Source organism: Oncorhynchus gorbuscha, linkage group LG02 (assembly GCF_021184085.1).
Source record: "Oncorhynchus gorbuscha isolate QuinsamMale2020 ecotype Even-year linkage group LG02, OgorEven_v1.0, whole genome shotgun sequence".
Taxonomy (NCBI): Eukaryota; Metazoa; Chordata; class Actinopteri; order Salmoniformes; family Salmonidae; genus Oncorhynchus; species Oncorhynchus gorbuscha.
This window is the reverse complement of record NC_060174.1, coordinates 50,962,159-51,034,247: the sequence shown is the minus strand read 5'-3', so window position 1 is coordinate 51,034,247 and position 72,089 is coordinate 50,962,159. Positions and strand designations below refer to the sequence as shown.

At 42.7% G+C, this 72,089-nt stretch overlaps 2 protein-coding genes across 2 annotated transcripts; both read left to right on the top strand.

Annotated features, from left to right (window-relative positions):
- The first annotated feature begins 18,277 nt into the window (after positions 1-18,277).
- LOC123993108 (carboxypeptidase A1-like) lies at positions 18,278-22,760 on the top strand. Its single transcript, XM_046294902.1, has 11 exons — positions 18,278-18,430; positions 18,875-18,956; positions 19,142-19,276; positions 19,450-19,554; positions 19,764-19,865; positions 20,099-20,200; positions 20,360-20,470; positions 21,008-21,098; positions 21,315-21,514; positions 21,697-21,781; positions 22,339-22,760. Exons 1-11 carry the CDS (start codon positions 18,366-18,368, stop codon positions 22,524-22,526), a joined length of 1,266 nt encoding a protein of 421 aa, XP_046150858.1. The 5' UTR covers positions 18,278-18,365; the 3' UTR covers positions 22,527-22,760.
- An 11,833-nt stretch (positions 22,761-34,593) lies between these two features.
- On the top strand, positions 34,594-62,194 carry LOC124003979 (testin-like). Its single transcript, XM_046312690.1, has 7 exons — positions 34,594-34,834; positions 42,561-42,646; positions 47,616-48,078; positions 49,138-49,761; positions 54,551-54,766; positions 55,958-56,116; positions 61,008-62,194. The coding sequence occupies exons 1-7, from the start codon at positions 34,808-34,810 to the stop codon at positions 61,197-61,199; spliced, it is 1,767 nt and encodes a 588-aa protein (XP_046168646.1). The 5' UTR covers positions 34,594-34,807; the 3' UTR covers positions 61,200-62,194.
- Positions 62,195-72,089: the final 9,895 nt, after the last annotated feature.

Genomic DNA, 72,089 nt, shown 5'->3' with positions numbered 1-72,089 from the left:
TAATAAACTGGATGTGTTATGCAGGTGAATGAGGAGCCAAAAGCGACTTGGCGAAAACAGAGTATTTAATCCAGTAAAGTTACTTTACAAACAAAAGGCATAATACTACTCGTAATGACGAGAACAGACAGGAGACTTGATCAAGAACTGCAGGTTGCCTCGGGAAGGCACTTGAACGTAGCAGACTCAGACACCTGCTCACCACGCAGCATCTGAGGGAAACACGACACGACAGGGCAATACATAGACACAGCACGGTGAACAATAGATAAGGATCCGACAGGACAGGAACGGAAAACAAGGGAAGAAATAGGGACTCTAATCAGGGGAAAAGATAAGGAACAGGTGTGGGAAGACTAAATGATGATTAGGGGAATAGGAACAGCTGGGAGCAGGAACGGAACGATAGAGAGAGGAGAGAGAGGGAGGGGGAGAGAGAGGGATAGAAAAAGGGAACGAACCTAATAAGACCAGCAGGGGGAAACGAACAGAAGGGAAAGCATAATGACAAGACAATCTAAGACAAAACATGACAGGATGAGCTCCGATCAAGACTATCCTACCAACGGGACTGTAATATCTTATGTTTCACCAAGTCGTGGCTGAACAACAACATGAATAACATAGAGCTGGCTGGATTTTCCGTGCATCGGCAAGATAGAACAGCTGCCTCCGGTAAGACAATGAGTGGTGGCCTGTCAATAACAGCTGATGCACGAAATCTAATATTAATGAAGACTTGAGGTTTTGCTCACCTGAGGTAGAGTATCTCATGATAACGTGTAGACTACACTATTTACCAAGAGATTTTTCATCTATATTTTCTGAAGCTGTGTATTTACCACCACAAACCGATGCTGTTACCGACGTACTCAACAAAGGCCATCAGCAAAAAATAAAATGATAATCCAGAGGTGACGCTCCTAGTGGCCGGGGACTTTAATGCAGGGAAAATTACATGTGCAACCAGAGGGAAAAAACTCTAAACCACCTTAACTCCACACACAGAGATGCGTACAAAGCTCTCCCTCGCCCTCCATTGGACAAATAAGAACGCTATACTCCTGATTCCTGCTTACAAGCAACAACTAAAGCAGGAAGTACCAGTGACCCGCTCAATACGGAAGTGGTCAGATGACGCAGATGCTAAGCTACAGGACTGTTTTGCTGGCACAGATTGGGATATGTTCCAGGATTCTTCCGATGGCATTGAGGAGTACACCACATCAGTCACTGGCTTCATCATTATGTGCATCGATGATGTCATCACCACAGTGACCGTACGTTCATACCCCAACCAGAAGCCATGGATTACAGACAACAGCCGCACTAATCTAAAGGTTAGAGCTGCCGCTTTCAGGGAGCGGGACTATAAGAAATCCTGCTATGCCCTCCGACGAACCATCAAACAGGCAAAGCGTTAATACAGGACTAAGATTGAATCCTACTACATCGGCTACGACGCTTCTTGGATGTGGCAGGGCTTGCAAACTATTACAGACTACAAAGGGAAGCACAGCTGTGAGCTGCCCAGTGACACAAGACTACCAGATGAGCTAAATTACTTCTATGCATGCTTCAAGGTGAGCAACACTGAAGCATGCAGGAGAGCACCAGCTGTTCTGGACGACTGTGTCATCACGCTATCTGTAGCCGATGTGAGTAAGACCTTTAAACAGGTCAACATTCACAAGGCCAGACAGATTACCAAGATGTGTACTCTGAGCATACGCTGACCAACTGGCAAGTGTCTTCACTGATATTTTCAACCTGTCCCTGACCGAGTCTGGAATACCAACATGTTTCAAGCAGACCACCATAGTCCCTGTAACTAAGAACACCAAGATAACCTGCCTAAATGACTACCGACCCGTAGCACTCACGTCTGTAGTCATGAAGTGCTTTGAAAGGTTGGTTATGGCTCACATTATCACCATTATCCCAAAAACCCTAGGTCCACTAGATCCACAAATGACGTGATTTCTATTGAACTCCACTGCCCTTTCCCACCTAGACGAAAGAAGACTACAGCTCAGCATTCAACACCATAGTGCCCTCAAAGCTCAGCACTAAGCTAAGGACCCTGGGACTAAACACATCCCTCTAGAACTGGATCCTGGATTTCCTGACGGGCCACCCCCAGGTGGTAAGGGTAGGTACAACACATCTGAGACGCTGAACCTCAACATGGGGGCCCGTCAAGGGTGCGTACTCAGTCCCCTCCTGTACTCCCTGTTCACCCATGACTGCATGGCCAAGCACGACTCCAACACCATCATTAAGTTTACAGACGACACAAAAGTGGTAGGCCTGATCACCGATAATGATTAGACAGCCTATAGGGAGGAGGTCAACCGTGTAATGCCAGGATAACAAGCGCTCCCTCAACGTGATCAAGACAAGGGAGATGATCGTGGACTACAGTAAAAGAATGGTCGAGCACGCCCCCATTCTCATCGATGGGGCTGTAGTGGAGCAGGATGTGGAGCACCAACAAACTGTCATGGTCCAAGCACACCAAGGCAGTTGTGAAGAGGGCACGACAATGCCTATTCCCCGTCCAGAGACTGAAAAGATTTGGCATGGTTCCTCAGATCCTCAAAGTTCTACAGCTCCACCATTGAGAGCATACACTGGTCGCATCAACGCCTGGAATGGCAACTGCTCGGCCTCCGACCGCAAGGCACCACAGAGAGTAGTGCGTACAGCCCAATACATAACTAGGGCCAAGCTTCCTGCCAACCAGGACCGCAATACCAGGTGGTGTCAGAGGAAGGACATAAAAATGGCCAAAGACTCCAGCCACCCTAGTCATAGACAGTTCTCTCTGCTACAGCACGGCAAGCGGTATAGTAGCGCCAAGTCTAGGTCCAAAAGGCTTCTTAAGAGCTTCTACCCCAAAGCCATTAGACTCCTGAACAGCTACCCATATGGCTATCCGGAGAATTTGAATTTACCCCCCTTTACGCATTTTTACGTTGCGGCTACTCTCTGTTTATTATCTATGCATAGTCACTTTACCTCTACCGACATGAACATATTACAGTTTTTCTCATTTGCTTAAAACACCAAAACTGGTTCCTGTAGCACAAAAATCCATACCCTTACGCCATTCCCAAAAACACACACATCTTTCAATATTCAAAACTCTTTCTGCAAAAGCTTACACAAAAGTGGCCAAATAAATCATTAATTGCACGATATATGAATTCAGCAAACACATGCTCTTAATATAATTAATTTAAGTCATCACAACCTAACCTCAAAGAGCTCACCTTTCTCTAGGTGCAAACACACGCCTCAAAATTGTTAACACACCAATCAGAGTTGCAGGATCAATAAATAGGGCTTGGAGACATGTCCATGTGCTTTGGAACAATGGATTCTAACAATGCCGAAGTTGCAAGACAACAGAGAAGATGAGGATGAGGACAAGGATGACAACAACGACAAGTAAAGTAATCTCAGATGAAATCCGTGCCACCCTAGTTCATCGTGTGCTTATACATGGGAGGACTATGAGAGAAGCTGGACAGCTAGTGCAACCCAACCTAAGCCATTACATGGTTGCATCCATTGTCCGTACTTTCGGAAGGGTAAACAGGTAATTTGCCCTGTTACTGTGATACATGTAAGTTGTAGTGCTTATAGACTGAATCTTAACTTTGTTCTCAGTGTAATTTTACCACAGTATTGAATGGCCATAGGTCAGTAATGGTCAAATTTCATTTTTGCAGAACTGAGAGGCGGCCATCTATTGGAGGTAGGCGGAGACTTCTCACAGCTGAGCATGAGACAGCCCTGGTGAATATGGGGATTGCCAATAATGCTATCCGTTTGAGGGAAATTCAAACCCAAATAGTTGAAGACCAGGTAGTCTTCCAAGGAATTGATAGCATCAGCATTACCACCATTGACCAAATCGTTCCACATAAGGACAAAGCAGCTGTACCGTACCGTGTACAGAAAAAAATATTCCAGAACATGCAGCCTGTTTTAAATAACGCACTAAAGTAAAACTGCAAAAATTGTGCTAAAGAAATTAACTTTATGTCCTGAATACAAAGTATTAGGTTTGGGGAAAATCCAACATAACACATCACTGAGTACCACTCTTCATATTTTCAAGCTTGGTGGTGGCTGCAACATGTTATGGGTATGCTTGTCATTGGCATGGACTAGGGAGTGTTTTAGGATATAAAGAAACTAAATAGAGCTAAGCACAGGCAAAATCCTACAGGAAAATCTGGTTCAGTCTGCTTTTGAACTGACACAGGGAGACAAGTTCACCTTTCAGCAGGACAATAATCAAAAACACAGGCCCAAATATATACTGCAGTTGCTTACCAAGATGATAATGAATGTTCCTGGGCGGAATACTTACAGTTGTGACTTAAATCAGATTGAAAATCTATGGCCAAACTTGAAAATGGTTGTCTAGCACTGATCAACAATCAAGTTGACAGAGATTGAAGGATTTTAAAAAGAATAATGTGCATATATTGTATAATCCAGGTGTGCAAAGCTCTTAGAGACTTACTCAAAAAGCTGCCAAAGGCGATTCTAACATGTATTGACTCTGGGGTGTGAATATTTATGTAAATAATATATTTGTGTATTTATTTTTCAATAAATATGCAAAAATGTCTAAAAACATGTTTTCACTTCGTCATTATGTGCTATTGTGTATATATGGGTGAGAAAATAAATACATTTAATTTTGCACTGTAGCTCCCAATGAGTGGAATGAAAAGCAATTGATCCCTGCGCTGTGGACCGATACCATAGACAGAGGTTGAGGTGTGCAGAAATCATACCTAGGCTCTCTAATACAGGTGTTTCTAATACGGTAAACTCATTGTTGGCTAAAAACAAAAACAGATCTGGCAAGCAGGCTGTCATTCAGTAGAATTAAGCCTTCTAAAAGCTTGTTACCATGGTAATGCTGGAGCAGTTTGTTTGTCTGTACATTGAGCCTAAATCAAATACACCCAGAAAATGACCTAGAACTATTTAAACGAAGTTAAGGGAGGTTCTTTCTTACTCTTCATAGTCTGAAGCAGTTGATGCCATGTTTGCTGGAGGTGTCCCACAGTCACACTGTGCAGTCGTCTCAAGAGGCAATCAGATGGCCATCGGGTGAAAACCTGTATGACAAAACCGTTAGAGACCACAAGGTTACTGATTCATATCCCAGTGGGGCTACAACACAGGTTACAGATGACATAGAATTAATGTAAGGAAGTTAGAGGTAGTTTTGCAAACCAATGCTACTTAGCTTATTCAAAAAATGCCCAGTCTTTCCGCTAATGCTAGTGCAGGATTGAGACCACAAACATGCACACTCAGGCTGGTATTTTTTCTGAGCAACAGTCCTGGGGGAACATTGTCCATGAACCCCCTCTCTTGAAAGGTTGCTGGATCAAATCCCTGAGCTGACAAGGTTAAAAAAAATCTGCCGTTCTGCCTCTGAGCAAAGCACTGTTCCCCGGGCACCGATGATGTGGATGTCGATTAAGGCAGCCCCCCCGCACCTCTTTGATTCAGAGGGGTTGGGTTAAATGCAGAAGACATATTTCAGTTGAATGCATTCAGCTGTATATCTGACTAGGTATCTCCCTTTCCCATTCCCTTTCTTTCCATTTAACTGTAGAGAGAAGAGCGACAGGGAGAGAGACAGAGAGAGGGGTTGTCCAGACTGTTTTCACAATTATGAACTGAACATAATGACAATAGAAGGGAGGACAGTAGCAGGTGACCCAACTGTAGTTTGTGACTACTACTATCATTTCACATTTTATCCAATTCAAATGCTGTTACAGTATTCGTAAGAGAATGTTGCATTTTAATCACTGAATAAATCATAAAGAAAATTGTTATCAGTAAAAACACTATAACTAATTGGTAGGTCTTCCTTTACGTGTTACTTCTGTGACCTTTCATTATCCTCTCTCCTCACGAGGGAGAGAAATTGGAAAATATCTTAAAGATATGTCGTGTTTTTGCAACAGAATGACACAGGGCAGTATTTTTTTATCTTACAGAAGGCAAGTAATTCCTGCAAAATTAAATATCAATGTTGATATTAGTTGGCAAGGGTCTTAACGTCAACATTATTGTGTTATTGTCTTTTAATATATTTCTAATACCTTTAAAGAATTGTTTTGGTAGATGTTTTCTAAACCCCCTTTTCCATCTGTTTGACCAGAAATCAAAGCCTTTGCTTATTCCCAATTTGAGGATGGAAAATGCTAAACAAATGTAATTATGCCTACATTTCTTAGAGTCTTAGCTTTCATTTGACACCAAAATTGAATGTGCTCCTATTAACTTCACAGGGTGGTACTGAACCCAACAATTAAATAAGGCCAACAGAGCAGAAACAAACATTTGAATTTGTGGTGTGTTTTGGTTGTGGTTGGGATTGAAGTCTCCACTGGTGACAGCATTTTTGAGGCCTTTGAAGTATCGCTCAAGTATGGTGGTTCTCCTACAATGATAGTTCACCAAGGGGTCATGTCAAAGTTGCCAAGTATGCAAAAACACTGCATGCCATATCACTAAGTTGTGTTAGCTAACTAGTTTGTTAGTTTCAGTTTTGCATGCTTTTGGGAAACTACTTTTGAATGTGGTTTCACTTCTTGTCACTAAATTAGTTATGCACTACGCTACAGCGAATCAATAAGTGTTTTTTTGTTACTAACTGCTAAATTACTTAACAATTCCAAGCAACTTTCTTCAAATAAATAAATACATTTGAAAAGCTACACTGTCTGTTGATGACATGATAATATTGGCTGTTACAAGCTAGCTAGCTAGTTAGTTAAATCCTATTAGCTACCTTTCAGCTAATTTATCTAGCTAGCTAACGTTAGCAAGCATGCTTATGGGAGGGCAGTCAAGCTTTAGCTAAAGCTCGAATCACTGATATAATCCCAAAATAAAACTGAACATTTACTATAACAGATTAATTTAATGCATTGACTTCAATAATCCTTACACTTGCTGTGCATTAGCTTTTTGAAAGATTAGTGGGAGAGTTGGGGCACCCAACTCAAGACTTCCATCTGTCTTTCAAATATTTGCATGAACTCTTCATAGTTGTGTTTTGTGGGTGCAGTGTTGCCAACTCCTCAGTAAGGAAAGTAGCTATTAGCTGTCCAAAAAGTCACTAGAAGTTGCTAAATGATGTCATCACATAATTTGCATAATTGTCCATGTGCATGTAATTGTGATGGACGCTGTAGGAGAGAGGAATAACGTTGTGGGAGAGAAAAAAAGTGAGTAAAAAAACACCCTAAATATGTTTAGAACTGGGACGTTAAACGGGTGTCCTGACTCTGAGCTCATTAAAGATCCCATGGCACTTATCATAAGAGTAGGTAGGGGTGGTTAACCCTGGTGTCCTGGCTAAATTCCCAATCTGGTCCTCAAACCATCACAGTCACCTAATAATCCCCAGTTTACAATTGGCTCATTCATCCCCTCCTCTCCCCTGTAACTCTTCCCCAGGTTGTTGCTATAAATGAAAACATGTTCTCAGTCAACTTACCTGGTAAAATAATGGATAAATAAAACTGTCGATTCTTGTTTTTTTTACGTCACAATTCCAACCCTTCTTTATCCGGGCTTGGGACCGGCAAAAGTGACCCAAAAGAGACACTCTGGCAGAGTTACTTAGTTTGTATATTTTAGTTTAGTTTGGTTTTTAACCTTATGGTCCACTTAGGAGCCATAACATTTGTTTTTATACTGTAACGGCCGTAGCATGGTAAGTGTCCATATTGATAATTTATTATCACGAGAACACTAAACAAAATAACAAAGGAGAATGAACTAAATGAAACAGTCCTGTCTGGTGTAGACACAAAACAGAAAACAATCACCCACAACTCAAGGGTGAAAAACAGGCTACCTAAGTATGGTTCTCAATCAGGGACAACGATTGACAGCTGCATCTGATTGAGAACCGTACCAGGCCAAACACAGTAATACCAAATCATAGAAAAACTAACATAGACAACCCACCCAACTCACGCCCTGACCATACTAAAACAAATACATAACAAAAGAACTAAGGTCAGAACGTGACTTAAGAAGTTAAAAAACTTCTTCAGGATCGGTGTCCCTTCCACGGGACGGTTGAGCTAACATAGGCTAATGCGATTAGCATGAGGTTGTAAGTAACAAGATAATTTCCCAGGACATAGATGTATCTGAAATTGGCAGAAAGATTACATCCTAAAGCCACAAACAGCAAGCAATGCAGATGTAGAAGCACGGTGGCTAGGAAAAACTCCCTAGAAAGGCCAGAACCTAGGAAGAAACCTAGAGAGGAACCAGGCTATGAGGAGTGGCCAGTCCTCTTCTGGCTGTGCCGGGTGGAGATTATCCCAGAACATGGCCAAGATGTTCAAATGTTCATAGATGATCAGCAGGGTCAAATAATAATAATCAGACTATTCTTGAATTGAATCGTGTCTTTACATATACTAAATAATATATGTGTGAAACATATTTTGATTTAGAATGTACCATTATAATGCACCTGTCTTAGAACAGGGGCAGGGGAAACAATTACATGTCATCTATGCACTTATAAGGCTAGGCGTCCCACTTCCCACTCGTTCAACATGCAGACAAAGGAGTCCAAAAAGCTATCGCTAAACTTTGTTTTAAATTCGCTTTACAATGGGTGTAGAGCCTAACTGACATACATACACAGCACGTGAGTTTCAAGTTTAGGGAAGATCATTTTCATCATAAAAATGCACCTTTTATAATAAAAGCATTACATGCATAATCACATTTGTGGTCACTTTTGAGAATGCTGCTATTATACAATGGGTGGGTCAAATCCTGAATGCTGATTGGTTAAAACCACATTCCAGCCGGTGTCTATTCCACAAGTTGCCACTGGCTAAATCTAATCGTGCTTCTACACCTGCATTGCTTGCTGTTTGGGGTTTTAGGCTGGGTTTCTGTACAGCACTTTGAGATATCAGCTGATGTACGAAGGGCTATATAAATACATTTGATTTGACTTGATTTGATCTGATCTATGACTTTAAAAGGCCTATTTACTCTGTTCCATTTGACTGAGCAATCCACTGTCTCATCAGCCCAGCCAGGCAATTTATTAACTTGATATCCACTAGACATTGTTTCACATTTCTTTTAGACTAAAATTTAGTTTTCAACAGTGGAGATTTGGATAAACCTTGCAGTCTGTCCCTCTGACATTTGCAACATTGTTTCAATATTGAAATTCGATCTCCAGCTGTCCCATAGTAATGAACGTGTGTCGGGAGTCGGGATGAGACAGCCAGTCGAAATCATGATTCAGCTTTATTTTTATGGATATATACAAAGAACTATCAATAGAAAACAGGTCAAATTAAACAAAGTGCAGTTAGTTTGAAGTATTTCCAGCTTCAGTTTGAAGTGATTGTGTAAGCTGTGTTGTTGGCTAGCTATCGAGAGAGAGCACAGTTTTTTCACGCATCATTAGCTCATTGTTATGGATGCATCAAACTGCGCAGAATATTAAGGTAGTTTATTATTGTTACTGATCCTACTGCATGAGGCTAGAAAACTGCCACAGCAAGTTGATCACCGCAATGCGATTATTTAATTTGCTACCCATCCGCCAAATCCATCCATTACGCATGGTTCTCCCTCTCAAGCGCTCCTTCTCGAGGATGCTTTTAAATCAATATGTTTTGCTTTGCCTTATCAAAATAATTGGTCGTGAAAATTGGATAGCTTTCTTATTTCTCAGTTATCCATTAGCCAACACTTCGAAGATTAAACGAAGTGTCATCATGAAAGTTTACTATCTCCAATTTTATTTTAGTGATTAAATGTTTTGTTTCCTTTTATTGTGAACTGTAAGCTATAACAAGTGAAACCTTTCAATTGAAGGCGTATCACAAACATAATTTTGTAGACGATTCTTGTAGGCTAATAAACGCATGTTGTCTGTCACAATCTGTTGGTCATTGAACAGAAAGTTTTATGCACATCATCATACTGAATAGAGAGAACCTGGCCACATGAGGGCGCCATCTCACTTTTTACATCAATGCGGCAATCTGTGGGTGTCGGAACGTCCCTGTGGGTATTCAGAACTGGAATTGCCTTACTACAAAGAGACTTAACTCCCTTAATAACAATAACAATAGTAATATGTTATCATAGCAAATAGACCGTAATGACCTTGTTGCCTTCATTATACTATTTTCTATATTCCTAGCAGCAAACTGGAGTTTGCATTGTGACTCATGAGCATGTGGAGAAATTCAAAACAGGGGCTCTGACTGGTAGGAAAGAGACTAGAAGTTAATCACCTCTTGGCGAACCAGGTGCTGCTAACCTGAGTGATCCATTCTCTGGAGTGGATTCCAGTTATGATCAATATGCCAGGACGGTTGGTACCTTCAGTGCTGAACTATGAGAGACAGAAGTGGAGTATTTACATTAATACAGATGCAAATAAAATCCTGGTGATCTTCAAACACCCAAAAAAAGTATTTTAGAACTGACATGACTTAGAGTACATTCATATGGCGGCCCTCAAAGCTCTGGCCAATCACGATCTTGCTCACCAGGTTGGGGTTCTTAGCCATCATGTCCTGGAAACTGTAGATCTATTGCGATAGAGCTCGTAAGAGAATCTCACATTAGAATCAAAGACTGGAGTTTTAACACAGGCCTAATAACATTGTTATGACAGTGTTATTATGCAGTCTTATGACAGAGTTATCAAATTAAATTAAATGCTGTTTGTCACATGCTTCGTAGACAACATGTGTAGACTAACAGTGAAATGCTTATTTACTGGTCATTTTCCAACTATGCAGAGTTAAATATAAAATAAATAATGAAAAATAGAAATAGTGGCACTAGGAGTAAATACACAGTGAATAACAAATAAAAATAACATGGCTATATACAGGAAATAGAAAATAAGATGGCTATATACAGGGAATAGAAAATAAGATGGCTATATACAGGGAGTACCAGTATCGAGTCAATGTGCAGGGGTACGAGGTAATTGAGGTAGCTATGTACTGTACATATAAGTACGGGTAAAGTGACTAGGCAACAGGATAGATAATAGTTGCAGCAGCGTAAGCGGTGAGTGTGAAAGTGTGTGTGTGTTGGGGTGTCAATGTAAGTATGTGTGTTTGGGTAGAGTCCAGTGTATGTGCATAGAGTCAGTGCAAGAGAGATAGTTTCTGCAAAGTTATTATGCAGTCCTATGACAGTTTTATTTTGCAATCTTATGACAATGTTATGATAGATGTTATAATAGATGCTGAGGCTTTCCCGGCTGTGTTATTGGGTACTGACATGGTATTTGGTGTAGTAATCAGTATTCTGGGCTCAGCGGCATGAGCACTCAGCATCTGCTCCACTCCTCATCCAACATAACCTAAGATAAAAGGGGCAAAAGGTTTCATATCACTGATCGCTCTCCTTGGTTCTTTCAAGAATAATTAGATTGTCAGGGGGATAACTTTGGTCGCGTCATAGTCTGTACAGTTATTACTTTTTGAAGAATAACAATGACTAAAGACTGGCGTAAGAAAGGCAGATGAGCTCTCTTTCCTCCCCAGCTCAGAAAGTTGTCCATCTTTATTGTGACAGAGTAAGAGATGTCCTCGGTCCTCAGGAAGGTCTTGTAGGTCTGCAGGCTGGTGACGGGAACTCTGATGTCCACAGGAGTAGAGAGGTCAGTGGGATCCATCCACACACATCCAGCTGGGAAAGAAGAGAGGAGAGGGACATGTAGATGAACTCACAAATCAACACATGGGAAAAGATCAAATGGACTGATCATACATTATACAGTATGAGAAGGGATCTGCTCTGATACTTCTGTTCTGATTGTTTTCCTCTAAAATTCCTATTTACAGATCTTCATTTGATCACTTTTCTGTTGCTGATCATTTTCATGTGCCGCAGATGAGCTAAGTGATTTACAGAAATTCACTGAAATCATGCACGTACATACAGATATATATTACCAGCATTCCACTTTTCATGCAGCTTCGTTTTGACCAGCTAATAACCTAGCCACCGATCAAGCAACATTATGGACTAAACATTTGTTACGAATAACTATGAGTGGTGGATGGAATCAGGCGCAGAGAGCAGGGTACGGTCGTTTATCAAATTTATTACACCGGTGCAACCGAAATGATCACGCCAACACACAGGGCGTATATAAGTTGCCAGTCCAAAACAACAGGACAAAATAGACCAGAGAATAAAGATATGAAAACAAATCACACCATCAAACACAGAGTAACAATAAACAAGCCCGCACAAATACCCAGCGGGCCTAGTGCCCTTAAATACCCTACAAACAAACCCTAATACAAAACAGGTGTACCCAATTAACCACTAACCAACACAAACAGAAAAGGAATCGATGGCAGCTAATAGGCCGGTGACGACGACCGCCGAGCCCCGCCCGAACAGGAAGAGGCACCCTCTTCAGCGAGGTTCGTGACAACATTTAAATTCTGTTGCTGCAGGATTATTTTGCTGCAACAATACAGGTCAAATTAAGATCCGACATCTGTATAAGAAGAATAATAATTATATTATGATCACTGTTATTATTCCCCACCTGGACATCTTTAATCTCAGCCAGGTCCTTCAGGAGAGAGTGCTGGAGCTCATCCTTCCAAGTGATCTGAAGCACCTGGTGCCTGTAAAGATATTACAACGATGATGTCATCATCCCTAATAATTGTAATAAAGAGATGGGGGAAACCTAAAAAGAGAAAGGGTGACAATCAACACCATATGTCATTACCCTTTTCTCAGCTACCACTACTGTAGCAAACAAGTGATAATAATTTCATCAATCAATCAAAATGTATTTGTAAAGCCCTTACATCCGCAGTTGTCACAAAGTCATTTATTTTCCGTACTTGGTGATGATCACTCACCCCTCAAATGTCTCCTTGTCGATAACGGCCACAAACAGCATAGCCTTTCATCGTAATTAATAAGAGTGTAGCCACACACCTTGCCCACCACCTTTGACCTTGGTTAGTTACAGTAAGTTGATGTTTTCTTCTTCAGGTGTTTTCTCCTGCTGTTCTGTTTCCCACACCAACTCTGATGTAACTCTAATGGTGAGTTTTTCTGGAGCAGATACCGAGAAGGACAATGAGAATGGACCAGATTTCAGTTTTTTCCCTTACTGTTCCATTTGCTTAGTTTGCCTGTGTTTGTATTCTGTACTGTAAAAGATATGCCCCCAAGGGTTGTCACAACCCTTTTTGAGGACTGACTCAAGAGTCCTTTTGACTATTACGGTACTCACATTTGAAAAATTAGGGACAAGGAATAAGTGAAATCAATGACTTACATCAAACATAATTTTGTTATGTATTGTTTAAGAATGATTGTGTTTTATTTCATTTATATTTTTACATGCCCCACATGTCCTATATGTCTCCATTAAAGACGTTCATCTGTCAGAGATTATTTGCAGTTTATCTAACAATCTAACTCATTCAAATCACCATACCTGTGCATTCAACCAGGTCAAGCCAAAAGCCTTGGAGACAGAGAGACACCAAAACTGCTTTAGAAGCCATATCACTCCCTAGAAATATTTGCCATGTTAATATTTCCCACACCTACAGGGCACTTCTTTTCATTTGGAAGACATTTTAAAACATGTTTTTGCATGTTGTGATGTTACTAAAGTCCTTTAGTTTTGACATACAATTTAAAATTCACTACATGACCAAAAGTATATGGACACCTGTTCGTCGACTATCTCATTCCAAAATCATGGGCATTAATATAGAGTTGGTCCCCCCTTTGCAGCTATAACAGCCTGCACTCTTCTAGGAAGGCTTTCCACTAGATGTTGGAACATTTCTGCAGGGACTTATTTCCATTCAGCCACAAGTGCATTAGTGAGGTCAAGCACTGATGTTGGGCAATTAGGCCTGGCTCGAAGTTGGCATTCCAATTCATCCCAGAGGTTTTCAATGGGGTTGAGGTCAGAACTCTGTGCAGACCAGTCAAATTCTTCCACACGGATCTCGACAACCCCTTTCTGTATGGACCTCGCTTTGTGCACGGGGGGGGGGGGGTTGTCATGCTGAAACAGGAAAAGGCCTTCCCCATTAGTCCATTTCCACCAAACTTTACAGTTGGCACTATGCATTTGGGCAGATGGCGTTCTCCTGGCATCTGACTAACCCAGATTTGTCCATCGGACTTCAGTGATCTTGTGTGGCTTACCACTTTGTGGCTGAGCCATTGTTGCTCCTAGACATTTCCACTTCACAATAACAGCACTTACATTTAGCTCTAGCGGGAAAGAAATTTGACGAACTGACTCGTTGCAAAGGTGGCCTCCTAGGTGGCCATTCTACTGCCAATGTTTTTGTCTATGGAGATTGCATAGCTGTGTGCTCGATTTTAATTTTATACACCTGATAGCAATGGTTGCAGCTAAACTAGCCAATTCACTAATTTGAAGGGGTGTCCACATACTTTTGTATATATATAGCTAATAAGCTTGTGTATGCTGTGCGGCACCAGAATTAAAATAAAAACACATCATACCTTTTTGTAGTTAATATATGTAATGTGAAACGTGATAACTATAGTATCCTTAACTAGCATTGAAAAGGTTAATCCATTCTTCTCTAATTAAAAATCAAATTTCTGAATCACACTTGAACCTCGGTAGACTAGACTATGAGTAGGGGGGAGGGGCAGGTTTTCAGCTGGCAGCCAGGAAGAGTGAGCACTTTGCATTGGCACTTTGTTGCGTTTTCTTTTGTGGAACTGGAAAGAAAGAGCGTTATTAACCGGTACCCATGCTTTTAAAATAATGGTTATGTTCCGGAACAGTAAAGATAACTTTCATTTGCAGTTCTGATTCTGTTCCTTTGAAATATGTTATTTTCCGGGTTTTTGGTTCTGGTCCCTGAATCGGTTCCAACCCCTGGCTGGCTACTCAATTCTGTTGATAATTCATGTCACACATGTCAATGTATTAATATCTTAAAACTACTTACGGCTGAAATCCCGTTAACGGGATCGATTTGATAACAGCCAGTGAAAGGGCGCCAAATTCAAACAACAGAAATCTCATAATTAAAATTCCTCAAACATACAAGTATTATATACCATTTTAAAGATAAACTTGTTGTTAATCCCACCACAGTGTCCTATTTCAAAAAGGCTTTACGACGTAAGCATACCATGCGATTATGTTAGGTCAGCACCTAGTCACAGAAAAACAGCCATTTTTCCGGCTAAAGAGAGGAGCCACAAAAAGCAGAAATAGAGATAAAATGAATCACTAACTTTTGATGATCTTCATCAGATGACACTCATAGGACTTCATGTTACACAATACATGTATGTTTTGTTCGATAAAGTTCATACTTATATCCAAAAATCTCAGTTTACAGTGGTGCGTTATGTTCAGTAATGTTTTGCTTCCAAAACATCCGCTGATTTTGCAGAGAGCCACATCAATTTACAGAAATACTCATCAGAAATGTTGATGAAAATACAAGTGTTATACATGGAATTTAAAGATATACTTCTACTCAATGCAACTGCTGTGTCAGATATCAAAAAAGCTTTATGTAAAAAGCACACCATGCAATAAACTGAGTACAGCGCCAAAACAAGCCATACAGATACCCGCCATGTTGTGGAGTCAACAGAAGTCAGAAATAGCATTATAAATATTCACTTACCTTTGATGATCTTCATCAGAATGCACTCCCAGGAATCCCAGTTCCACATTAAATGTTTGATTTAGTTCGATAATGTCCATCATTTATGTCCAAAGAGCTACTTTTGTTAGCACGTTTGGTAAACAAATCCAAAGTCATGAAGTGCGTTCCCTAGTTGCAGACAAAATGTCAAAAAGTTCCGTGACTGTCGGTAGAAACATGTCAAACGATGTATGGAATCAATCTTTAGGATGTTTTTAACATAAAACGTCAATAATGTTCCAACCGGTGAATTCCTATGGCTGTAGAAAAGCAATGGAACGAGAGCTAACTCTATCGTGACCGCGCCTCAGAGCCTGTGGCAATCTGCTAGACACCTGGCTCAAACAGCCCTTATTAGCTCCCACTTCATAGTAGAATCCTCAAACAAGTTTCTAAAGACGGTTGACATCTAGTGGAAGCCTTAGGAAGTGCAACATAACCAATATCCCACTGTGTATTCAATAGCGGCTGGGTTGAGATTTGAACTTGAGATTTGAATAATAGAGAAGTAGATGAAGATGTCATACAATCTAACTTTTTGTCTGACTTGTTGGGAAAGTGGTCCAAATGTCAGTTGTTTATAAAGTTAGAGAACGTTTTGTTAATGCGGTTACTTAAACAGCTGTAATGTTTGAAGTGGATTTAACAAGCCTCAATTAAGACAATTAAGACATGGGTTGTTTATATGTGCCATTCAGTGGGTGAATGGGCAAGACTAAATATTTAAGTGCTTTTGAACTGGGTATGGTGGTAGGTCCCAAGCATACCTATTTGAGTGTGTCAAGAACTGCAAAGCTGCTGGGTTTTTCACACTCAACAGTTTCCTGTGTGTATCAAGAATGGTTCACCACCCAAAGGACATCCAGCCAACATGACACAACTATGGGAAGCATTGGAGTCAACATAAGCCAGCATCCCCGTGGAACGCTTTTGATGCCTTATAGAGTTCATGCCCCGATGAATTGAAGCTGTTCTGAGAGTAAAAGTGCGGGCAACTCAATATTAGGAAGATGTTCCTAGTATTTTGTACAATAGTTGTTTTGCTATAGTTTATAAAAGTTTGAAACAAATTGAAGTTGGGATAACCTGAACATTTGAAAGTTGGCTTGGTGTATCTAGCTTGAACGGTTCAAGAGTTATTGTGGTTGAGTTATTTTATGCAAATGTTTGCAAATGTATGTGTATACTTACAATTGCTAAAAATGTTCAAGAACTTGACGTTAAGTATAGCCGTATCATGTTAAAGTTGGTTTGGTGTCTCTAGCTTGAAGGGTTCAAAGGTTACTGTTGGTGAGTTATTTTATATGATCAGACAGAAACATGAGCTCAGAGGTGATCGGGTGAAACATGAAGCTAGTGGACGGAGACAGTGTCAATCAGAGCAGCAGTATCAACTTAAAGCCTGCCCTTCTCATTACAGACACACAAATATCATGCATCGAAGACTTGCTAAAGTTCACCATTACAAAAAAATAAAAGGGGAGGTTAGCATTGTCCTGGGGGGTTATGATATTTCTGTGTCTAACTTTCTCACTCATTATTCACGATTCATTCAGGATTATCCGTAATCATGTTAGCATCCACATTAATGAAGAAGTGTTCAGAAACATATTCGATTCTTATTTACAATAAAAGTGACTTCAAAATGACACAATAAATTATTTATCATACATTTGTATTGAGCACAACATAATCTGAAACACAACCAAAACAAACAGAAAATGCATCCAACAACTTTGTGGAGTCACAAGCTTGTTGTGGTCATTGTGTGCTATGAATATGGGCCCCCATACTTTACTTTTTACTACACATGAATACACATACTGTACACAGTTGGGCTCCCGAGTGGCGCAGCGATCTAAGGCACTGCATCTCAGTGTAAGAGAGGTCACAGCAGTCCCTGGTTCAATCCAGGCTCCATTACAACTGGCTGTGATTGGGAGTCCTATAGGGTGGCACACAATTGGCCCAGTGTCGCTGGGGTAGGCCGTCAATGTAAATAAGAATTTGTTTTTAACTGACTTGCCTAGTAAAAAAAATTAAGTAGAAGGAAATTTGTCCCAAAACTTTTGCTCCCCTAAAATGTGGAGACTATGTATAAAAAGTACTGCAATTTCTAAATTTCTGTTCACATGATATGGATGGAAATACCTTAAAATTAAAGCTGACACTTTAAACCACATTGTCATTGTATCTGGAGTACAGAGCCAAAATAAATAAAACAGCTGTCACTCTCCCAATACTTTTGCTCACTGTATATATACATTTTGGGGGGGGGGGTCAGGGGCCCTAAGTGATCGCTTATGTTGCTTATGTCTGGAACCGGCCCTGAAACTAAAGTATATGTTTGTTTCAGATTTATTCATAAAGACATGTATAAATGCATAAAACTGCTGGCAGAACTGATGCAAAAGGTGCAGAAACCAGCCGTCTAGTACTTCCAAATATCTCAGAGGTAGCGTGGGAAGCAAAGCAGCAGGCATAACACGTAAGTACCCTTAAGCAAGGTCGTGGTTTGGTCATGTGATCTGGCGCGTAACATAAAAGGTGGAGGCTACTGCCCGTGGCTCTACTCCATAGGCAACGATGAAGGGGCTGCTCGTTTTGACTGCGCTGTTTGTGGCCGTTTTCGGCAAGGAGACTTTTGAGGGGTGAGTGGACACACCAATGGTACAACATTTTGTAAAACTGTCCAATTCTATGTGATGTTATGTTTGATATATCACCAGTAGTTGCTATGTAAAGATTGAGGAACCATAGGAAGGGTAATAATGCCATATGTCATGCTTGCCCCTGTGATTCTGGAGACATGAGTTGCCTCTTTAGACTGAACGACAGTCAGGGTTTATTACTTCTCAATCCTCACTTCAACTGAATCATTAGAAATGACTACTCATGGGGGGGGAACGGAAACGATAATATCTTCAATGATAACTGTAAAGAGGAAGCAAAGCTTATGGTTAATGGTGACACAAACTTTAAGTGATGCTGTAAGCAGGCATTTAGCCACAGTCTTTGTTGGGTAACTTTTTTCTCTCCCTTTCTCAACTCCAAGCATAGTTGTTGAAAGCTGAATGGTTCTCCTGTCTTTGTAGGGACCAGGTCCTTCGTATCACCGCGAGGGATGAGGTCCAGCTCACTCTTCTGAAGGATCTGTCTGAGATGGAATATCTCCAGGTATGTGACATGATAATCACCACTGTAGAGCCTTGACCAGGCCATTTCCCTTTCACTAATAGCTGCTCAAAACACTTATATCGGCAAACATTTTAGTCCAGGACTAGGCTTAATCTGTGTCTGGGAGACCGGCCCATTTGTGTTGGTTTGTTGACCTGACGTGCCATTCCTCTCCTATGTCCCAGTTGGATGTGTGGATGGAGACCACTGACCTCCCCACTTCTGTGGACATCAGAGTTCCCTTCACCAGCCTGCAGACCGTCAAGGCCTTCCTGGAGACCGAGGACATTGAGTACTTCATCATGATCAAGGACCTGCAGGTAGGACTGCTTTCTGTGTCAGGGAGAAAGTGACTGAGGTCAGGGTGATTACTTCCGTCTTACTTCGTCTTGGCTGATCTTGAAATGTGTAAATCCATGTTGTGACTTACAGTAAATAAATATGATGGTTGAATAAGCCTTGTCGTGACTTTTGACCTCCCTTTTGCCCACAGGTTATGCTGGATGAGGAGAGGGAGCAGATGCTGAGTTCTGCCCGCGCCACTGCCCCCAGAACCAGTGACGACTACGACTACTCCAACTACCACACCATAGCCGAGGTATGTTCTGTATCCCGAAACGCAAGTGGCAAGGAGAAATGGGACAGCCCATTTCACATGACCACTCAGAGCAGCACACATTCAGGCAGACACTATTAAGACTGTTATCATAAGCTCCACATAAGAGTGACATGACAGTGACATGGTCTGACACGACACCTAGAATATTGTTTGAGTTGACTGTAACATCTCTCTTTCTCTCTCTCCAGATCTACGCTTTCCAGGACATGATGGTGGCTGAGAATCCCAACCTGGTTAGCAAGATTGTGATTGGCCAGAGCTACCAGGGACGCCCCCTGAATGTGCTCAAGGTAAGTTCCTGACCACAGTGGGCCTGGTCATATATCTAACGAGTACTCTTTACACGTGAAATATACATCTAATAGAGACATACAAGCCTAGTTTTTGCCTGATCCTGGATGAGACACCATTTTTTTGTACATGTTAATTAAGTGCTTGGTTATATGTTAAATGTCTCAAGTTTACAATATTTGAGGATTACGGTAGATGTTCATTACACCCCCCCCTCTTCTCTATTTTCTAGTTTAGCACTGGTGGAACCAACAAACCTGGTATCTGGCTTGACACTGGAATCCACTCCAGGGAATGGGTGACACAGGCTAGCGGCACCTGGTTCGCCAAGAAGGTGCATCAGCGCGAACTCCCTGACAGTCTTTAAACCTTTCCCCTCTCTTCATCTGCGCATCTGTTCACCAAGCCACTGTATCACTCCCACTATTACTCACTATGTATGAGCAGTCATCATGTAAGATTTATGATATCATCTTTCTGTTTCCATGTCCAGATTGTGACCGACTACGGACGTGACGCCGCCCTCACCGCCATCCTGGACAAGATGGACATCTTCCTGGAGATTGTGACCAACCCTGACGGCTACTTCTACACCCACACTAGCGTGAGTCGCTCACAACAGAAAATGTGTCATTTACGGTACATTTTAGGTTCATGTTCCGTACTTGATCGCTATGATTACTAAATGTTACATTGGCGTTTACATCACGTTACATCGCTCCACCTCTTTGATGATTAACTCCATGTTACTTACACGTGTGCGTGATCTGAATCTCTTGTACATATGTGAGATCTTAATTTGAGCCAGTTTGCTACAGCATGAAAATAATCCTGCAGCAACAGGACATTTGAATTATAATGTGGATTATAATTCATGGACAATTTTGTAAGGGTTGATGCATTTTTTGCAATCGCAAATCAAATCTGAAATGACAATGTGGAAATTCAACTTCAGAAGTCTTTTCAAACCTCAAATACACTGCACATTTTTAAAAGTTCTCCTGCTACAGGGTGATTAAATTAAGATCCTACATCTGTACCGAATATCAACTATCAAATCTAACTTTCACAAATCTCAGTGTTGTATCCTGTTTTGTCATTTGACTTCTCTCTGACTTCATCAACTTTTCATGTTCCACAGAACCGTATGTGGCGTAAGACCAGGAAGCCCAACCCTGGCTCTTCCTGCATTGGAACTGACCCCAACAGAAACTGGGATGCTGGTTTTGGAGGTATATTTTCCAATTCACTTAAATGTTCACTCAAATACAAAAGATTCAGATGTCACAAACTCAATAAGAGACCAAATCTACATTTTTTGTCAAAAAGAGGTATCTCCTTGCACCTGGTGAGACAGTATTTTACTGTGGAAAATGTGCATTGTTATTTTTTAGTCTGGCACTAATCTCTTTTATCCTTTTGTCTATCTCCTCTGTTATTTTTGGAAGGTCCCGGTGCCAGTGCCAGCCCCTGCTCTGAGACTTACCGTGGACCCAAGGCTCACTCTGAGTCTGAGGTCAAGTCCATCGTGGACTTTGTCAAGTCTCATGGCAACCTGCAGGCTTTCGTGTCCATCCATTCCTATTCCCAGATGCTCCTCTACCCCTATGGTTACACCAGGACCCCCTGCAAGGACGAGAGCGAACTGGTGAGTTCAGCATCCATCAACTAGTTGTCTTTGGTAACATAACATGTGTGGTAACAACTTGTGGCATCCGTGCCTATAGGCGGCACCCTGCCTGCATTCTCCACTACATGTGGCCTCACCAGGGGAAGGGAGGCTCCAACAGGGTACTTTAACATTAGGTTACTTTTATTATCTGCCCACAGCACAACCTGGCCAGGAAGGCTATCACTGATCTGGCTTCCCTGTACGGAACCTCCTACAGATACGGCAGCATAATCAACACCATCTGTAAGTGTCAAACACCGGCTTAACCTATTCATTGCTTTAAATGGATCCCATCGCATGCCATTCCAGTCCACACTAGTCCACCACAGTCTATCAACATGAGCACACTCCATCTGAATAATATAAACAATGCTGTTACAGTGCCCTGCGAATGTATTCGGCCCCCTTGAACTTTGCGACCTTTTGCCACATTTCAGGCTTCAAACAAAAGATATAAAACTGTATTTTTTTGTGAAGAATCAACAACAAGTGGGACATAATCATGAAGTGGAACGACATTTATTGGATATTTCAAACTTTTTTAACAAATCAAAAACGGAAAAATTGGGCGTGCAAAATTATTCAGCCCCTTTACTTTCAGTGCAGAAAACTCTCTCCAGAAGTTCAGTGAGGATCTCTGAATGATCCAATGTTGACCTAAATGACTAATGATGATAAATACAATCCACCTGTGTGTAATCAAATCTTATACTCTGTGACATTAAGACAAGGCACTGTATATACTCTGTGACATTAAGACAGAAACTATTGTCAATTCCCTTTTTTCTCGTCAATTCCAGATCAGGCTAGTGGTGGTACCATTGATTGGACCTACAACCAGGGCGTCAAGTACTCCTACACCTTTGAGCTGAGAGACACCGGTCGCTATGGTTTCATCTTACCAGCTAATCAGATCCTTCCTACTGCCAAGGAGACTTGGCTGGCTCTGATGGCCATCATGGAGCATACCAAGGACAACACCAACTAGATGGGTCACCACGACAACCTACAGGACACTGTGTCATTGTACTGTTGTACATATAGGAAAAGCCTAGATGTACCATTAAGTCTACCATGGTTCTTTCCAGGCCAGAAAGAGATCAATAAATGTCAACGGTCAATGGTTGAAGTAATCTCTCGTGGAGAGGTGCACACTGTATATGAAAAAACATATTTGAATTTGTGTGTCAAAAATAAAGGACTTTAGTAACATAAGAAAAAACATGTTGTTTTAAAATGTCTTCAAAATGAAAATGAAGTCCCCTGTGGGTGTGGGCAATATGGACCTGACAAATATGTCTAGGGAGTGATGTGGCTTCTAAAGCAGTTTTGGTGTTTCTGTCTTCAAGGTTTGTGGCCTAACACATGTCTAAAGAGGTTCAGCAAGGTTACCCTGTGCATGTGGTTTAGAAGGGTAATGGGTGTGATAAACCCATTGGATCATTTCACCTGGTTTAATGTACACGTATGTTGGTTTGAATTAGTTAGATTGTTTGAGAAACTGCAAATCATCTCTGACATGAATGTCTTTAAAGGAGATATGCAGGGCTAAAAAGTGTTGGTCTGATGTTTCATGAGCTGATATAAAAGATCCCAGAAGTGTTCTATGTGCACAAAAAAAAACATATTTCTCCCAGATGTTGTGCACAAATTAGTTTATATCCCTGTTAGAGAGCATTTCTCTTTTGCCAAGATAACCCATCCACCAGACAGGCGTCACACTCTGATCTGTTTCACCTGTTCTTGTGATTGTCTCCACCCACTCCAGGTGTCGCTTATTTTCCCCAGTGTATTTATCCCTGTGACAGTTCGTCTTGTATGTTTTCAAGTCAACCAGCGTGGTTTTTACTGTGCTCCTGTTTACTATTCTCTTTTTGTAGTCTTCCTGGTTTTGACCCTTGCCTGTTTTTCTGGACTCCGTACCCGCCAGCCTGACCTTTCTGCCTGCCATGACATCGAGCCTGTCTGCCACTCTTTACCTCTTGGACTATCCCGGTAGATTGATTGATAACCTGAACCAGGTTGCAGGCACAAGTTACAGTTTGAAGCTTCCTCTTGAGTGGCAGCATGATGAAAGCCAGTCAATATTTAAATCACCCAAAAAATATTGTTATCGCATACATCCTCAAGCATTTCACACGTTATCCATTTACTGACATTTAGCCCCTGGTGGTCTATAGCAGCAGCCCTATTACTTCAGCAGTATTAACATGAGATCCTCTCTAAGCTTTACGGGAATGTGGTTCTGAATATAAAACGGCCACACCTCCACATTTGGCATTTCTGTATTTTCTGTAGATCTTGTAACCATGTATTGTTACCATTGTATCATCAAAGGTATAATCTAAGTGAGTTTCAGAGATTGTCAGAATAGGAATGTCATCCGTTACTAGCAAATTATTGATTTCATGAAGCTTGTTTCTTAAGCTACATATGTTAACGTGGGCTATTGTTTTAGCACTTTTCTGTGATGCCTGATTGCTAAGCCTCCCAGTAAAGCAATAAAAACAGAGGTAGACATGCTCCGGTTATTTATGTGTGTTCAGGGTGAGCTGCACACGGTGGACTTCCTACTAGGACACACTGTCTCAGTGCTAACAGTATAACTCTGTTTTATAGGCACATGATTACTGCATACAATAGCTGTAGGATCAGTAGAGGCATTCAGGGCAGTAAGAGGGACATAAATGAGGTTACTTACATTGTGTTTTCCTGTGCCCCTAGATTATGTACTTTTGCTAAAGCAAAAGTGACACAATGGTAGGGATTAAATGAGCTGGGCATGCGGCCATAAAAGGGCAGGTAACTCCCACGAGCCCATTTCAAGATGGCTGCGACTCATGGTCCGTTAGTGTGGAGAAGTGAGAACTATATGAATCTTGAACAACGTTGATATGTTGTGAAAGCGAAAACTCCACAGATAAGGATGTGTTATTTGTTGGCCTATGACATTATCAATTCACAGCCCAGAAAGTCAAGAAGTTAATTTTATACATTGTTTTCACTAAATAACAAACATCTTACATAGTAGGCACAGTTTTGATCTGGCCTGTGTTTGAGCTAAATTTGATCCACATTTCTGCAAAACCTCCCAGCCAGTTAAACTATTCCTCAAGAGCCAGCATAACTGCCAGGAGTTTCCGGTTTCCGATGTCAACATTTTTCTCTGCAGGTGAGAGCTTACGAGAAAAGAATGCACATGGGTGGAGTTTCTGATCAGAGGGGGAACGTTGAGACAGAACAGCACCTACCCTGGTGTCGGAGGCGTCCACCTCCACGGAGAACTTGAGTTCTGAGTCTGGCTGAGTGAGGACCGGAAGTGGAGCGGCGCTTGAGTTCCAGGAATACTGCCTCAGTCTCAGGGGTCCAGTGGAACAAAGTGGAGGTGAGAGTGGTGAGAGGTGCTGCCAGATGGCTGTAGTTGCGGATGAAACATCTGTAAAAAATTGGCAAACCCCAGGAAACACTGTAGCTGCTTCAGGTTATAGGGTGCAGCCAACTCTGTGACTGCCATGACTTTGGCGGGATACATACGTAACGTGCAATAATATAACAAAAAGCTTATTCTCCCAAAGCTGTTGGATAATGTGTTGCTGGTGAGCCTCAGGGTCCTTAGAAAAAATGTTGAATGTCATCCAAATAGACATAAACTAGGCGTCCAGTCAAATGCCTCAGCCCATCATCGACTAGGTTCTGGAAAACAGCAGGGGCGTTAGTAAGACCAAAAGGCATGACCAAATATTCAAAGTGGCCAAGTGGTGTGTGGATCGCAGTTTTCCACTCGTCCCCCTCTCTGATACGGACAAGGTGGTAGGCATTCCGGAGGTCGAGTTTGGTAAACACGTGGCACCATAGAGGGGCAAAAGCAGAATGAATGAATGGCAAGGGACATTTGTTCTTCACTGTGATATATTTCAGCCCGCGGAAATCTATGCACGGCCTCAGTGAACCATCATTTTTATTCACAAAGAAAAAAACAGCAGCCAATGGAGAGGAAGAAGGCCAAATAAGTCCTGCGGCCAGGGAATCCTGGATGTACCTCTCCATAGCCTCGTGCTCGGGGCGAGAAGGTTATACAACTGGCTACGGGGGAGAGGAACTCCAGGCTGGAGGACAGTGGCGCAGTCGTACTGCCTATCAGGTGGCAGAGACAGGGCGTGGTGCTTGCTGAACACAGGAGCTAGATTGTGATACTTGAGTGGAACTGATGACAGGTCCAGAGAATCTGTAATGGACTGGGGCACAGACAAGGCAGGGGCAAGGGCAGAATGTAGATAATCTGAGGGACAAAATGAACTCCAAGTGGTTACCTTTACGGCAGTCCAGTCGATCTGTCGGTTGTGCAGCTTTAACTATGGATGGCCAAGAACCAGGGGAGAGGGAGGGCAGTCGATTATGAGGAAACTGATCCTTTCCTGGTGGTTTCCAGAGAGACGCAGGACGACAGGGGTGGTTCTCTAACAGACACGGGCGAGGAGCTGTCCGTTGAGATCGTTGGCATCGAGGGGTGAATCGAGTGGAACAGTGTCCAGGACCAACTGGGTAACGACACCACAGTCCAGGAAACACTCGTCGATGCCCGAGTTGATGAGAGCAGGCAGAGGAAAAGCCTAGCTCTGCCACACGAGGTTGCCGTCAAGCAGGAGTCTGGAGGGAGATGGGCAGGCGATTTGGATCCACAGTATATCCACCACTGCTGCTGAGCCACCTCTTTTGATGGACGCCGGGAACAAGTGGAGACAAAGTGACCAACATGGCCACAGTATAGGCAGCTCCTAGTGCTGATTCACCATTGACTTTCCTCTGGAGAGAGATGGGCCCCGTCGAGCTGCATGGGTTCAGGAAAGAGACTTGAGAAGGGAGGCAGTCGGGGAAGGAGAACAAGGCAAGGAAGCAGATGTTTTTATGGGGCATTCAACCTTACCTGCCCTCTCCCTCCAACGCTCACGGAGACGGTTGTCGGTGAGGATGGCGAGAGAGATGAACTCATCGAGTCCATCAGGTTCATCCCTGCACACCAACTAATCCTAGATGGTCTCAGTGAGAGCGTTTTGGAATGCTCCCTAAAGAGCCTCCTCATTCCAGTCGCTCTCAGCGGCGAGGTTGCGAAACTCGATCGCAATTTCAGCAACACTATGGGAGCCATGATGGAGGGACAGGAGTCATTTTGTGGCATCCTTACCACAGACATGGTGGTCGAAGACTCTCTTCATGTCCTCTGTGAAGATGGAGTAGGAGAAGCAGATGGGGGACTGTTTCTCCCATAACACTGTGGTCCAGGAAAGTGCTGCAATCAGGAAGGAAATCTTGGCTCGTTCACTAGCATAAGAGTAGGGCTGTTACTTGAATACTAGTGAACATTGTACTATAAAAGCTCTGCAAGCTCCGAGGTTACTATCATAACGGTCGGGAGCCGGAACAAACGGCTCACGGGGCGGAGGACAAGCACTAGGGGCTGGTTGAAAGCTCTGGGCGAAGGTTCGGCCCTGCAGGTTAGAAAGTCTCCATGAAACTGCTTGACGTGCTCCAGAAGGGTTTTCGGGGCTTAGTCATGTTGCTCGAGCAGGGCGCCTTGGCCGGCGAGGGTTTGGTGGAGAGGATCTAAGTCTGCTGCGTTCATATCTATGGCCAGTTCATACTGTTACGCTGGGCGGAGCAGGTGAACCCAAGTGCAGACCCAGACGAGGAGACAGGGATAAGGTAACTAGGGTATTTATTGAAGTGTGTGTGGGAGGGGAATGTGGTGCAGGCCAGAGGAAGCTCGGGCGTGTAGCAGGGAACCAGGAACTGAAACAAAAGTGTAGCGGCGGGGTAAGCAGGTCTGGAGCAGAATCCAAGGAAGCAGTAGAGCGGGGTCCAGGGTAGGGAAGCAGGACTGACGAGACAAGGGACTGGACACAGGGACCAGAATCAGTGCGGACGGAATGAGCAGAGAACTGGCAGCGTGGAAGTGGCAGGGCTGAGTATTTGTAGAGGGCTTGATTGTGAAACAGGTTGCAGCTGGTGGGGATCTGCTCTGCCTCCAGGACACCTGTCTCCACTCACACAATCACATGCACACAGAGAGAGAGAGAGAGAAATGGGGGAGTGGCGGTAGGTTAGGGAGACACAAGATGAGAATTAGAGGGTTAGGGAAACACAAGATGAGAAGTAGAGGGCGTGGCAGGAGCAGATGTAACAAGCCATCTGACGTGTTTTCAGCTCTTCTCATCAATAATTGACTTATAGCTTGTCCATGAAAAACATTTTTAAAAACAGGACATTTACTTTGTGTGTGCTTGATCTTGTGTGATCTAAAATGTGCCATTCATATTTAGGTGAACAGACATATTACTTTTTGCATTGAAGAGTGTATGGCTATCACTGTAAGTAGACAATGTTTCAGAATTCAGGCAGTGCAGCATATGTTCGAGAAAAAGTCAAGGCCTCTTTAAATTCAAACTGTATTTTCTACAGGTCCACAGCAATTTGCAATCGTTGTTGTCTTTTATAAACATTTTGTCTGTCAGATAGCCAAGGCCTCCGGCAAATGTCACTGCAAAAGTTTAACATTCTGCCATCACCTACGAAGACATTTGATCAAGTTCCCTATTGCTATTTCCTTTAGAACACTGCCTCGGCCTAATTCGAATGCATCCAAAGTATACAGCAGATAAGGGCATTATTGTCACCGTAAAAAGTGAATGATGGGTGTTTCTCAGGGTGAGTTTTAATGCTCGTTCACGCTCGCACAGTTTCAGGACGGATCTGATTTATACAGGGGACACATGGGTATGTATGGCGTACGCTAAGTTTATAAATATCAATATTTTTGTAAGTGCTCAGTCTCTTCAGAAATAGCGCACACAGATATTTAGAGTGACATTTACGCAACAATTATAAATGAGGCCCCAGGTAACTTGAAATGAAATTGGTATGTACTTCCAGTCTACATGGTGCACGTTATAAAAAAAGGGTGACTGCAGTTTGTCTTATGCAATCAAGCTGATAACGACAATGACAGAGTAAAGAAAAATGTTTTCCCCCCAGATATAACAGTATTTTCAGTCTGTCTTGAAGAATAGGGAACTGAATTTGCAACTCTATGTTGTATTTGTATTTATTATGGCCCCCCAAGCAGCTACTCTTCCTGGAGTCCAGCAAAAGGTACCCTCAGGCCCCTACTCTACTACCACATATGTACAGCACAGAGCACAGAACACAAAACTTTACTATGTTGTTTGCTCTATTTGCAACATTCTACATGTATCACTGAATTCACTCAGGTCACCAAAGTCATAAGCTGAAAAATCCTCAAATGGTGATTACTGTTAACTGTTTTTTGATACAGTTTCCCGCTTGTTGTTTGTCTGTAACACAGTCACACAAGTTCACAAGTTTTGTGAAACACCCAATGCTTCCCTTGAAAAGGACAGCGAAGCAGATGCATAGGCAGGAAGTCTCGAACCACATTATTACGACACGCTTCCTGCATCTGTATGATAATGAAAACAAGTTGCAGTATGTGTGGGCTTTAGATAGGGAACGGAGGACAGATAGTAAATACAGCTGTACATGACTGCATCAAGACTCACCCAATCAGACCAAGAGGCTCTATGAATCAGCTGTGTGGCAGACATATTGTTCATCTCCATAACAAACGTGAAATGTGTTGCACATGACAGATACATTTAATCAATTTGATATTGTAACGGCGTTCGTCTGTTGAAAGAAGAGAGTCGGACCGAAGCGCAGCGTGTAGGTTACTCATGACTTTAATGAAAGATAAGACAGTACAAGAAATAACTGAAATACGAAAACAACAAACGAAACGAGAAACTAATTACAGCCTATCTGGTGAATACATCACAAAGACAGGAACAAACACCCACGAAATACAAAGCGAAACTGAGGCTGCCTAAATACGGTTCCCAATCGGAGACAACGAGAAGCACCTGACTCTAATTGAGAATCGCCTCAGGCAGCCAAACCTACACCATACCCCTAATCAGCCGCAATCCCAAATAATACAAACCCCAATATGAATACAGCATATAAACCCATGTCACACCCTGGCCTACCCAAACATATAACAAAAACACAAAATACAATGACCAAGGCATGACAGAACCCCCCCCCCCCTAAGGTGCGGACTCCCGGACGCACCTCAAGAGCATAGGGAGGGTCCGGGTGGGCGTCTGTCCATGGTGGCGGTTCTGGCTGGGGACGTGGACCCCACTCCATAAATGTCCTATTTCCACCCCTTCGCGTCCTGGGATAATCCACCTTCTCCGCCGACCATGGCCTAATAGTCCTCACCCAGATCCCCACATAACTGAGGAGCAGCTCGTGACAGAGGGGCAGCTCGGGACAGAGGGGCATCTCGGGACAGAGGGGCATCTCGGGACAGAGGGGCATCTCAGGACAGAGGGGCATCTCAGGACAGAGGGGCATCTCGGGACAGAGGGGCAGCTCGGGACAGATGGACAGCCCGGGACAGAGGGGCAGCCCGGGACTGAGGGGCAGCCCGGGACAGAGGGGCAGCTCGGGACAGAGGGGCAGCTCGGGACAGAGGGGCAGCTCGGGACAGAGGGGCAGCCCGGGACTGAGGACTGAGGGGAAGCCCGGTACTGAGGGGAAGCCCGGTACTGAGGGGAAGCCCGGTACTGAGAGGAAGCCCAGTACTGAGAGGAAGCCCAGTACTGAGAGGAAGCTCAGGCAGGTAGTAGGCTCCGGTAAATCCTGGCTGGCTGGTGGAACTGGATGATTCAGGTTGTCTGGCCGATCTAGAAGATCATGGCTGACTGGCACTTCTGGCGGATCTTGGCAGACTGGCACTTCTGGCGGATCCTGGCAGACTGGCGACGCTGGGCAGACTGGCGGCGCTGGGCAGACTGGTGGCGCTGGGCAGACTGGCGGCGCTGGCGGCACTGGGCAGACTGGCGGCGCTGGGCAGACTGGGAGCACTGGGCAGACTGGGAGCACTGGCGGCGCTGGGCAGACTGGCGGCACTGGAGGAGCTGGGCAGACTGGGAGCACTGGCGGAGCTGGGCAGACTGGGAGCACTGGCGGCGCTGGGCAGACTGGGAGCACTGGCGGAGCTGGGCAGACTGGGAGCACTGGCGGAGCTGGGCAGACTGGGAGCACTGGCGGAGCTGGGCAGACTGGGGAGTATATGCCAAGAAGTTGCTGCTCCTCTGTCTGGCATATGATGATATCCCATACAAAATATGAATATTATCATCAATATTTATTGTCTAATCTTTGTCTTTTTATATAAACCTATAAAAGGACATTTGATTCAACATATGTAAATTGACTGTAAACACACACAAAAACTGCCTATAATATTTACTTCACCACACCAGAAACTCATAGGTAATGCAGCCACAGCCAACAAAAAATATTTAAATGTTCTCAATGTTAAACGGTGTACTGTAATTTACAGGTTCATTCATTTTATTTTCATTGTTGAGGAGGCCCCCTTTGCTAAATGGTGATTGGCTGTCGGGTACTTTATTGGTTGCTCACTCAATTCCTATTGATCCAGAGTTGGGGAACTGTAGACTCCCGAGTGGCACAGAGTCCTAAGGCACTGCATCTCAGTGCTAGAGGCATCACGACAGACCCTAGTTTGATTCAAGGCTATATCACAACCAGCCATGATTGGGAGTCCCATAGGGTGGCGCACAATTGGCCCAGCGTCATCCGGGTTAGGGTTTGGCTGGGGTAGTACCAGTGGGCAGATTTGATTACGCTGAACCGTGATGCACTGGTCTGAGTGGTGAAGGAGAAATACACTTCTCAAATCAAACAGTTGGCTAATCTGAACCGCTCAGTCATTTTGTCAACAAGGCAGCATGGTGCATCGTCCAGAAACATACATTTTGTTTCCATAAAAATAAAAAATACATTCAAACTAGTTTTCATTGGGAAGGCAGATTAAGCATTTTTATCAAAAGTAATCACTTTTACATGTGAAAACAGAATCCTACTCATTACTCCACATGCTTAATTGTGCAGTTGTGTAAAGTACTTAAGTAAAAATACTTTCAAGTACTACTTAAGTAGTTTTGTTTGGCATCTGTACTTTAGTATTTTTATTTTTGACTACTTTTACACTACATTCCTAAAGAAAATAATGTACTATATACTCCTAAAAGTACTTGTTACATTTTGAATGCTTCGCAGGACAGAAAAATGGTCCAATTCATGTACTTATCAAGACAACATCCCTGGTCATCCTACTGCCTTTGATCTGGCAGAATTACGAAACACAAATGCTTAATTTGTAAATTATGTCTGAGTGTTGGAGTGTGCCCCTGCCTATCCGTAAATTTAAAAAACAAGAAAATGGTGACGTCTGGTTTGCTTAATATAAGGAATTAGAAATCATTTATACTTTTACTTTTGTTAGTTAAGTACATTTGATCAATTACATTTACTTTTGATACTTAAGTACTGTCACGACCTGACCATAGAGAGCCCTCGGTGTTCTCTATGGTGTTTTTGGTCAGGGCGTGACTAGGGGGGATTCTAGATATTGTGTTTCTATGTTGGTGTGTGGGTATGGTTCCCAATTAGAGGCAGATGATAATCGTTGCCTCTAATTGGGGATCATACTTAGTTTGTCCTTTTTTCTACCTGCGATGTGGGATATTGCTTTGTTTGAGTGCCAACGTGTATCACGACCGTTATATCCTTGTTTTTGGAAGTTCTAATATCATTAAAATGTGGAACTCTACTCACGCTGCGCCTTGGTCTAATTATTTATACAACGATCGTGACAAGTATATTTCAAACCAAATAGTTTTAGACTTTTACTCAAGTAGTATTTTACTGGGTGACTTTCACTTGAGTCATTTTCTATTAACGTATCTTTACTTTTACTCAAGTATAACAGTTAGGTACTTTTTCCACCACTGTAATTGTGTCACTTGTTTTAATTTAAACAGACTTTGCAGTGGGATTTGAACTGGGAACCCGGCTCACACCTGGGAGGCCAACCTGGTCTCAGAGCATTTAGTATTATTTTGTACTGAAATCTGAGACACGCAATAGTATGATGTTACATCTCATATGGTATGTATTAATTTGTGGATGTCCACTCTTTTCGTATGATGCTACAAATTGTATTATATGTTACGATTTTTCAAAACGTACAATAAGTTAAGAATTTGCTAAATGTTTATGATGTGCCACATTCTAGCTAGGTGGCTAATGTTATCTAGCTCTCTAACATTAGCTGGGTTAGGGTAAGGAGTTAGGTTAAAGGGTTAAGGTTAGAGGAAGGGTTAGCTAACATGTTAAATAGTTGCAAAGTAGCTAAAAAGTAGTATGTTGTTGCTAATTAGGTAAAATGATAGTTGCTCAATGACGACATTCAAACTCACAACCTTTGGGTTTTTAGATGTTTGCGTTATATGCCCATCCAGCTACCCACCCTGACAAACCATCTTGTTTGTTTTTTGCCAAGTAACCATCGGTCTTACAGTGCAGTCGGGAAGTAATCAAACCCATTGACTTTCCACATTTAGTTACATTATTCTTATTCTAAAATGTATTAAATCATTCCCCCCCCCTCAATCTACACACAATACCCCATAATGACAAAGCAAAAAACAAGTTCAGAAATGTTTGCAAATGTATTACACTTAAAATGGAAATATCACATTTACAAGTATTCAGACCCTTTACTCAGTACTTTGTTATAGCACCTTTGGCAGCATTTACAGCCTCGAGTGTTCTTGGGTAGTACACAAAAAGCTTGGCACACCTGTATTTGGGGCGTTTATTCTATTCTTCTCTGCAGATCCTCAAACGCTGTCAGGTTGGATATGGAGCGTCACTGCATAGCTATTTTCAGGTCTCTCCAGAGATGTTCGACAGGGTTCAAGTACGGGCTCTGGCGTCGCCAATCAAGGACATTCAATTCTTGCATTGGCTGTGTGCATCGGGTCATTATTCTGCTGGAAGGTGAACCTTCACCCCAGTCTGAGGTCGTAAGCGCTCTGGAACAGGTTTTCATCAAGGATCTCTCTGTACTTTGCGCAGTTCTTCTTTCCCTCGATCCTGACTAGTCTCTCAGTCACTGCCATTGAAAAACATGGTGCCAGGTTTCCTCCAGATGTGACGCTTGGCATTCAGGCCAAGGAGTTAAATCTTGTTTATCAGACCAGAGAATCTTGTTTCTCATGGTCTGAAAGTCCTTTAGGTGCCTTTTTGCAAACTCCAAGTGGGCTGTCATGTTTATTTTATTTAGGAGTGGCCATTCTACAACAAAGGACTGATAAGTGGAGTGCTGCAGAGATGGTTGTCCTTCTGGAATGTTCTCCTATCTCCACAGAAGAAGCTCTGTCAGAGTGACCATCGGGTTCTTTGTCATCTCCCTGACCAAGGCCCTTCTCCCCAGATTGCTCAGTTTGGCCAGGCAGCCAGCTCTCGGAAGAGTCTTGGTGGTTCCAAACTTATTCCACTTAAGAATGATGGAGGCCACTGTGTTCTTGGTGACCTTCAATTCTGCAGACATTCTTTTTGGTACCGTTCCCCATATTTGTGCCTCGGCGCTCTACGGACAATTCCTTTGACCTCATGGCTTGTTTTTTTTTCTCTGACATGCACTGTCAACTCTGGGACCTTTATATTGACAGGTGTGTTCGGAATCATGTCCAATCAATTGAATTTACCACAGCTGGACTCCAATCAAGTTGTAGAAACTTCTCAAGCATAATCAACGGAAACAGGATGAACCTGAGCTCAATTCTGAGTCTCATAGATAAGGGTTTGAATAAAAATTTAACTATTTAGCAAAAACATCGTTTTGTCAGTATAGGGTATTGTGTGTAGATTGATGAGTATTGTTATTTAATACATTTTTTAATAAGGCTGTAACGTAACAAAATGTGGGAAAGGGAAGTTGCCTGAATACCTTCCTAGTGAGCTGTATTTAACCATACCAAACGTAACATATCATACTAAATGGAGTGATTCGGAATTATGTACAGAATAATACGAAATGATATGAGACCAGGTTGCAACTGCAGCCCTGTTCCAAAAGGAACGTGATCAATTTTCACCCGGTGCAAAAACGCCTACCCGGGCCAGATTATACGAATCTTTCCCAATGCAATGAACGGAACAGCGGTGCTTGAAGAAGTGATGTGCGAGTAAAATCGATCAACTCTCGGTTTTGTTTCTAAAGATTGGTGTCAACGTAAAGTCAATCCAAGTTTTTGGTGTTTATTTGCAAATTACAGCGGGACTCAAACAACATACGGAGGGGAATTGAAAATGGAGGTAGAAAAGGAAATAAAGAAGGTACGTCTTCATGCTTGTATGGTTCCAGATAAGACATGGCAACGCCCTAAAAGGTATATCCTACCAGGTAATAAAGTCAGCAAGGAAGGTGCCTGCCTAGTCCTGTCAATGTGTAGCCAGCTACAGACTGCTTTTGATACTTTAAAAAATAGATTAGTATGAGCTATATAACCTTTCACATCTTTATTTGTTTTAGTCATGAAATACAATAATAACAAACCCGGGGTTGTCTTAATATGCATTGACATTTTTCGCTTCGTTGGTAGAGTACCTTTTTCACAATATTTTCATGTTTGAAGGAGGACAGACGTCCCGTCTCACACTAGTGATGGGTCGTTCGCGAACGAACGGCTCTTTTTGAACGGATCTTTTGTATCGGTGAAAGAGCCGTTCATTTGGCTGCCTGATTTGCATACCGCTATTACTGCTTTTTGCGTTAAAAACAACGATTATCTGCAGATAAATTACAAACGAATTATCTAAGAGCTTGAATCCTCACTACGGAAACAATACTTAGTGGGGAGAGCCCGTACATTCCTTGCTTAAAAATAAACACTTTTTTAAAATGGTTTTGCTGGTGAGCTAATAATTTCACCAGGTAAACATTTATTTGAACACAATATTTCATGATCTGACATGGTAGCTTACTTTTTGGTAGCTTACTTTTTGTATTTACATTGGAAATTGGTTCTAGGTTGTTGTAATGAAAATCATGGTTCTTGGTCGATTTTTAAACATTTTGAACGAAGAGCAGTTTGGGAACCAAATGAGCCGACGCTAAAGTAAACGGAGCCAAATAAACCGGTTCACCGTAAAGACTCGGAATGCCAATTACTGTCTTCCACTCGCTTTCAGTCAGCAGCGATACCACAACCTCCATTTGCTGCCTGCTGCAGCAGAGAACAATGCAGCATATTTTTTACACGAAATAAACCATCATCCACACACGGGAGTCACTCCCATGCATCCTCATTTAAATAACAGGACTATGATAACTGTCATTAAGAGAAACAGAGCTCTTCTCCACTCAAGGGAATTCATTTCTGCTGTCAAGTCTGGTGGGGGGAGTGTGTAGGGGGGCTTTATGATTCCAGACAGCCCCTGTCTGTCAGCTGTCATCAAGATTCAAGCTCTTTCACAAAGGGATTGTCCTCAATTAGTGCAATCAAGGTTCCTTGGCATGTCCCTAACCTTAACCCTTAAACCTAACCTTAACTTCAATTGGGTGCCTGGAGAAGTGGGCATACTCAAATTTTGCCCAACATTTCCCAAATGGCCCGCCCGGCGAAGGAAAGTTGCCCTGTGTGAAAAAGTATATGAAAAAGAGTGACATACACTTTGAATGACCTAAAATGATCCATCTCAAATTGATCTTTCACCTACAGATCAGCCCAAGCTGTACTGCAAGTTGTACTGTGCAAGTAGACTAATAGTAGGCCTACTATTGAAATAGATAAATGAGATTGCCAGCTGAGTAATAAATTAACAGGTTTTCGCTCTCAAAGTAACACTTTAATAGAAAAATAACAAAATGTGTTAAACCACACCAGGAGACCACTTTTGAGGTCTGTGATTTATTTTTTTTTTTGTTACCCTTTAGTTCAACTGAGCAGGCACTTAGCACTGTTTGGTCAGCAGTATTTCTGAAGTGCACATGAGATGGAGTTTGCAAAACAAATGGCCACTGACTCAACCCACCCCAAAATGGCAAGGATTCTATGGTGTTCCCAAGTGGTTTAAGGAAACAATTCACAAATATTTATATTTTCAGAAGTGATGAACCGTCAGCTGGATATTCTGTGGAATACAGAAACAATGAGCTGGACACTTTGGAGAGACTCATGGCTGGCTCAGACCAATATCTAGACCAAAGCCGTTACATTGTAAACCATCTCTGGCTATTCTCCCCATTCGTTATAAACCTAGACAGATATAGTTGGAAACACGTCTAATGTTGGTAAGTGGAGAAGAGGGAGTTGATAGTTAACGTAAATATTATTTACTGAGTCATGCTCTAGTCTGGCTTTAGTTTTGCGTTCCTCCGTGTACAGGCCGGCTGCACATTCCCTGAGTGCTCCTCCTAAGCCAAAAAACAGCTTCTCCAAACATCAGTGTGTGCTGGAGTCCTGAGGGGCTCTCAGCATCATGGAATAATTGACCATATAAGGGCATGGACAGCCTTGACAGGGCAAGACGGACAACACTGGTGTTTGAAGTACGTCTGAGAAGTGAGGCTGGACTGAATGATGCAAATGGGAGGGAGGAAAGAGTGCCACAGTATGGGCTGTGACTACAAACTCTGGAATTAGCCTCAGTGTGCATCCCAAATGGCACTCTATTCCCTATGGGCCCTGGTCAAAAGTTGTACACTATATAGGGAGTATGGTGCCATTTTGAGATGCAGACCTAGTATAGTGAGTCTGGTTTGATTCGAAAAGGTGGCAAGACAGAACTTTAGAGCTGCTTTTATATTTGACCAAAATAGGCACTGAAGTAAAGGAATCAGAAGAAGAGAATGTATGCAGATGGTTGAGAAAAGTAGGCTATATATGTTGCTGGAAGCGTTAAATCTGGAATATATCCGAGGAGGAGATTAGGGATTAATGGGACATCAGATTGTGCATTTGAATTTAGTAAGATCTTGTTTTCCCTCTCACATCTCTGTTAGGCATGTTTATACGCAAATGTCAAGCTGTACTGTAATGCCGGTTGTACACGACACGACTTTCAAAATCCTAACATCTCTGAGCCTCTCGCATTAAACAACCATCTTTCCTGTAGTTGTTTGTCTTGCCAACATAGTGGTATGCACACCAAACAATGTGGCAGAGATGGTGTGTCACCCGCTACTAGGATTCTCCATACCACCACGCTGTCTCGTGAAAACAATGATGTGATTAGATTGTTAACGTAGCTAGAAAAAAGCAGCCTCATAGACGTTTTCATGAAGACATTCACACCTGCCACGAAGAGTTGAAATATCTAGCCAACATTTTGTGTTGAATAACATTGCTTGTGAAATTCAGAGCTGTAACGATTTGACACTTTGGCTTTGGTGAAAGGCAAGAACAAACGCATACTAGCAGTAGTCATTGCTCCTGCTCGATCGTCTACACATTCCGGGTGATGCAAGACCACATCATCTCACTGGCTTCTTCTCTGGTGAGCTCTCATTGGCTTTTGTTGATCACCTTTCTCAAAACGTTTCATTGCACATCTCACACTACAAGATCATTGCAGATTTTGTGCCAATAAAATCAAACATGTTTGAAAATATTGGGACGTCTGGGACTGCTCAAAGACGGGATCGGTATATTGCATCTCTGACCCGCTCACATTTAACAAATGTTGGTGACTGCCACACGCCCTGAGGAAACGACATGTGGATTTTGTCTCTGATCTATAAAAAAAACCTGTCTGGGACAGCTAAATCGGGGCCAAAATTGTGTAGTGTACACCCAGCTTAACAAAACATTGTAGATTTGGCTAACTAGAGTATTTGAAGAGGCCACTCCAAAACAACTAGACCTAAGTAAGTACTGACTCCACCATAGAAACTACAGTAAATACACTACATGACCAAAAGTATGTGGACACCTCGTTGAACATCTCATTCCAAACTCATGGGCATTAATATGGAGTTGGTCCCACCTTTGCTGCTATAACAGCCTCCACTCTACTGGAAAGGCTTTCCACTAGATGTTCAAACATTGCTGCAGGGACTTTCTTCATTTCAGCCACAAGAGCATTAGTGAGGTCAGACACTGATGTTGGGCGATTACAGTGGTTGGTCCTTCAAAAGTTGCAGCGTACTGCAGTACAGCTTGCATGGTGCCGCAGAATTCTATGGCACGTTATTTAAGTGTCAGCCATTGTAACCATTAAAGCCAGTTAGTGCTAGTTTGACCACCAAAGGGAATCTTTGAGAAGCATAGGATAACCTTCAATAGTGGCTTAATTAATTTGATTTAATATTATGTTTCTATTCCAAGAAAAATGAAAAACCCTCAGGGCTTCCGTTAGGATGGAATAGAAATATGGAGCGGTACAACGTGACGGTCGGGAGTAGGCTACAGTACTAATAGCATAACATTTCCACACCCTAATTGTATAATTGTAGTCTAGACAACACCCAAATGGCGATTCTGTGAAATTAAAAATCTCATTGATTTATCAAGACCAGTCCACATGCTTGTCTCAGAGCAGTGTGAAAAGTAGCTAAAATGCTCTTTAAATAAATAAGCTCTACACCACTTTTAACCGAACATTACTCAACATTAGTGAGACTCATGTCACCCACGGTAGGCCTACTGTGATGCAGTGTCTTAGAATTTTGCCAATCGGGAGGCCCCATCCACAAAGTATCAAAATACAGAGAGGTGTTGGTAAAGGTATATTGTCCTGCTAACAGCCCATAATGGGCTATTCTAATACTATACATGGTGTCAAGGTCAGGATATCATCCAAATGTCTTTATTAAATACTATCAGAAAGAATGTTGGTACTTATTTATTTTGATCTAAATCCATGAATAAATGAGTGCCGGGCCATCAACTTGATAATATATAACGATATTTTGGTTATTTCGTAAAAAAAAAAAAGTGAGCGATTTGTAATATGAATAAAGGTCAATATAGAATTTGTAAAGGCCAAAACATGTATTTCTGTTGTTAGAGGGAGAGAAACGCTGGTCCAGTTGTGCACCGCCCTATGGGAATCCCAATCACGGTCGGGTGTGATACATAATAATAATAATAATAATAATAAAAAAATATCAATTTTTGTCATATTATTTGTTTAGTCTTTTCTGGTGGATTAAACTGAAATTGCAACCAATCACGGCCGGTTGTGATACAGCCAACCTAACTAAGAAATACATTTGACGATAGAATTCTCCCCTTACCCTCTTAGGCAATTATATTGTCCAGCTAATAGCCATAATGGCGCTGTACAATGTGACCGTGTGTGTTTGAAATAGTATTTTCCAGTAAGCAACAATTTGTTTACCTTCATTAGACAACTTTGTTCTAATATTTCTGTGATTCAGTGATATTTATTCCCATAGTAATTCGTTATGTATCCATAACTAAATAAACATCTGCATTTTGAAAGAGTATTTTAACAGGATTTTATTAACAAAAGCATAAAGATGCTGATGAAGAAATACAGTACTGTACAGTATATGCTTTTACATTTGGATAATAAAGCATTCAAAGCATTTTGAAGATATAAGCCATTTGTTTGTAAGTGCCTAATTCCTTACATAAGGGAGAGCAGGCCATGTCCAGACTTTCTCTGTGACCTCAAGTACTCATTAACTCTGTCTTTAAGGCTTTTTCAGGTTGTATCAGTCATGGACAGACACTTCTGAGACACAGTATTAATGGTAACCCATCTCAGTTGGTATTCTGTGCCCACTCGTGGGATCTCGCTTCGGGTTACACATCCTTGGAACAGCAGAAGAACATAATGGTCCGGATGGCCCTTGCTGTGCCTGTTGAGCAGTTGGTCAAGTTCTGTTGTCAGAAGAGGAATGGAAATGTCAGGGTGAACCGACGACCTGATGAACCCACCAGGTATGTTGACTCTGCCTGTCAGAGGTGGAGCTCACAGGTGTGCCTGGCCCTCTTCAACGTGTCATTCTCCGCCAATGCCGCCTGGCTCTGGACCAATGCATCAGCTGTCACCCGTATCTCTGCCCTCAGATAATGTTTCTCTTTCTGCTGATCTGCCTTCAGGGACTCTATGTCGGTCTTCAAAGTTTGAATCTGATCCATGTGCACCTTCATCAGATGATCAGAATGGTACCTGAGCCCCCAACCACGCTTTTTTTCTGTGCGGACCGTTGTCCAGCCCTTTGTCCACCGATCTCCACATATGTTTGTTGGCATGGTTGTATGCTCTGTAACAATACAAATAACCGTGTACTAAAAACATGAATGTATTTGTTTTATTTAACCTTTTAAGTATAGATTTTATTAAACAGTATGCCTACACATTGATAGGCTATATACATTTTTTTTAAAGAAAATGCACTGAAACCAAAATGCCTTTTTAGTTTTGGCTCATTCAGCTCTGGCTCATTTTCAAGTCCTCCCGTGGTTATGGTCCTAACCCTGGAAAGGTAGCACTATAGAAAGAAGCCATATAATTTTTTTTAGATAAACAGTTAGTTTTTGAATGGTAACTGTGTTAAGTGTAGAGTTTGGGGCGGGGTGAGGAGTACTGGAAAGGAGTAACTTAAAATAGGCCATAAGTATATTGCCGATTGTCCTCACTTTGATTATGCTACTAATCTGGCTACAATTGTTTGAAAACCTGTTTTCAAAATGCCACCAGCTGTCCATCACTACTGTAAATAAAACATAGCATCTTATTTACATCTTGTTTACATTCTTTATTGTAACCACAATGTCACCAAATTTGTATCTACCTTTCCAATTACTTTTAGAGTTTGGGATTTACAAATGTGTGCTTTTCTTGTCATTTTTCGTTAAAGTATAACTTTTGACGCCTTTAGTGAGCGGTGTAGTGCTTTAATATTTAATCTAAGGGGCATTTTTCACGCCATTATTAGTTACATTGTTTGAGTTTGAACGTGCAGACTGGCACTAAGAACTGGCACTAAGAAAAGCACAGGGGCATTGTCATGCTGAAACAGGGAAGTGCCTTCCCAAACTGTTGCCACAAAATTAGAAGCACAGAATTGTCTAGAATGTCATTGTATGATGTAGTGTAAGATTTCCCTTCACTGGAACAAAGGGGCCTAGACCGAACCATGAAAAACAGCACATTATTCCTCCTCCTCTACCAAACTTTACAGTTGGCACTATGCATTGGGGCAGGTAGCGTTGTCCTGGCATCCGCCAACCCAGATTAGTCCATCGGACTGATTCATCCATCGGACGGATTCATCACTCCAGAGAACCGTTTTCCACTGCTCCAGAGTCCAATGGTGCCAAGCTTTACACCACTCCAGCCAACGCTTGGCATTGCGCATGATGATCTTAGGCTGTTTTGAGGCTGCTCGGCCATGGGAACCTATTTCATGAAGCTCCTGATAAGCAGTTATTTGGAACTCTGTAGTAAGTGTTGCAAGGACATATGATCTTAGCACTCGAACGTCCCGTTCTGTGAGCTTGTGTGGCCTACCACTTTGCGGCTGAGCCGTTGTTAATATAATAATAATATAATAATATATGCTATTTAGCAGACGCTTTTATCCAAAGCGACTTACAGTCATGTGTGCATACATTCTACGTATGGGTGGTCCCGGGGATCGAACCCACTACCCTGGCGTTACAAGCGCCATGCTCTACCAACTGAGCTACAGAAGGACCTCCTAGACATTTCCACTCCACAATAACAGCACTTACAGTTGACTGGGGCAGCTCTGGCAGGGCAAAGCTTTTGTAAACTTACTTGTTGGGAAGGTGGCATCCTATGACGGTGCCACGTTGAAAGTCACTGAGCTCTTCAGTATTTCCATTCTGCTGCCAATGTTTGTCTATGGGGATTTCATGGCTGCGTGCTCGATTTTATACATCTGTCCACAACGGGTGTGGCTGAAATATCGGAATCCACTAATTTGAAGGGGTGTCCACATACTTTTGTGTGTGTATATATACTGTATGCAACCCTGGCCTGAAACTTTCTACTGTATGAAATAATTTCCCTATACAGTATAAGTATGTTCATCTCATTGATGTGCTATGTCTGTTGGCAGATGACCCTGGGCCACGAGATTGGTGCCGGAGCCGCGTGCCTGAAATGCAAGGACAAATGCGAGGGGTTCGAGCTGCACTTCTGGAGGTTTGTACTGCTCTCTACTCTGTTGAACCAGCATGGTCAACACAGGAGGAAAGTAAGTAAAAAATGTTTTTGCATGTTTTTTGGTGCACATGCAAAAATGTTTTTCTTCTTACTTTTCAATATATTAAATTGAATATGAACTAGACCCAATTTGGCAAAAAAACAACGCTTACTTTCTCTTTGTTACACAACAGGAAAAGCCACAGGCCCCCCAAAGCATGTAGCACCGTTCCTTGTTGTTTAGTACAGTTTCTGTCCTCTTTTATGTTTGGATTACTGTAGAACTGAAGTGGCCTACATTCCTTTGACTTCCTGTCTGATTCCAACCTTACCATGCAGTCATTATCTGGACCAATGACTCATTAAAATAGTTGTGTCCCCCACTGTCCCCTCTCGCCAATTAAGCCAGCATTCCTGTTTCCCGTTTACCCAGACAATTATCCACACCCGGCTAGCTTTCCTGAAGACATCACAACAGGTGCCCTCATGCCTACTGCAGTGGCTGGTCACTATGGCAACACCTAACCGACACACAGACCACTGGGCACAAACTGGTTGAATCAACATTGTTTCAATTTAATTTATCAACGTATTGTGACGTGAAATCTACGTGAAAAGTACATTGTCAACAGTTGTTTTGAGGGTTACATTTCAACACAGGATTATGTCATCATTATAACCCATTTGAAACAACGTCAGATGTTCAACATTATATCCACTATCATAAAAAATGCATAGGCTGGCTAGCACCTCCTACTGGAAAGTTCAACTATCTACAGCTATCCACAGCTATCCATTTGGTCTCCCATCCAGGGTTTTAAACCAAGCCCAGCTTCGCTTTGATATTTCTCACTGACTACCTACCAATGTGCAATCATGAGAATGATTGAGATATTTCTTAATAAGTAAATAGATTTACAGTTGCTATTGAAGTCATTCCAAATTATATGTTTTAACACAGTCATTCCATACAAATCATATATAATAATTAATAATAATAATATATGCCATTTAGCAAATGAAAGTCATGTGACCATACTTTATAAGTCATATATCATCGATGATGATATTTAGGTCTACATGGCATTTGCGACGTCATCAACAGCTATTGTTTCAAATCAACCCAGGGTTCAACATATAGATTTCAAATATAATCTTCAAGTGAATCAAACATATTAATTATTAATGTCTCCAACTCAACCAAAAATCCAAGTTAAAGAATAGGACTAGACCTATAATCAAATCTAAATTGAAATGCACTATACAATAATAGGCCTAAGGTTCAAGCTCTGGTTGATTTCAAATGTAAGGACATTTAGTGATATTGAATTTAAAGGAGATGTTACTTCTGCTTGGATAGTTCCATCTGTGCCACTGACTTAGTCTGGCTTTAATTCCAGTTTGTCTACAAATTAATGATTGATATGTTGGATTCATGTCTCCATCTCAACAAAAATAAAGAATATAACTAAATCAAATCAGACTTTATTTAAAGTGCATTTAAAGTTTGATTTGATTTAGCTCTATTCGTTAACTTAGATTTTTGGTTGACATTTGATTGCATTGACACTTTGGTAATACAATACATAACTTTAGGCTATCTTACAAACTTACAAACTAATGTAACAGTATTTATTCAACCATAAAATGAGTAACACATCCATGGCCACATTTGAGGTTACATTGGTCCCCGATTCAAATATTTTAACATGGTCTGCGGACCCCAAACTGATCCAAATGTAGCATTGGTCAGAAAATCGATTCAAACGTTACGAATTGCCGGTTCACAATTTTTTTTTCCAATCTTCCAAAAATACCTTCTCTTTTGTGACAACTGATGTGTCCTCTCCTTCAGTGTGGAACTAAGCAGGTAACTGTGTTGAGTCATTGATCTACAAAGCATTTTGCATGCCGAACATCCCCAAACTGCACACTGTTCCCAGCTTCATGCGCTGACCAACGCGAGGTAGGCGGCCTTTTCCTGATCTTACACTTCTGCATTGCACCTTCAGCATTCAAATGCTAAAATGCTGTCGCGTTCGTTGAAATGAGTGGTCCAAGGCGCAGCGTGCGTAGAGTTCCACATTATATTTAATAGTGAAACTTACAACCAAAACAACAAAGAATATAACAAAACGTGCAGTGCTCAAGGCAACTATACAAAAACAAGATCCCACAAACAGCAAGTGGGAAAAGGCTGCCTAAATATGATCCCCAATCAGAGACAATAATAGACAGCTGCCCCTGATTGGGAACCATACCAGGCCAACATAGAAATAAAAAACTAGACAACACATAAAAATAATAAACTATAACACCCCCCAGTCACACCCTGACCTACTCCACCATAGAAAATAAAAGCTTTCTATGGTCAGGACGTGACAAATGGCTTGAATGATATTAGGCTTTATTTGTTGATGGAAGCCTATGTAACTTGCTAGGTTAATGTTATCTACTGTATGCATTGTTGAAAATGGTGTTTTACCGGAATAAAAATAAGCTAACGGAAACACACCTCTCATCTAGCTATACAGGGCTTAAAATAGATTTTATTTTGATTACTCAGGTTCACCATCAGCAATAGTTTTGGTAGTTTTGCTTTAAACAATCAGTGTTTAAAGATACACATCCGTAGATGTTACTGTAACTATACAAAGTGTACATGTTCAAGATAGCATGCAAAGTTAACAGGTCTGTGGAGAACTTCACATTTGCTATAATAATCTGCAGAATCTCAAACAGCATTGATCACTTGCACTATGTAAACTGAACAAAAAATATAAACGCAACATATAAAGTCTTGGTCCAATGTTTCATGAGCTGAAATAAAAGATCCCAGAGAAATGTTCCCTAATCACAAAGGCTTAATTCTTTCAAATTTTGTTCACAAAATACATCCCTGTTTGTGAGCATTTCTCCTTTGCCAAGATAATCCATCCACCTGACGGGTGTGGCATATCAAGAAAGAAGCGCAGTGACAAGACATTAAGTTTCTTGTGTAAATACACAATATCTGACATTGTATTCCCATGTGAACTTTGTTGTGCTTTTAAATGGTTGATGAAGACCGCTATTGCGTGCAGCTTTTCTTTTGAATGCGCAGTGATAACACATAGTCAGACATTGTTTTTCCATTGGAATTTGATTGTGCTTTTCGATTGTTGGAGCATGGGGGATGACATTTTGGGAATTCAACAAACTTCTGGGTGTCTTTTTGAGTGGGTGAATAAGGGTTGAAATCTCATTGATCCAATGCCTCAACCAAATATTACCCAAATGTCCACATTGAAATGACTTGACGTGTCCAATGGGAAGGGTCTTCGGTCTTGGTCATGGTCAGACATGTCTGTGGCAATAAGAACGGAACTGGAAAGCTATTCTGTGTTATGCGATGTGATTTATTTGTTTTTTACATTTTTGTTTGGGGGGGTTACAGGTACACTATCCATTTCAAATGATAGGTTTAGAAAACATGTAGGCTGTTACCAAATACATTAAATGTAAGAAATACATACTGAGCTTAAAGCTGCAATATGTAACTTCTTAGGCGATCTGACCAAATTCACATAGAAATGTGAGTTTTCGATCTGTCATTTTCATTGAAAGCAAGTCTAAGAAACATATATGTTCTATGTGCACTATTTCTATGCTTCCCGTTCTTATGTTTTCGTTTTTATGTCTTTTACTTTTGGTTTTGTACACCAGCTTCAAACCGCTGAAAATACAATATTTTTGCTTGTGGGAAATATATTTCACAGCGGTTTCGTTGATACAATGATGCTATACACTATACTTACTTGTTTTGTCTCACAAACTGAAATTAGGTAACTATTAACTATTAGAATTTTAGCAACCAGGAAATGGCGGCACGATTTCTGCATAGTGCATCTTTAAGTGATAATACATTCAATATCAACATGAATGAAAACAAAGAAGTGGGCCTCCCACCCAGCCAACATGTCTCCATCTAAAAGGCAGCCAGCCAGCCCTCCAGATCGAAATGTGTCATTATGGAATATGGGCATGCCATTTTGATTCCCATTTACATTGTTTTTAAATTTTGTGCCAAATAGAAATAGTGTGAGCAATAATAGGACCAAAGTGTAATTTTCGTTGTTTAAGGGATACATCAGTGAAGACTACCTCTTCACTGAGTCACTAAGTCGCTTTGGATAAAAGCGTCTGCTAAATGGCATATTATTACCTCTTCCAGGGAAATGGGAGACACCATATTTATCTCTCTACTCAGCCAGGGGGCTGAGTATTGTTTAATGGTATCATGTCTAAACCAATGTAGTATGGGATGAAATGCTAGTGCCTGGTAATATAATTGAAAGTTTGGTACAGAGTGTCCTATGTCTTTCCCTTTGCAAGTTTGTTAATTTTATCCAGTCTCGTGTTACCTTGCCATATACTTTTTGAAACTGCACTATGGATTTTATCCCTGTAGCCAGAAGGGGGAGACAAAGGAAGCAGAAATTCAGCCGTGGCAATATATTCCTTTTGACGACAAATATTCTGTCAGTTAAAGCAACTGGGATATTAGTCCATCTACTGAGGTTGTGTTGAATTGATTTGAGCGTTCTGTTAAAGTTTCTGGCAATAGTTTTGTCTCAGGAAGGATATCTATTCCAATGTATATAAAATGGGAAACGATTGTGATTCCATAATTAGAGATGGAGTCCTCTATCAGGGTCTTGAGAAGCAGTAGGGCAGATTTGGTTAGATTTATTTTATAACTTGAGATAGACAAATTCAGCTCCATGATCTTCAAAGCTTTTGGGAGGGATTATCATTGTCCCGAGGACCGAGTTTGGAAAACGCTGCTAAGGGGCCTACTAAAGGGCCTACTAAGGGCCTGGTCTGATGATCATAAAGGAAACCTATACATTTGAGAGTGCTTAGGCACAACCAAAAATCTTTTCTAACCTAACCCATTCCCTTTCCTTATTGACTTTCCCCTCCACAGAAAAATCTGCCGGAACTGTAAGTGTGGCCTGATGGACCACGATGTTCAGATGAACTCTGAGGATGACAGGAAGGTTGGTAAGCTGTTTGAGGACACCAAGTACACGGGTCTCGTCGCCAATCTCAAGACAGACGGCGCCCCCACATACAAGGGCAACCAGGTCACCTTCTCCATCTCCCCCAGCCCCATGTCAGCCACCTCTGTACCATACAGTCCCCACACTGTGCCAGCCAATGCTGGCTATGGTGCTGAGGGTGGGGCGGGGGCCGTACCTGGGTCTGGTGCCGGTTATGGGGCCGGTTATGGGGCCGGTGCTGGAGCCAGTGCTGGACCCGCTACCATGTCCAAACCACCAGGGGCAATCAGACCTAATGCTGTGTCAGTCAATGTCGTGCCAGTCAGGAAGGATGCTGTGAAGTCTGTCACCTACGAGTGGGCACCACCAGGGGTCAAACAGTATATGGTAAGGGTATAACTACTGTATCATAGTATTTAAATACCTAGGAATCCCAAGAGTATTGAACACAGGTCTGAATCTGAAAGAATCTGGTGCTGTTCCCTTGGCATGATGTTATTAATTCCAGAAGCAAAGTCATCATGAGGTGCTGTACAATGAAATATGATTACAATCTTGAGGTCGCAATAGACTTATGGGTCTGTAGTTGGTCTGGTTCAGTTCACTAAACAAGGCATTGGTGTGTTGTAATGGAAGATATTGTCCACTAGAGGTCACTGACTTGAAGTTCTGTGCCACCAGTGCTCATGATCTCTTCATATCCCTCAACAAGCAAATAAGTGTTCTTTAGGGAGAGATTGTAAGTTGTCCTCTAATAGCTTGCTGCCTCTCCCCAATTCTCCCTTAACTACATCAGCTCATTAACAGGGTTTAATTTTAGTCTGTTCCTTTCTGCCTCTTTTGTTTTCACTCTCTCTCTATTTGTGCCTATGACTCTTCCTTACTCCTTTTTTATGTCCTTTCTGCCACTCCTCTCATTGTCTCTTCTCCTGTCTCTCTCCCTCTTTTCTCCTGTCTTCCCCTCCCTCTCTCTTCTCCTGTCTCTCTCCCTCTTTTCTCCTGTCTTCCCCTCCCTCTCTCTTCTCCTGTCTCTCCCTCTTTTCTCCTGTCTTCCCCTCCCTCTCTCTTCTCCTGTCTCTCTCCCTCTTTTCTCCTGTCTTCCCCTCCCTCTCTCTTCTCCTGTCTCTCTCCCTCTTTTCTCCTGTCTTCCCCTCCCTCTCTCTTCTCCTGTCTCCCTCCCTCTTTTCTCCTGTCTTCCCCTCCCTCTCCCTTCTCCTGTCTTCCCCTCCCTCTCTCTTCTCCTGTCTCTCTCCCTCTTTTCTCCTGTCTTCCCCTCCCTCTCTCTTCACCTGTCTCTCTCCCTCTTTTCTCCTGTCTTCCCCTCCCTCTCTCTTCTCCTGTCTCTCTTCCTCTTTTCTCCTGCCTTCCCCTCCCTCTCTTCTCCTCCCTTCTCCTTTACAAAGTCCTGATATCCTCTCTCTCTCCTCTCCACTTTGCCCTCATCAGGCTGTCCGCTACATTGAGCTCCTGCCCCCAGAGAGGCGTCCCATAGCGGGCACGGAGGGTGCAGCCTACCGCCGGCAACAGATGGCAGTGCAGCTACCGGAGCACGACCAGGACCCGGCCAAGTGCCACGAGCTTACCCCCGCAGAGGTGAAACAGATGCAGCAGTTCGTCCGCAAGTACAAGGACGAGGCCCTGGGAGTGGGAGACATCAAGCTGCCCGAGGAGATGATGGGACAGGGTCTGGGTCAGGAGAGGGCACCAGGCATGGGGGCACCAGGCGTGGGGGCACCAGGCGTGGGGGCACCAGGCGTGGGGGCACCAGGCGTGGGGGCACCAGGCATGGGGGCACCAGGCATGGGAGCACCAGGGATGGCAGAACACCCAGCGATGGCAACAGCTGGGGGAGCCTTTGGGCCTGCAGGTCCTGGTCTTCGGACTAGACCCGGGGCTGGGGGTGCACTTGGGCCAGCAGGACCAGTTCAGCCTGGGACGGGGGCTGGGGGTTACCCTGGGGCTGGAAAGGGTGCACCAGAAGACATGGGTACTGCTGCCACCACTACCGCTGGGTCAATGGGCACTCCGGGAGCCCCTGGATCTTACCTGGCTGGGCCCTGTGGACAATACGTAAGTGTGAGAGAGAATTGTGCATGACTGTAGTGTTAGGCAACCTTGTGACTAATATGTCGTATCTTTGTATCTACTGTAAATGTTGCCATCTCATTTTGAGATTAGTTTGAGATGGTGTAGACAATTGTAGGTTTATAGTTTCTGATGTACAAGTTTTGAAAACGCACAGAAACCTATAAGAATGCATGTTTATTTTCATTCCCTATAGTTGTGGCTGCCCATAAGGTTATGGAATCACATTGTGTTCATAACACGTGGTTTAGGTATTGTTGCAATCAATGACTGTATATTGTTGTAATCCACTATTATTTTGGGCTGAGTCCTCCCAAGGATTTCCATTTGGAATTGTTTTGCCTGTTGCCACCAGCAGGGGGTGAGGGAGCATAGCGGTTTGCGTCTCCACTCCCCTCAACAACACTTGAAGAAGACGCCTGTGACAACTTTTACTGTTTCTCCTACTCTTTTTTAAATTTGTTCTCTTAAACAGGTATGTAGTGTACACAAGCACATTGTCTACTGAAAATGTTAGTCAAAATGGTTATCTGAGTGAGAGTTACCTTTTTATGTTGAAATTGTAAAGTTTAAATCTGTAAATTAATTGAGGGAAAACTGTTAGCGATCTTGACAGAGATAACGGTTTGTGGTTGCTAGCCCATAGAATAACATAAGAAAAAATGGCGCCAGATAATATTCTGTTTTGAATTTATTGATTTAGCTTTAGCTCCTCTGAGGTAATATTGTAGTTTGATTTCTACTCATTTGTATGGTCTAGGCCCTGACATCTCCCCATCCAAGTGTTATATATTACAGAGTTGTATATATTTTTTTACTCTATACACTAACGCTATCCTGTCAAGCCTATACGGTATTATTTTAAATACAAGTCAATGCATTAGCTTGTATGACTTTTAAATACAGAGGATATATTATGTTACAATACGTCTTTTACAACATTTGACTGAATTAGTCATGTTTTGCAGATTCATGTTTTGGCTCAAACGTTACAGTCCTAAAAAACGTCTGGAGGGCAGCCATGTAACCAGGCCAACAGTTCCATTACAATGGCAAGAGCACTTTTGTGTGGTTTAGATCAGGGTTTCCCCAAACTTTTTGCCAAAGCACTACACAGCTGATTCAAATAATCAAAACTCATAATCAAGCTTTGATTATTTGAATCAGCTGTGTAGTGCTAGGGCAAAAATCAAAAAGAAGTGGAAACATCTAAGAGCAACAACTGCTCAGCTGCAAAGTAGTAGGCCACACAAGCTCACAGAACGGGATTGCCGAGTGCTGAAGTGAGTAAAAATGGTCTGACCTTGGATGCACCACTCACTACTGAGTTCCTAACTGCCTCTGGAAGCAATGTCAGCACAAGAACTGTTCGTCGGGAGCTTCATGAAATGGGTTTCCATGGCCAAGCAACCGTACGCAAGTCTAAGATCACAATGCCAACCTTCAGCTGGAGTGATGTAAAGCTCGCCGCCATTGGACTTTGTAGCAGCGGAAACGCATTCTCTGGAGCGATCAATCACGCTTCACGATGCGGCAGTCAATTCTGGGTTTGACAGATGCCAAGAAAACGCTACCTGCATGAATGCATATTGCCAACTGTAAAGTTTGGTAGAGGAGGAATAATTGTCTGGGGTTGTTTTTCATGGTTCGGGCTAGGCCCCTTAGTTCCAGTGGAGGGAAATCTTAACGCTGCAGCAGCATACAATCACATTCTAGATTTGGGAAGGCCCTTTCATGTTTCAGCATAACAATGGCCCTGTGCACAAAATGAGGTCCATACAACATTTGTTGTCGAAATCAGTGTGGAAGAACTTGACTGGCCTGCACTGACCTCAACCCCATCAAACACCTTTGGAATGAATTGGAACGCTGACTGCGAGCCAGGCCTAATCGTCCAACATCATTGCCTGACCTCTCTAATACTCTCGTGGCTGATTGGTAGCAAGTCCCCGCAGCAGTGTTCCAACATTTTAGTGGAAAGCCTTCCCAGAAGACTGTAGGCTGATAGATCAACAAAAGGGACCAACTCCATTTTTGGGAATGAGACGCCCGACAAGCAGGTCTCCGCATACTTTTGTGGTACATATTGCAATATATAACTTTTCCATATGGGTAGTCCTAAATCAGCATGTTGTTAGTAAATCATTATTAATGTACAGTATCAGACACATGAGTAGGTGTCTCTAAACGTGTAATTTTTTTGTATTTTTTTTAAAGTCATCAAAACTATGAAATAACACATTTTACAATTGGCTCATTAATCCCCCTCCTCTCCCCTGTAACTATTCCCCAGGTCGTTGCTGCAAATGAGGATGTGTTCTCAGTCAACTTATCTGGTAAAATAACGGATAAATAAATATAAAATGTTGTAACCAGAAAAGTGTTAAACAAATCAAAATATATTTGAGATTCTTCAAAGTAGCCACCCTTTTCCTTAATGACAGCTTTGCACACTCTTGGCATTCTCTCAACCAGCTTCATGAAGTAGTCACCTGGAATGCATTTCACTTAACAGGTGTGTCTTCTTCTTAAAAGTTAATTTGTGGAATTTCTTTCTTCATGCGTTTGAGATGTGTTGTGACAAGGTAGGGTTGGTATACAGAAGATAACCCTATTTGCTAAAAGAACAAGTCCATATTATGGCAAGAACAGCTCAAATAAGCAAAGAGAAATTACATTCCATCATTACTTTAAGACATGAAGGTCAGTCAATGCGGAAAATGTCAATAACTAAGTGCTGTCACAAAAACCATCAAGCACTATGATGAAAATGGCTCTCATGAGTACTACCACAAGAAAGAAAGACCCAGAATTACCTCTGCTGCAGAGGATAAGTTCATTAGAGTTACCAGCACCAGAAATTGCAGCCCAAATAAATGCTTCACGGAGTTCAAGTAACAGACACATCTCAACATCAAATGTTCAGAGGAGTTTATCAGGCCTTCATGGTCGAATTGCTGCAAAGAAACCCCGACTGAAGGACACCAATAATAAGAAGTGACTTGCTTTGGCCAAGAAACACGAGAAACCGACATTAGACCAGTGCAAATCTGTAATTTGGTCAGATGACTCCAAATTTGAGACTTTTGGTTCCAAATGCAGTGTATTTGTGAAACGCAGACGGATCAGCTCTGCATGTGTAGTTCCCACCGTGAAGCAGGGAGGAGGTGTGATGGTGTGGGGGTGCTTTTCTAGTGATACTGTCAGTAATTTATTTAGAATTCAAGGCACACTTAACCAGTATGGCTACCACAGCATTCTGCCGCGATACGCCATCCCATCTGGTTTGCGCTCAGTGGGACTATCATTTTATTTTTCAACAGAACGGTGACCCAACACACCTCCAGGCTGTGTAATGGCTATTGACCAAGAAGAAGAGTGATGGAGTGCTGCATGAGATGACCTAGCCTCCACAATCACCTGAACTCAACTCAATTGGGATGGTTTGGGATGAGTTGGACTGCAGAGTGAAGGAGAAGCAGCCAACAAGTGCTCAGCATATGTCGGAATTCCTTCAAGACTGTTGGAAAAGCATTCCAGGTGAAGCTGGTTGAGAGAATGCCAAGAGTGTGCAAAGTTGTCATCAAGGCAAAGGGTGGCTTCTTTTGAAGAATCTAAAATATTACATGTTTTTATTTTATTTGTCTAACACTTTTTTTGGTTACTACGTGATCCCATATGTGTTATTTCATAGTTTTGATGTCTTCACTATTATTCTACAATGTAAAAAAAAATAAAGAGGACTCTTGAATGAGTAGGTGTGTCCAAACTTTTGACTGGTACTCTGTGTAGTCACCTTAGGGAAATGAACTACATAAAGCTTTTAGAACTTTTATAATTCAAAAACGTCAAATACTGTCATACCGTCAAAAATGTAAACACTATGGTCATATGATATTTTGGCCAGACCTCCCAGCCCTACCCCCTTCCCCTCCCCCGAGCCATTTGATAAATGAGGGGTAATTTCTATGTTTGTTTTCCCCCATCCAATGCTTTTAAATCTATGATGGTGGAATGAGGGAGTGTACATAGAGTGGACTAAATCAAAGAGCCGGTATGCACTTCCTCAAAATAGTCCAAATGAATCTATGATCAATCAAGAAATCTGTCATTATATTTTTTCTTTTTTTGCCAAGGAGGTCTTAGTTACGCAATTTTACATCTATGTTTGGTGAAGTATTTCGCAAGTGAAAAAATGTGCATGAAAAATAGTCGTCTCCCATTGAATCACAATAAACACTTCATGGAAGAATCCCGTCATAATATATACGCTAACCGTTTCTACTGGGAAGAATGCGACAGGCAAAATTCCCAGCAGAGAATCGTATCTGGTATTTTAGATATAGATCGTAAATTCAACATGCCACAAGATGGAGCCAGGAGTAAAAATATCACTTTTTGCCGGAAAGTTTTGGACACTTTTGCATGGTGATTTGTTTATCGTGGTTTAAATGTACCATTTTTCTATCTAACAGAGATTTGGCTCATGCAAACCCCTGTCTGTCTTTACCCGTCTCTCCCCATATGCAATTAGTTATTCAAACTGAATGAACATTTTTGATTTATGGGCGTTGTCAGGCAGTGTCTTAAACTGCATAATGATAACAATGACTATGATTTAAGTGTATAATGGCATAAAATAATAGGATGGGTCTATGCTACAGAGCCATTGTTTTTGTGAGGGCATTGCTAATGAAGGTCGCCTTCCCTCCTTTTTTATCTCCTCTCCATCCTCCCCTCTGTTCCTCTTACCCCCCCCCTGCCCGTCCTCCAGTCGTGCCACCAGTGCCAACTGCCCATGCGTCAGGGCGAGCCTGCGGTGTACGCAGAGCGTGCTGGCTACGACAAGCTGTGGCACCCGGCCTGCTTCGTGTGCTGCACCTGCTCAGAGCTCCTGGTGGACATGATCTACTTCTGGAAGAAGGGACAGCTCTACTGCGGACGTCACTACGGAGACAGCGAGAAGCCCCGCTGTGGAGGCTGTGACGAGGTGAGGGATTTGAGGGGGGGGCAGGGAGAAGAGGGGTGAGGGACGAAGGGACAGCTGCACTCGGATGTCAGTACGGAGACTGTGAGAAGGGGAAAGTGTGACAAGGCGGGGAGGGATGGGGAAGACGGGGTGTTAAAGGAAGAGAGGTCAACAGGAGAGTAAGATTGTTATTCACACACTTTATGTAGATTCAGGTGTGTAGAGAGGAAAAAACTGCAACGCTAACAAAAATAGATGTACTGTAGGGAAGAGTGGGGTAATTGAACCAAAGTGGTTGAGCCACCCTTGTTTCTAGGAAACCATACACAAAATGCATAATTTGACCACATATTTAGGAAGAGGTCATCGTTTGACGGAGTCTGCGAAGGTAGAAACCACATGGAAAAATTGTAAGCAAGTTAGGTAAAAAAAAAAAAAAAAAATGTTTACCAAGTCAAATGAATGTATTGTTTGAGGTTGCACGATCCTTGTATCTAAACCAATGTAGATCATTTTAAGATTGTACAATCAATTGGCGTCTCTATAAACTTCAGTATGTGGTTCTAAACCTAGCGTGAATGTGCATCCTTGTAGCAGTATGGGCTAATATAGTCAAAATGTTTACCTTTGGGTATGCTGAGCCAATGGTTGAGCCAATACCATGTTGAGCAAATTGAAGTGTTTTCTTCACAGGTGTAATGCAAGGCATTATCGCTGGGATATGATGTAATAACAGGACCTGGTCTATGTTAAAAGTGTTTTTAAAAAGTACAAAGTCTTTGTTAGGGGTTAAGCCTGTAATAAAAGATACTTAAAATGATTAAAAGACAAACTATTTTGATTCTGTTGAATTGTGTTTGGGAAATAAAGATTGGCATGGTTTTAAAAAGGCAGTGGTAATATTTAATTCCGTACAGAAATGTGTAGGCGGCTTAACCTAACCCATACCTCATTTTTATGGGAAAGCTATGTTTTCAAAACTTTAAATGTTTACATGAATTCTGATTTATTTCCAGGGATACACAACATCCTGAAATATATGTAGATATCTTTGTTTGAAAGAATACTATATTTCCCTTCACGGAGTGATGCTGAATGTAAAGAAATGGCTCAACCTGCTTTGCTCTCCCCTAATCTATTACTCTGGTTTTCTTTATTGCTCTTCGATGTGTTGAATTAACTGTATCATGATGTGTGTGTGTGTCTCTACAGCTGATCTTCAGTAATGAGTACACACAGGCCGAGGACCAGAACTGGCACCTGAAACACTTCTGCTGCTTCGACTGTGACTGTGTTCTGGCTGGAGAGACCTATGTTATGGAGAACAACAAGCCTGTCTGCAAGCCCTGCTACATGAAGAGCCACGCAGTAGTAAGGACAGAGAGGGAGAGTGTGTGTCAAATCAAATGAAAGTTTATTGATCATGCACACGGATTTGCAGACAATATTGCAGATGCAGCGAAGACCTTGTGTTTCTAGCTCCAACAGTGTAGTAATATCTAGCAATACAGTAACAATACACACATAATCCAAAGAGTAGAAATATATCAGAACGAGCAATGTCAGAATCCAGAGTATAAATATATACACAGAGTATACAAAACATTAAGAAGACATGCTCTTTCCATGACATAGACTAACCAGGTGAATCAGGGTGAAAGTTATGATCCCTTATTGGTGTAAATTGTTAAATACACTTCAATCAGTGTAGATGAATGGGAGGGGATAGGTTAAAGAAGGATGTTTAATCCTTGAGATGAGTCTGGAAGGTGTTCCTAATGGTTGGTATACTCAGGATATGTGAAATATATACAGTACCAGTCAAAAGTTTGGACACACCTACTCATTTCTGGGTTTTTCTTTATTTTTACTATTTTCTGCATTGTAGAAGACATCAAAACTATGATATAGCACATATGGAATCATGTCATAACCAAAAAAGTGTTAACCAAATCTAAATATATTTTATATTTGAGATTCTTCAAAGTAGCCACCCTTTGCCTTGAAGACAGATTTGCACACTCTTGGCATTCTCTCAACCAGCTTCATGAGGAATGCTTTTCCAACAGTCTTGAAGGAGTTCCGACAAATGCTGAGCACTTGTTGGCTGCTTGTCCTTCACTCTGCGGTCCAACTCATCCCAAACCATCTCAATTGGGTTCAGGTCGGGTGATTGTGGAGGCCAGGTCATCTGATGTAGCAATCCATCACTCTTTTTCTTGGTCAAATAGCCCTTACACAGCCTGGAGGTGTGTTTTGGGTCATTGTCCTGTTGAAAAACAAATGATAGTCCCACTAACTGCAAACCAGATGGGATGGCGTATCGCTGCAGAATGCTGTGGTAGCCATGCTGATTAAGTGTGCCTTGAATTCTAGATAAATCACTGACAGTATCACCAGCAAAGCACCATCACACCTTATCCTCCATACTTCATGGTGAGAACCACACATGCAGATCATCCATTCACCTACTCTGCGTCTAACCAAAATATGTGTAATTTCATAGTTTTGATGTCTTCACTATTATTCTACAATGTGGAAAATAGTATAAAAATAAAGAAAAACCTTTGAATGAGTAGGTGTGTCCAAAATGTCTGTCCGTCTGTCTGTCTGTGCAAAAAAAGAAACGTCCTCAGTCAACTGCATTTATTTTCAGCAAACTTAACATGTGTAAATATTTGTATGAACATAACAAGATTCAACAACTGAGACATAAACTGAACAACTTCCACAGGCATGTGACCAACAGAAATGGAATAATGTGCCCCTGAACAAAGGGGGGGTAAAAATCAAAAGTAACAGTCAGTATCTGGTGTGGCCACCAGCTGCATTAAGTACTGCAGTGCATCTCTTCCTCATGGACTGCACCAGATTTGTCAGTTATTGCTGTGAGATGTTACCCCACTCTTCCACCAAGGCACCTGCAAGTTCCCGGACATTTCTGGGGGGAATGGCCCAAGCCCTCACTCTTCCATCCAACAGGTCCCAGACGTGCTCAATGGGATTGAGATGCGGGCTCTTCGCTGGCCATGGCAGAACACTTACATTCCTGTCTTGCAGGAAATCATGCACGGAACGAGCAGTATGGCTGGTGGCATTATCATGCTGGAGGGTCATGTCAGGATGAGCCTGCAGGAAGGGTACCACATGAGGGAGGAGGATGTCTTCCCTGTAATGCACAGTGTTGAGATTGCCTGCAATGACAACAAGCTCAGTCCGAAGATGCTGTGACACACCGTCCCAGACCAAAGCTGTTAGTGTCTTAACAACCGTTCCACAGTTGTTTGTTCATTAATTGTTTATGGTTCATTGGACAAGCCTGGGAAACGGTGTTTAAACCCTTTACACTGAAGATCTGTGAAGTTATTTGGATATTTATGAATTATCTTTGAAAGACAGGGTCCTGAAAAAGGGACCTTTCTTTTTTTGCTGTGTGTGTGTGTTTTACAGGCGGATATACAGTTGAAATTGGATGTTTACATACACTTAGGTCAATATAGTCAATAACTCGTTTTTCAACCACTCCAAAAATTGTTGTAATCTTGTTGACAATCTATAGTTTTTGCAAGTTGGTTAGGACATCTACTTTGTGCATGACACAATTCATTTTTCCAACAATTGTTTACAGACAGATTATTTTACTTATAATTCACTGTATCACAATTTCAGTGGGTCAGAGGTTTACATACACTAGGTTGACTATGCCCTTAAACAGCTCGGAAAATTCCAGAAAATGATGTCATGACTGTAGAAGCTTCTGATAGGCTAATTTACATCAGTTGAGTCAATTGGAGATGTACCTGTGGATATATTTCAAGGCCTACCTTCAAACTCTGTACCTCTTTGTTTGATATCATGGGAAAATCAAAAGAAATCAGCCAAGATGTAGACTTCCACAAGTCTGGTTGATCCTTGGCAGCAATGTCCAAATGCTTGAAGGTACCATGTTCACCTGTACAAAAAACTACGCAAGTATCAACACCATGGGACCATGCAGCCGTCATACCGCTCATGAAGGAGACGAGCGAGTCAATTCCAGAACAACAGCAAAGGACTATGTGAAGATGCTGCAGGAAACGTGTGCAAAGGTATCCACAGTAAAAACGAGTCCTATATCGACATAACCTGAAAGGCCGCTCAGCAAGGAAGAAGCCACTGCTCCAAAACCACCAAAAAAAAAAGCCAGACTATGGTTTGCAACTGCAAATTGGGACAAAGATTGTACCTTTTGGAGAAATGTTCTTTGGTCTGATGAAACAAAAATGGCCATGTTTGGAGGAAACGGGGATGCTTGCAAGCCAAAGAACACCATCCCAACCGTGATGGATGGGGGTGGCAGCATACTGTTGTGGGGGTTCTTTGCTGCAGGAGGGCCTGGTGCACTTCACAAAATAGATGGCAACATGAGGAAGGAAAATTATGTGGATATATTGAAACAACATCTCAAGACATCAGTCAGGAAGTTAAAGCTTGGTCGCAAATGGGTCTTCAAATGGGCAATGACCCCAAGCATACTTTCAAAGTTGTGGCAAAATTGATTAAGGACAACAAAGTCAGGGTATTGGAGTGGCCATCACAAAGCCCTGACCTCAATCCTATAGGAAATTTGTGGGCAGCAATGAAAATGTGTGTGCCAGCAAGGAGGCCTGCAAACCTGACTCAGTTACACCAGCTCTGTTAGAAGGAATGGGTCAAACGTTTTGGGTAAGTTAAACAAATTAAAGGCAATTCTACCAAATACTACTTGACCCACTGGGAATGTGATGAAAGAAATACAAGCTGAAATAAATAATTCTCTACTATTATTCTGACATGTCTTTTAACAAAGTGGTGATCCTAACTGACCTATGACAGGGAATGTTAACTAGGATTAAATGTCAGGAATTGTAAAAAAAAACTGAGTTTAAATGTATTTGACTAAGGTGTATGTAAACTTCCGAATTCAACTGTATATGGTGTGTATTGACAGCATGGACAGTATATGAATAGAAAAGGTGTACAGCAGTAGTTATACTGTACAGGATGAGCCATGGCTAGAATACAGTATTTGCATATAAAGTGGGTAAATAGTTAGAATATGGCTCACTTTAACAGTTTACAATGTCTCTATATGCATGCGGCAGCAGTCTCTAAGCTGCCTGGCGGTAGCTGGCTAGGGACAGTGTCTGAGGTGCTGGGCAGAGTACCAGCCGTTGGCCAGCTACTGATGGCTGACCAACAGTCTGATAGTCTGGAAATAGAAGCTGTTTTCAGTCTCTCTGTCTCGGCTTTGTTACACCTGTACTATCTCCGTCTGCTAGATGGTAGCAGGGGGAACAGGCCATGGCTCGGTGGTCCTTGATCATCTTCTTGGCCTTCCTATGAAGTGTGCCCCCGGTGATGCGTTGTGCTGACCGCACCACACTCTGGAGAGCCATGCAGTTGCGGGTGGTACAGTTGCCTTACCAGGCAACTGTCCGAGCAGTCCGAGCAGAATGCTCTCAATGGTGCATCTGTAAAAGTTTGTGATGGTCTTGGGGGGCTATGCTGAATTTCTTCAGCCTCCTGATGTTGAAGAGGCGCTGCTGTCCCTTCTTCACCTTGGGTGACGGTGTGGTGGGACTATTTCAGGTCCTTGGTGATGTGAACACCAAGGAACTTGAAACGTTTGAACCCCTCCACTGGATGGGCTTGTGCTCTCTATGCTGTCTCCTGTTGTCCCATTCAGCTCCTTTGTTTTGTTGACATTGAGAGGTTATTTCCCCGGCACCACTCCTATCTGTAGGCTGTCTCAACGCTGTTGGTGATCAGGCAAACTTGATGATGGAGTTGGTGCGTAGCCACACAGTCATGGGTGAACAGGGAGTACAAGGAAGGGGCTAAGCGCACACCTCTGTGGGCCCCTGTGTTGAGGATCAGCGTGGTGGAGGTGTTGTCGCCTACCCTCTGGGTCTAGGACCCAGTTGCACAGGGAGGGGTTCAGTACCAGGGCCTTGAACTTAGTAATACGCTTGGGCTCACCATGGTGTTGAAAGTCGAGCTGTTGTCGACGAACAGCATTCTCAAATAGGTATTCCTCTTCTCCAGGTGGGATAGGGCGTTGTGCAGTGCTGTGGCTATTGTGTGTGTGCATGCATGTATACCTGCATGTGTGTGATATGATACTCTGTATTAAATGTGTACAATGTATATTGTATACATGAGATACAACTCTCTGCTACATACTCTTGTCTACGTTGAATATGTGTGTGTGATTTAAACACATCCTCTCCTCACTCTACAGGTATGTACAGCCTGTCAGAACCCAGTGGAGCCCGAGGCCCAGCGCGTCTCCTACGGGGAGTTCTACTGGCACGCTGAGCCCCAGTGCTTCCAGTGCTCCTGCTGTGCTAAGTGTCTCATTGGAGAGCGCTTCATGGCCATACAGGGCATGCTCTTCTGCTCTGTCGAGTGCAAGAAGAAGACAATGACCTAGAGAAGACTGTGGCCCAGAGCAGCTCAACCTGATGACAAAATTATTCAAGTCTGGTCTAGAATGCGAATAATTGTCATTTCCCTTGACCTCAAACAATGTGGTTCAGTCTGCAACTGATTCTTGCCCAGATCAACTCTGCTCCTGATGACAACCAACCCTAGTCCTGAGCTAATTTTAGTTTTCACTCTGCTTATTTCCGCTCAAGACTGCAACCGATCATCTGAATAACAGTTGGGAATAACCTCAATATTGTCTGTCTCTCACTTGACATGCAACTGTTTTGTTCTACTGTATCTCAATGAAACTACTCTAGTTTTATTGACATACATTTTGTTGAAGACTTGTTTCAGCACACTTTTTAACATTTTTACAGTCACTTATTCATCAGAGTGTAAATCAGCTTTGGATTCACGACTCGGTCTACGACCAAAATAACTACCGTGGGTTGTTCTCATATCATTCGGCCTGTTGCTTTCTCTCTAGAATGTACGACTGATTACAGACATCCAACTCGAAGCAGCAGTATAATAGCAATAACCTTACAAGAAATGATGCTTTGTGTGCAGTGTTTCTTTTCCGCTAGAAGCAGCTCTTCATTGTTGTTACAGGCGGATAAGTACCTGACTATGCCAAGTGGCTGACTGATTCTCTCCAACACAGTCCTGGAGAACCCATGGGGAGCGCAGGTTTTCACAAGTGACACTTTTATGAAAAACATCACTGAAATGTGAAGGCAGGTGATGTCATATCTATGCGATCAACAGAACGTCTTCAAATTACGACGACTCTTGAGGACCAACGAAATGTGAAAGTACTTTTCTTTCTACTGTGGTGTCTAATGACCTGCGTCCTCCTTTCTTTCCTGCTGTCTTTTTTTGTATTATGATATTGTCTTCTCAATCATTTGCCATTTGCTTTGTTTCTTGCTCAGTGAAAAGCACTTTATGATATTTTCTCCTCACGCTCTTACAACCTAATAAAGATTTTTGCCATGATTAGTCCTGTTTGGTTCATACTGGCATACAGGACATAACAGTCAACACTCCCACAGGTGTTAACGACATACCATTTAGAACGTAACCGGTGTACTTGTGAGCGCACGTATGTGTGATTCAGTTGCCAACATAGCTAGCACACCCAGTGTCGCTAGCAGGCTAATGTGACAAACTCTATTTCACACGGGTGGAACAGCAGCTCCGCCACAGAACCGGACCCTCCTCTCCTGGGGACAAAAAGGGCTCAGAGTAGCCTTGTGTTTAACCCACTCAGTGGAAGTGGGGCACAATTCAAGGAAGCCCCATTTTCTCTCAGGCCCCATTGTCTTTAGTGGCAGCAGGCCCAAAGCAACGCAGCGGCTTCCCTCCCCATACTGTAGCCTCACCTCTACTAGGCTTATACTTCAATCATACCCTTTCCTTTGATGTCATGCTCCTATTGCACTTTTCACTGTGCTGCTTTCCATGCCTATGTCCCCACCCCTCCCCCAGTTGTACTGTATTTTCCTAGGACCTAGGTTGAGGAGAGGTTTTTATTTCCCCTGCATTCTGACATGTAGAGATGATCTGTTGATTTGCCTTTGGTTCTCTCTACAATGAGAGCCAGGTGCATGGCACAGTGCCTGCACTGCTCTCTTGTGAGAGATGGATGATCCCTCCTTCACATGTATGTAATCATTAGTTGGATTTACTTTATATTTCCATTTTGACATCTCTGGATTGTGCTGAGAATGCAGGCTCGTCAACATAGATCATAGTCTCGTACATGACTGTATCTGACAGCCAGCCATGCACACTGGATTAACTAGGACTTGCGTAAACTAGCTATCAGTCGACGTCACATGACGAACCAAGGAGATTAAATTTTTAAAATGTTCCTCTTAAGCTAGCCTTCGTGTCTGCGTCTTGCATTGCGACAATCAGAGGCTCAGACCCAGATAATAGTCTCTTAATAGTCTCTCGAGATTGTATCTCGATCCTACTAGCTTTGATATTATTCACTATGTTATTCATCAGCATACGCCTATAAACCACAGCCGAGGACCAACTGGAAATACCATGGGATATGCCTCAATGTGCTCTGTAATAGGAAAGTGAGGCACGTTCTTTGCTATACCATTGATGTGACATGTCCCCACACTACCGTCAACATTTAGTTTCTGGGTATGAAAAGGACTTATTGACGGAAAGTTGGCAGTTGGTGGCATATCCATGTCATTGGTATAAAAACAATCCAGTGAATCCCATGTGGTTCTTTAGGACAGTTTGGCTCGGTTCCTGCAGAGGGCACACTTTCACATTCTATGGTGTTGGTCCATTAGCTCTTACCAGTATGGCCACAGTACATTATCACTCACTTTTTAAGAATGAGCAGTATGGCTGGTGGTATATTTAGCTAGCTTTGGCTATGACACTAAATTCTAAGGGACACAAGGTCTATGATTTTATACCACACTTGTTGTCTTGTCAGCTTCCGTTGTGTGAGAGGGATGCAATGTAGGCACTATAACATGCAGGGTAGATTGGAGTCTTGTCCAGCTGTGCCAAGTCAAAGCCAGAGGTATGTGAAGGTCTAAACACTGATACTACGTGAGGAGAAGCAGCAGCAGTCATCTCTGGAACACATAACACTCCCCACACGCATTCCTTCACCCTGGAACGAGAGGGAGGTGGAGAAAGAGTGAGATGGACAGTGGATGGGAGGGGAGAGGGACGGATAGAAGAGACACTTTTTATGGAAGGAAGAGGCATGGAATGATTATCTACGGTACGTGAATATCTTCAATGGTTGTCATATGCTGAGGTCGGGATATCTGTGACCTCTCTGTCAGTGTATGATTTAACGTTACTGTACTCTGTTTAAAGCTAGCCTTTGACCTCTGGCTTTGTGCTCAAATGCAAGTCATCATGATGTGGGCAAAGTGTTCCCCTAAAATGGGTACCGCAGGTAGTAAAAAAAACATCAGGGTTCGAAAAATGAAACAAAATCATAGGGAATAGTGTGACAGACCATCCTATGTAAATGCAACCTGTACACCTAAGGGTGGGGGGACTTAGTTGGGGTATGGAAGTGAGGCAGCCCCTTAAAAAGTGATAGATGAAATGGTGGCAGACAGTTGAATAGGTTGTCGTTAAAGATAATCATGATAAACTGTTTTTAAGTAGTTCCCTCACCCAAAGAATACCCATTTCGCACTTTACATCACAATAACAAGATGGTTTGTGCACAATATGGTTAGTGTACATCAGTATTATGACTTGAGACCGTTAGTAAATTTCTATATTTACTCCCAATTACTTTCTCATTTTCTCTCCCTCTCTTTTTCCACCCCTCCCTCTTTTTCTACCCTCCCTCTTCCCTCTCTATCCCCCACCCTATCTTTAGAAGTTTGGTTCCAGGGTTTGGCTCAGGCCGATGTCCAGATGGAGCCAGTTAGTTTCAGTGTATGACCCGGGCTCTCACATTATATAGCATCCAGATTCCTCACATGGTTTATATAGAATCCATGATAGAGAAGATAGAAAGCCTAGGAGTCATAGGCTAGGATATGCTGACCACACCTTACCATTGCATCTGGGAGTGTCTCTCTCACTCTCTATCGTAGGCCAGTAGGGGGCCCTGTATCCTGTGGACAAATTCACTTATACCAGTTCCCACTGTGTTTTTGAGACCTGGCTGGCGTTGTAACAAAACACAGTGGTGAAAAAAGTACCCAATTGTCATACTTGAGTAAAAGTAAAGATACCTTGATAGAAAATGACTCAAGTAAAAGTGAAAGTTATTCAGTAAAATACTACTTGAGTAATACGTCTAAAAGTATTTGGTTTTAAATATACTTGAGTATCAAAATAAATGTAATTGCAATAATATACTGCAAAAGTAAAAGTTTATAAATCCTGTAAAATTGCAAATGAGAAGGAAGGGGGGGGGGGTCCAGGGTCACACTCAAATTATTTACAAAGGAAGCATTTGTGTTTAGTGAGTCTGCCATATCATTGGCTGTAGGGATGACCAGGGATGTTCTCTTAAATTTGTGAATTGGACCATTATGGATTAAAAAGTACATTATTTTCTTTAGGAATGAGTTGATGAACTCGGAGAGTTCATCAATGAGCTTGATGCCTTGATAAGCTCCTTTCCTGAGGACGGCTCACCTCTCACAGTTCTGGGCGACTTTAACCTCCCCACGTCTACCTTTGACTCATTCCTCTCTGCCTCCTTCTTTCCACTCCTCTCCTCTTTTGACCTCACCCTCTCACCTTCCCCCCCTACTCACAAGGCAGGCAATACGCTCGACCTCATCTTTACTAGATGCTGTTCTTCCACTAACCTCATTGCAACTCCCCTCCATGTCTCCGACCACTACCTTGTATCCTTTTCCCTCTCGCTCTCATCCAACACCTCCCACACTGCCCCTACTCGGATGGTATCGCGCCGTCCCAACCTTCGCTCTCTCTCCTCCGCTACTCTCTCCTCTTCCATCCTATCATCTCTTCCCTCTGCTCAAACCTTCTCCAACCTATCTCCTGATTCTGCCTCCTCAACCCTCCTCTCCTCCCTCTCTGCATCCTTTGACTCTCTATGTCCCCTATCCTCCAGGCCGGCTCGGTCCTCCCCTCCCGCTCCGTGGCTCGACGACTCATTGCGAGCTCACAGAACAGGGCTCCGGGCAGCCGAGCGGAAATGGAGGAAAACTCGCCTCCCTGCGGACCTGGCATCCTTTCACTCCCTCCTCTCTACATTTTCCTCCTCTGTCTCTGCTGCTAAAGCCACTTTCTACCACTCTAAATTCCAAGCATCTGCCTCTAACCCTAGGAAGCTCTTTGCCACCTTCTCCTCCCTCCTGAATCCTCCTCCCCCTCCCCCTCCTCCCTCTCTGCAGATGACTTCGTCAACCATTTTGAAAAGAAGGTCGACGACATCCGATCCTCGTTTGCTAAGTCAAACGACACCGCTGGTTCTGCTCACACTGCCCTACCCTGTGCTCTGACCTCTTTCTCCCCTCTCTCTCAGATGAAATCTTGCGTCTTGTGACGGCCGGCCGCCCAACAACCTGCCCGCTTGACCCTATCCCCTCCTCTCTTCTCCAGACCATTTCCGGAGACCTTCTCCCTTACCTCACCTCGCTCATCAACTCATCCCTGACCGCTGGCTACGTCCCTTCCGTCTTCAAGAGAGCGAGAGTTGCACCCCTTCTGAAAAAACCTACACTCGATCCCTCCGATGTCAACAACTACAGACCAGTATCCCTTCTTTCTTTTCTCTCCAAAACTCTTGAACGTGCCGTCCTTGGCCAGCTCTCCCGCTATCTCTCTCTGAATGACCTTCTTGATCCAAATCAGTCAGGTTTCAAGACTAGTCATTCAACTGAGACTGCTCTCCTCTGTATCACGGAGGCGCTCCGCACTGCTAAAGCTAACTCTCTCTCCTCTGCTCTCATCCTTCTAGACCTATCGGCTGCCTTCGATACTGTGAACCATCAGATCCTCCTCTCCACCCTCTCCGAGTTGGGCATCTCCGGCGCGGCCCACGCTTGGATTGCGTCCTACCTGACAGGTCGCTCCTACCAGGTGGCGTGGCGAGAATCTGTCTCCTCACCACGCGCTCTCACCACTGGTGTCCCCCAGGGCTCTGTTCTAGGCCCTCTCCTATTCTCGCTATACACCAAGTCACTTGGCTCTGTCATAACCTCACATGGTCTCTCCTATCATTGCTATGCAGACGACACACAATTAATCTTCTCCTTTCCCCCTTCTGATGACCAGGTGGCGAATCGCATTTCTGCATGTCTGGCAGACATATCAGTGTGGATGACGGATCACCACCTCAAGCTGAACCTCGGCAAGACGGAGCTGCTCTTCCTCTCCGGGGAAGGAATGCCCGTTCCATGATCTCGCCATCACGGTTGACAACTCCATTGTGTCCTCCTCCCAGAGCGCTAAGAACCTTGACGTGATCCTGGACAACACCCTCTCGTTCTCAACTAACATCAAGGCGGTGGCCCGTTCCTGTAGGTTCATGCTCTGCAACATCCGCAGAGTACGACCCTGCCTCACACAGGAAGCGGCGCAGGTCCTAATCCAGGCACTTGTCATCTCCCGTCTGGATTACTGCAACTTGCTGTTGGCTGGGCTCCCTGCCTGTGCCATTAAACCCCTACAACTCATCCAGAACGCCGCAGCCCGTCTGGTGTTCAACCTTCCCAAGTTCTCTCACGTCACCCCGCTCCTCCGCTCTCTCCACTGGCTTCCAGTTGAAGCTCGCATCCGCTAAAAGACCATGGTGCTTGCATACGGAGCTGTGAGGGGAACGGCACCTCAGTACCTCCAGGCTCTGATCAGGCCCTACACCCAAACAAGGGCACTGCGTTCATCCACCTCTGGCCTGCTCGCCTCCCTACCACTGAGGAAGTACAGTTCCCGCTCAGCCCAGTCAAAACTGTTCGCTGCTCTGGCCCCCCAATGGTGGAACAAACTCCCTCACGACGCCAGGACAGCGGAGTCAATCACCACCTTCCGGAGACACCTGAAACCCCACCTCTTTAAGGAATACCTAGGATAGGATAAGTAATCCCTTTCACCCCCCTTTAAGATTTAGATGCACTATTGTAAAGTGACTGTTCCACTGGATGTCATAATGTGAATGCACCAATTTGTAAGTCGCTCTGGATAAGAGCGTCTGCTAAATGACTTAAATGTAAATGTAAATGAATGTAGAGAAGTAAATGTAAAAGCTGTCAAAAATATAATTTGTGAAGTACAGATACCCCCAAAAACTACTTACGCAGTACTTTAAAGTATTTTTATTTAAGTACTTTACAACACTGACAAAGCACGCACTTTATGTCTGTGTCTGTGGGGCGTCTCTAACTAATCCTACCCCTGCTGACAGCAGCACCTGTCAGTGGGAAAAAGCTGCCTGTCTACCATACATCACCTCAGTGGATTCCACACAACATGCTCTGCTTATGTTAAACTGTCTAATGAGGTACGGTGGAGGGTCAGTTAATATATCATAGAGATGTAGAACCCACAGTTTTATCTCTATGGTTTATGATGTCAGCGGCAGTCAGTGCCGTTTAAGATTAGGGAGGACGCTTTTTGTTTCGTGAGGTTGGACGTTTTTTATTACAGCATATTGGATGACTGTCATTAATATTCCATTAACCCAGCTCAATATAACATCCATAGGTTTAGGCTGTAGCAACCCATCATGAGATTGCTAAAACCTAGCCTACTCATTAAAGTTTATAACATACAGGTCGAGAGACAAATCGGAATAATCAAGGTGACAGACGTTCAGACACGTTCAATACCGCCTTGCACACTCTTGCCTGCATCAAGCTGGTCTAGGGTGTATTCATTAGGCTTGTCCAAAGAGTTGCACAACGAGAGTTACTATTCGTCTAATTTAGGTAGGTCCATCCCGGTTTAGTTTAGTTTCGTTTGCTTCCGTTTAAGAAACGTCTTGCAATAGAATCGGCGGAATGAATACACCCCCAATCCCCCGCACACACTGTTCCCCTTCATAGCAGCCATACAAACAGAATCATCACATCTACTTGCTCTCCTCATCTCACATTTTCCCTTTGCTTGTGGACTTCAGTGCACAACATAACAGCTGTCTGTGTGACCAGGTGAAAAACTCTCCAAGCCAAACCTTCGTACCAAAACGGTTAATCGTTACATACAGCCTACATTAATGTCACCATATTAGCTAACGTCATAGTCAACATAGCTACTAGAACTAACTCGTTAGTAAACCCATAATCCAATCTGAACCAGTACATGTGCATTAGAGATCTCTCTAATGCCCAGAAAGCTCTGATTCAAACTCCCATTCATCAGCTCTTCAAGCATTTATAAGGTGCCGAAGTGGCATTTTCTTTGTACATTTTTATTTAGGCCTTTTTTGGAAGTACATACCTGCCGTAAAGGAAGTAAATGAAGGATAGTTGCTAGTATTTTGACATTGTAAGAATTGCAGAGCTGGTGAATGGGAGTTGCAATCTGAGCTTTCTAGGCACTAACGCACAGATACTTGTTCAAATCCAAACATTTAAACTTTTTCACAATTCCTGACATTTAATCCTAGCAAAAGTTCCCTGTTTTAGGTCAGTTAGGATCACCACTTTATTTTAAGAGTGTGAAATGTCAGAATAATAGTAGAGTGATTTCTTTAATCACATTCCCAGTTGGTCAGAAGTTTACATACACTCAATTAGTATTTGGTAGCATTGCCTTTAAATTGTTTAACTTGGGTCAAACGTTTCAGGTAGCCTTCCACAAGCTTCCCATAATAAATTGAGTGAATTTTGGCCCCTTCCTCCTGACAGAGATGGTGTAACTGAGTCGGGTTTGAAGGCCTTTGGAGCAGTGGCTTCTTCCTTGCTGAGTGGCCGTTCAGGTTATGTCGATATAGATACTTTTGTACCTGTTTTCTCCAGCATCTTCACAAGGTCCTTTGCTGTTGTTCTGGGATTGATTTGCACCAGAGTACGTTCATATCTAGGAGACAGAACGCATCTCCTTCCTGAGCAATACGACGGCTGCGTGGTCCTATGGTGTTTATACTTCCATACTATTGTTTGTATAGATGAATGTGGTACCTTCAGGCATTTGGAAATTGCTCCCAAGGATCAACCAGACTGGTGGAGGTCTTGGCTGATTTATTTGGATTTTCCCATGATGTCAAGCAAATAGGCACTGAGTTTGTAGGTACTCATTGAAATATATCCACAGGTACACCTCCAATTGACTCAAATGATGTCAATTAGCCTATCGGAAGCTTCTAAAGCCATGACGTCATTTTCTGGAATTTTCCGAGCTGTTTAAAGACACAGTCAACTTAGTGTATGTAAACATTTGACCCACGTTTGACCCAATTGTGATACAGTGAATTATAAGTTAAATAATCTGTCTGTAAACAATTGTTGGAAAAATTCCTTGAGTCATGCACAAAGTAGATGTCTAACCGACTTGCCAAAACTATAGTTTGTTATCAAGAAATATGTGGAGTGGTTGAAAAACAAGTTTTAATGACTCCATTAAATCCATTGGAGTCATTAAAACTTGTTTAAAGACATATTTCAGTTGAAGGCATTTGGTTGTACAACTGACTAGATATCCCCCTTTCCCCTAACGGTCCTCTGAGTACATCAAAAAAGGTTTGGTATACCTTAACTGGTATGCCATCCAGCCCTGGAGTTTTCTCAGACTTAAAGGCTTTAATTGCATCAAGATGTTCCTTCTCTGTAATTTGGTCTACACATGAGTCTTTCTGTTCAGCTGTTACTTATACATTATTAATAGAAATAAATCCATACAATTAACTTTGGTTTGTGGAGATGGAGGAGACTGAAATGAAAACTTAAAGTGCTTTGCTACCGCTTTCCTCTCTACTTTTATAATATACATTATTACACTTGATGTTTCTTGAATAAATTCCTCCGTTTCTTTTAGTTTTTCCCTTAACTTATTCTGTGCCTCTATGGTACATTTTTTTGATTGATATCTATCTGTACGGTTAGTCCTTCTCTTTCCATTGTTAATATGGACTCATTTGACCTAAATTGCTTATGTTATAAAGATGAGTATTGAATTGCATGACATCTAAAGGCACATTTAAAAGTGTCCCATACAATACGGGGGATCTGCTGTACATATGTTATATCGGAAAAAAGTCCATTAGAAATGTTTCTCTCCTCATTAAAGTTATCATCCAATAGGCTTTGATTTAGTGTCAAATATCCTGTAAGACTAATATATACAGTATGCCAATTATCTAATTATCCGACCACATTCTGTCTAAAGTAGTTAAAAGACGACTAGCTTGATTGAGCCTCCACCATGAATCCCTTACTATGGCTGGATATTTAACCCTCCATGTATCCACTAGTTCTTATATATCCACGATATTTGTGATTTCCTGAAGTGCATGAGGGTGACCGTTTTGTAGTTTGATTTCCTTTACGGTCCATTGAGATGTTTAAAACCGTTCTTAAATTGTCCACCATAATAATAGAGTCTTGTATTGCTTGTAGGTTTGATAAATTATATATATTTTCAAAGAAGCATAGACGATTTATTGTTTGGACCGTATAGATTTATCAGGTACCAAGTAAAACTGCAGGCAAACGACAGGTCAAGGCAGGCAGGGGTCGATAATCCAGGGTAGAGGCCAAGGTATAGGATGGCAGGCAGGCTCAGGGTCAGGTCAGGCAGAGGTTGGTAAATCCAGAGGTGGCGCATGACCGGCAGTACCGCAATACAGACAACTCTGGGTCTCAAGTCTGCATACTCGTTCGGCTGGAGACAGCCTAACCCTGCGGGCTGCATTGGCTTGGGAAGAGGAGAATCGGAAGTCTCCAGAGGCTCTTGGAGGGATTCGGGTAAACTCGGTTCCTCTCTGGGACGTAGACGCCGGGGACTTCCAGAGTTCATCAGATGCCAGGTGGGATCCCTGAGTGAGCGATTGGGACTGCAATCGGACCTCTTCTCCCTCCTACTTTCCCGTAGCCGACTATCGATCCGGATGGTTAAAGCGATGAGTGAGTCAAGATCTGTTGGCAGTACTCGGGCTGCCAGTTCATCCATTACCTCCTCCTATAATCCGTGCAGGAATGTGTCGAACAGCGCTTCCAGGTTCCAGGTACCCTCCGCTGCTAGCTTGCGGAACTCTACCGCATAATCTGCCACACTGAGGGGGTCCTGCCGAAGCTGGAGTAACTTCCAGGCAGCCCCTCTCCCGGACACCCGAGCATTGAAAACCTTTCTCACCTCCTCCATGAATACCTACAGACTGAGGCAGACGGCGGTTTGTTGCTCCCACACCACCGAGGCCCAGGCGAGTGCCCTCCCGGACATCAGCGTAATAATGTCTGTTATCTTTGAG

Coding starts and splice junctions, on each gene's coding strand:
- LOC123993108 (XM_046294902.1), top strand. CDS start 18,366: ATGAAGGGGCTGCTCGTTTTGACTGCGCTGTTTGTGGCCGTTTTCGGC. Junction 19,555..19,763: donor ACTACCACACCATAGCCGAG/GTATGTTCTGTA, acceptor CTCTCTCTCCAG/ATCTACGCTTTCCAGGACAT. Junction 21,099..21,314: donor CTGGGATGCTGGTTTTGGAG/GTATATTTTCCA, acceptor TATTTTTGGAAG/GTCCCGGTGCCAGTGCCAGC.
- LOC124003979 (XM_046312690.1), top strand. CDS start 34,808: ATGGAGGTAGAAAAGGAAATAAAGAAG. Junction 49,762..54,550: donor CTGGGCCCTGTGGACAATAC/GTAAGTGTGAGA, acceptor CCCGTCCTCCAG/TCGTGCCACCAGTGCCAACT. Junction 56,117..61,007: donor ACATGAAGAGCCACGCAGTA/GTAAGGACAGAG, acceptor CTCACTCTACAG/GTATGTACAGCCTGTCAGAA.